At 53.3% G+C, this 67,775-nt stretch overlaps 4 protein-coding genes and 1 long non-coding RNA gene across 18 annotated transcripts; 1 reads left to right on the plus strand and 4 right to left on the minus strand.

The window, feature by feature from the left end:
• Positions 1 to 1,854: 1,854 nt before the first annotated feature.
• Positions 1,855 to 17,824, minus strand: TFE3 (transcription factor binding to IGHM enhancer 3). 4 transcript variants are annotated; one of them, XM_013986132.3, is made up of 10 exons: positions 17,439 to 17,824; positions 15,034 to 15,147; positions 13,455 to 13,693; positions 12,269 to 12,514; positions 12,079 to 12,183; positions 7,998 to 8,115; positions 7,304 to 7,360; positions 7,020 to 7,095; positions 4,720 to 4,867; positions 1,855 to 3,688 (listed from the first exon to the last, which is right to left on the minus strand). In XM_013986132.3, exons 3-10 carry the CDS (start codon positions 13,671 to 13,673, stop codon positions 3,245 to 3,247), a joined length of 1,413 nt encoding a protein of 470 aa, XP_013841586.1. In that variant the 5' UTR covers positions 13,674 to 13,693; positions 15,034 to 15,147; positions 17,439 to 17,824; the 3' UTR covers positions 1,855 to 3,244. The 4 variants fall into 4 exon arrangements, with proteins under 4 accessions (XP_013841586.1, XP_013841585.1, XP_003135122.1 ...); XM_013986131.3 differs by having other exon boundaries at positions 13,455 to 13,739; XM_003135074.7 differs by having other exon boundaries at positions 13,455 to 13,758.
• A 493-nt stretch (positions 17,825 to 18,317) lies between these two features.
• LOC146394581 (uncharacterized) lies at positions 18,318 to 21,758 on the minus strand. Its single transcript, XR_014835370.1, has 3 exons — positions 21,631 to 21,758; positions 18,540 to 18,591; positions 18,318 to 18,442 (listed from the first exon to the last, which is right to left on the minus strand). It is a non-coding gene; the product is annotated as an uncharacterized LOC146394581 (long non-coding RNA).
• An 8,635-nt stretch (positions 21,759 to 30,393) lies between these two features.
• CCDC120 (coiled-coil domain containing 120) lies at positions 30,394 to 48,262 on the plus strand. Of its 10 annotated transcripts, none has more exons than XM_085007879.1 (14): positions 30,394 to 30,771; positions 35,758 to 35,942; positions 39,222 to 39,286; positions 39,374 to 39,473; positions 39,647 to 39,737; positions 39,885 to 40,018; positions 41,476 to 41,619; positions 42,026 to 42,320; positions 42,681 to 42,743; positions 43,004 to 43,178; positions 43,283 to 43,381; positions 43,575 to 43,619; positions 45,678 to 46,595; positions 47,096 to 48,262. In XM_085007879.1, exons 5-14 carry the CDS (start codon positions 39,689 to 39,691, stop codon positions 47,208 to 47,210), a joined length of 2,037 nt encoding a protein of 678 aa, XP_084864005.1. In that variant the 5' UTR covers positions 30,394 to 30,771; positions 35,758 to 35,942; positions 39,222 to 39,286; positions 39,374 to 39,473; positions 39,647 to 39,688; the 3' UTR covers positions 47,211 to 48,262. The 10 variants fall into 10 exon arrangements, with proteins under 10 accessions (XP_084864005.1, XP_084864008.1, XP_084864011.1 ...); XM_085007882.1 differs by having other exon boundaries at positions 39,374 to 39,416; XM_085007885.1 differs by lacking the exon at positions 43,575 to 43,619.
• Positions 48,263 to 48,957: 695 nt separating this feature from the next.
• Positions 48,958 to 51,835, minus strand: PRAF2 (PRA1 domain family member 2). The gene is made up of 3 exons (NM_001243880.1): positions 51,571 to 51,835; positions 50,216 to 50,433; positions 48,958 to 49,760 (listed from the first exon to the last, which is right to left on the minus strand). Exons 1-3 carry the CDS (start codon positions 51,747 to 51,749, stop codon positions 49,621 to 49,623), a joined length of 537 nt encoding a protein of 178 aa, NP_001230809.1. The 5' UTR covers positions 51,750 to 51,835; the 3' UTR covers positions 48,958 to 49,620.
• Positions 51,836 to 52,175: 340 nt separating this feature from the next.
• Positions 52,176 to 57,464, minus strand: WDR45 (WD repeat domain 45). 2 transcript variants are annotated; one of them, XM_085006166.1, is made up of 11 exons: positions 57,354 to 57,464; positions 55,858 to 55,929; positions 55,655 to 55,729; positions 55,461 to 55,565; positions 54,482 to 54,587; positions 54,264 to 54,358; positions 53,617 to 53,696; positions 53,300 to 53,508; positions 53,119 to 53,220; positions 52,890 to 53,035; positions 52,176 to 52,638 (listed from the first exon to the last, which is right to left on the minus strand). In XM_085006166.1, exons 2-11 carry the CDS (start codon positions 55,910 to 55,912, stop codon positions 52,529 to 52,531), a joined length of 1,083 nt encoding a protein of 360 aa, XP_084862292.1. In that variant the 5' UTR covers positions 55,913 to 55,929; positions 57,354 to 57,464; the 3' UTR covers positions 52,176 to 52,528.
• Between the last annotated feature and the right edge of the window lie 10,311 nt (positions 57,465 to 67,775).

Raw genomic sequence — 67,775 nt, forward strand, 5'->3', positions numbered from 1 at the left:
CCCCTAGCCTGGAAACTTCCATGTGTCAGGGGTGCGGCCCTAAAAAATAAATGTGCTATGGTTATTCAAGATGTTAACATTAGGAGGAGCTATGACAAATCTACTGTCTTTGCAACACTTCTGTACATCTAAAATTATTTCAGGGAGTTTCAGCTGTGGTTCAGTGGGTTAAGACTCTGACTGCAGCAGCTCGGTTGCTGCAGAGGCACGGGTTTTTTCCCAGCCTGGAGCAGTGAGTTAAAGCATCTGGCACTGCTGCAAAAGAAAACTATTTCAGAATACAAACTTAAAACCACTCCTGGGCATTACATGTTATCTTTACAAAATAAAAGAGAAAAAATAAAATAAAGAGACTATAGCAAATTGGATGAGAAAAAAAAAAAAAGCTATCAGGGAGCCTCCTGTCTGGTGGTAAAGGCTCAGAAACCAGGCCCTAGAGCTCACAGTGTAATAGGCTAGAACAGGGCAGCAGGTGTCATGGTCACAGTGTGACAGGGCAGACACAGGTCCAGGGCTGAAGCATGTCCTGGGAGTCAGACTGGTTGAGAAATTCCAAGAATATTTTTTTTTTCCCAGCCTAAGATACTCATCTCTGTTCACTTCCATTTAAATTCCCCCCCAAATGTCAGCATCTGTTCCAAACTAAGTTGCTTGCTTGTTCTTCTACCTTCATGGGCTCTGTCTTTGCTTTTTCCACCGTCTGGAATACCGCTACTGTCTGCCAGGAGATATCCTCATATACTTCCCTAACAAGTTTCCAACGTCAGCTTATGGGAGTGCCCGTTGTAGCACAGCAGAAACAAATCTGACTAGGATCTATGAGGATGCAGGTTCAATCCCTGGCCTCGCTCAGTGGGTCAAGGATCTGGTGTTGCCGTGAGCTGTGGTGTAGGTGGCAGATGTGGCGCGGATCCCGAGTGGCTGTGGCTGTGGCTGTGGCCGGCAGCTGTAGCTTTGATTTAACCCCTGGCCTGGGAACTTACATATGCTGCGGGTTCAGGCTTTAAAAAAGCAAAAAAAAAAAAAGTCACCTTGCAAGAAAATCTTTGGCCCCTCTGTCCTAAGCGTCATTTTTCAAACCGGAGCCCTCACTTACCATTTAGTTCCTCATTCATTTACCAGCCGTACATCTTCCGATAATTTACTTAGATTCTATTCCTCGGTTTCTTCAAACATGAAATGGAAATAAGGATTAGCACCTTGGGAATACCTGTCATGGCGCAGTGGTTAACGAATCCGACTGGGAAACGAGGTTACGGGTTCGATCCCTGGCCTTGCTCAGTGGGTTGAGGATCTGGCATTGCCATGAGCTGTGGTGTAGGTTGCAGACACGGCTTGGATCCCGCATTGCTGTGGCTGTGGCGTAGGCCGGTGGCTATGGCTCTGATTGGACTCCTAGCCTGGGAATCTCCATATGCGGCGAGACCGGCCCTAGAAAAGGCAAAAGACAAAAAAAAAAAAAACAAAAAACAAACAAAAAAAACCGATCAGCACCTTTTTATTTTGGCCAAACCCATGGCATATGGAAGTTTTGGGGCCAGGGATTGAATCAGTGCCACTGCAGTAACAATGCCGGATCCTTAACCCACTAAGCCACATGGGAACTCCCAGAATCAGTAGTTTCTTGGTGAATATTCCTTAGAGTAATAAATTGGGTTAAACATTTGCAACAATGAAGAGGCTGCCTGGCAGATAATTAAGGACTTGATGGCTTTTGTTTACACATTTTTTTCCTCCATTCTCTCTAAAATTCTTTTATCCATCCCTCTCCAATCTTTCTTCCAAGAACCTTACTTCCTCCTGGCCTTCTTGAGCCATATTCACTGCACAGACAAAATCAAGGACAGGAGACTCTTTGCCAAAGTTAAAAGCGCATCAAACACGCCTAGCATTTATTATTTTAATCACAAACCTACAGACCCCTCAGTACACCCTCCTTGGGGCTTGGCCCCAATCCAAAGCTGACGACTTGGGTGTTTGTGGATGAGAACGGGCACGGAGTGTCTCTTGATAACTCTGAAATGGGGATGATTTCTCCAAATGGAGAACTGGGTGGAGGCCAGAGGTTGGGGGTGAGCTAGCTTCTGAGTAGGGGGTGTCAATAAAAAAAATCAGATTAACAAAAGAGGGGACACATACGCTTTTGCAATCCTCCCTCTAGGCCTCTGCCTTGGTGGGACAGGCTTCCACATTTTTCCTAGGCTGGGGAACTCCCTGGAAAGGCCCCTTTCCTGCATCCTGTTGGGCTACAAGTTGACAAACAGTACTGGGTTGTGGGTTCTGGGCATTCAGTACCCGGCTGAGCTCCATCGCTACCCAAGTCTCCTCCTTGCAAGGAAGGAGGCAAACCTCTGCCCCAGGGTGGAGGTCTCACTCTCACTCACTCCTGATTGGGATCTGGAATGTCAACCCACAAGATGTTAAGATCTGCCCCCACCTTCAAGGGCAAGGTCGTTTAAAGCTCTCCTAGGTTAGGTCACTTGGTCCAGGTTAAGGCGGGGGAGCTTAAGTACCACTCCTCCCTGCAGTGTGGAATGCTTGGAAGGGAAGTTGCTGTGATCTCAAAGTTGCCTGATCTTACGAACTCCTCCATGCCTGAAATACCTGCGCTGGGCTATTCCTATAGGGAAGGGGCGGGGCCTGACTCCTCCACGGCTAGAAGGCCAGGACTGAGTTCCCAGGTGAAGGGGCTGGCTCTCATCCTCACTTCTGTTCCTTGCCTGGGCAGGACAGGGTTCACAGGGAAAGGGCAGGGCTTAAACCCCCAGAGTGGAACCGCCCTCATTTTGACTCCTCTTCCTTGCCAGGAGGGACTATACTGATGGCGCCAGGAAATCGAGCCTTGTATCCTGCCACCGCTTCATCCCAGGAAACCTGGCTAGGACAGTCCCTAGGGGCCAGGGGCCCCTCGACCTCATCCTATCTCCTTCCCTCACCTGGGGCAAGGGCAGGTCCCACAGGGCAGAGGTGAGGCTGCTGATCTGCCGGGGCCAGGCCCTGCCGTCCCTGCCTTCTCCAGGTCTGAAATACTTGCGCTGGCCTCTCCGATGGGGAAGGGGCGGGGCCTCATCTGACTCCTCCTCCTTGCCTGGTTACAGGGGTGGGGCTTCATCTCATCTCCTCATCCCCTGTACACCTGGGCAGGGCAGTCTCATGGGAAGGTGGGGGGAAAAGGCGGGGCCTCATCCGAGACTTGGTCCTCCCGTCCTGGGTGGGGACGCCCCAGGGGAGGGGTGAGGCCTGATCAGGACTCCTCCTCCATGCTGAAGCTGCTGCGGCGACTGCTGGCCTTGGAGACAGCGGGGGATACTGAAGAAAGCAGGGGATCGGAGGCAGCCCGCAGTGGGGATAGGGCGCCCCCTGACAGTCCCCCCACCACCCCCTCCTCCTCCTCCATCAGAATGTCCTCCAGCCCCAGGTGGAAGGGGTCTCCCAGATCCCCTAGGTGGTCGCTGGGAAAGTGCAGGTCCAGAAGGGCATCGGAGGGTGGCGCTGGGGGCTGCTGATGGGGAGCGCTCTGGGCAGGTCCCCCGGCCGCATGAAACGTTGCTGTGCCTGGCCTGCCCTCCTCTTCAACATCCAGCTGCTCTGGCTTGAGGCTATCAGAGGCTGAAGTTGTGGCCAGCGAGAGCAGCCCTGGGGTGGGAGGTACTGGCAGACCATGGATCTGGGCCTGCAGTTCTAACTCCTGCAAAACATAGGGGGTGGGAGTGGGATAAGCTGGGGTTCAGCATCCCTCAGAGGTAGAGGATGTAACAGTTGAAAGGGCAGGTCAGGAGGTCCCTTGTGGCCTAGGGGGTTAAGGATCTGGCCTTGTCACTGCAGTAGCTCAGACCACTACTGTAGCATGGGTTCGATCCCTGGCCCTAGAACTTCCACGGCGAAAAAACGGGGGCGGGGGGGCAGCTCGAATTCAGTCTCTGCCAATCACTAGATGCTTAACTTTACGCATGTTGCTTAACGACTCTGAGCCTCGGGGTTCCAGTCTCTAGAGTGGGTATAATAATGGTTCTTGTCTCGTAGGATTGTTGTGGAGACAAGGCTCTTGCTGGTTCTTTTTTTTTTTTTTTTTTTTTTTTCTTTTTTGGGCCACATTCATGGCATGCAGAAGTTCCTGAGCCAGGGATGGAACTCGCACCATAGCAGCCACCAGAGCCACAGCAGTGACAATGCCAGAACCTTATCCTGCTGAGCCACAAGAGAACTCCGGAGACAAGGCTCTTGTCACAGTGTATGGGACAAGATAAACAGTACGAACATTAACTGATATTCATTATTATTCTTATTAATGTTATGATTACTGGAGCTCCCCTCATGCATGGCTCAATCGAAATGGATCTGACTAGGATCCATGAGGACGCAGGTTCGATCCCTGGCCTCGCTCAGTGGGTTAAGGTTCTGGTGTTGCCAAGAGCTGTGGTGCAGGCTGCAGATGTGGCTCAGATCTGGCGTTGCTATGGCTGTGGCTCTGACCGGCAGCTACAGCTCCGATTCAACCCCTAGCGTGGAAACTTCCATATGCCATGGGTGTGGTCCTAAAAAGACAAAAAAAAAAAAATGTTATGATTAGTACTTATCATCATCGCTGTGTGAGTCAGGAAGCCTGGGGATCCCCCAAATAGGCGAGGAGGGAAAATCCTGGCCTGTTCTTCCTCTGCCTCTGCCTCGAGGAAGCTCCCCCTCACCCCAGCCACTATCTCCTCCCTCCTCTTTGCAGACCTGAATTCGGAGCTGCAGGCTGCGGTTGGCTTGCTCCAGGGATCGCTGCCGGGTCTCCAGGTCTTTGGAGCGCTGCTGCTCCTTCTGCAATTTGCGGATATAATCCACCGAGGCTTTCAGGATGGTGCCCTTGTTCCAGCGCATCTCCCTGTGCGGCCCGAGGGGAAGGAGAGAAGGGAGAGCTGCATGTGGCAGCCCTTAGGAGCCGAAGTGGGGACTGGACTGGGTAGACGGAGTGCCCTGCCACACAACTAGAACTTGAGATGCGGGGACAGCAAGGATGTGATCCTCGGATGAAAATCACCGGCCTGGGGAGTTCCCGTTGTGGCTCAGTGGTTAAAGAATCTGACTAGGAACTTGGATCCCGCGTTGCTGCGGCTCTGGCGTCGGCCGGCGGCTACAGCTCCAATTCCACCCCTAGCCTGGGAACCTCTATATGCCACGGGAGCTGCCCCAGAAAAGGCACAAAGACCAAAAAAAGAAGAAAAAAAAAAGAAAGAAAGAAAATCACCTGCCTGGAACCTTCCAACGATACCCCATCAACCCGGAAGCCAGGAAGCCCTCTCTGACCTGATCCCCTAAGGCTCCTCTTACCTACACCCCTAATTCATCTCACGGTAGCCACACTGGCTTCTCAGAGCTCCCAGAACATGGAAAATCATTCCCCCCTCAGATCTGCCCTCTGCCTTGAACACTAGTCCTCGAGATTCTCAGATGGCTCCTGTCTCACCTTAGTCTCTTTTTTTTCCCTTTTTGGCCACACCCACAGTAGGGATCAAATCTGAGCCACAGCTGCGGCAAGGCTGGTTCCTTAACCTGGGCTGGGGATCGAACCAGCAATATCAGAGAGACAAGCCGGATCGTTAACCCACTGCGCCACAGCAGGAACTCCACACTTCCTTAGGCTCCTTCTTTAAATCTTTCCTCATCAGTCGAGGCCTGCCCTATCCCCACCCTCCTCACCTCAAACTGTGACCCTCCCCAACATCCTTCTACCTTCCTTTCATTCTTTTTTTTTTTTTTCTTTAGGGCTGCACCCGCAGCAAATGGAGGTTCCCAGGCTAGGGGGGGGGCTAATCAGAGCTATAGCTGACGGCCTACACCACAGCCACGGCAACGCAGGATCCAAGCCACATCTGTGACTTACACCACACCTCACGGCAACACCGGATCCTTAACCCACCTATCGAGGCCAGGGATCGAACCTGCAACCTCATGGTTCCTAGTCAGCTTCGTTAACCACTGAGCCACAATGGGAACTCCATTCCCTCCATTCTTTTTTTTTTTTTTTTTTTTGTCTTTTTGCCTTTTCTAGGGCCGCTCCCATGACATATGGAGGTTCCCAGGCTAGGGGTCGAATCGGAGCTGTAGCCACCGGCCTACGCCAGAGCCACAGCAACGTGGGATATGAGCCGCGTCTGCAACCTACACCACAGCTCACGGCAACGCCAGATCCTTAACCCACTGGGCAAGGCCAGGAATCGAACCCACAATCTCATGGTTCCTAGTCGGATTCATTAACTACTGCGCCACGATGGGAACTCCTATTCCTTTCATTCTTGATGCGACTCCACAAGACTCATCAGAAGTGCCGGATTCTACTCATAGATCTTGTTGGCTGTCTGTCTGCCCTCAGTAAAACATCAGTTCCAAAAGCTCAGGGATTTTTGTGTGTTTTGTTCCTTCTGGTATCCTCTTGGCCTAGCATGGTCCCTGGCCCAAAGCAGAAGCAGCTCAATATATCTTTTGAATAAATAAAGGAAGTACTAAACGAGCTGAAAATTAAGTGTCTATGTCATACAGGGACCAGACAAGGCACGTGTCATGCACTTAAGATTTTAGATGCGGGAGGTCCCATCATGGCTCAGCGGTTAATGAACCCGACTAGCATTCATGAGGATGCAGGTTCAATCCCTGGCCTCGCTCAGTGGGTGAGGGATCCGGCGTTGCCATGAGCTGTGGTGTATGTCGCAGACGCAGTTCGGATCCCACGTGTCTGTGACTGTGGCTGTGGTGTAGGCTGGCTGCTACAGCTCCGATTCAACCCCTAGCCTGGGAACCTCCATATGCCACAGGTATGGCCTTAAAAAAAAAAAAAAAAAAGAAAAGGTTTTAGATGGGGACACGGAGAGGGACTGCCACCCTGCTCAGGGTGAGAAAGCTAGCAGAGAAAGGGGCAAAGGAGCAGGACTTCCCCCAGTGGTTCCCACTAAGGGCGGGCCCACCCAGGAACCACTTTTTCAGGGACTGGGGCCCCCACCCCACCTTCCACCAGCCTGGGACTCCCCGCCTAGACTCACGGGTCACTGGACTTGGGGATGAGAGTGCCCAACTCCTTGATCCTGTCGTTAATGTTGAATCGCCTGCGACGTTCAACTTTGAAGGCGGGGGCAGGGGGGCGGGTGGAGAGAAAGAAAATGGGAAAGAGTCACCAACAGGTCAAGGAGGGAAGCGCAGAGACGAGGAACTGGGGAGCTGGGAGGCTGCTGGAGGGCAAGGCCCCCAAGGAAGGCCAGGCACAGAGCGAGGCCGGGCTGTGTGGTCCGACGGCTCATTGGCAGGGGCATGTGCTCTCGTTACTCACTTAGGTTGTGATTGTCTTTCTTCTGCCGTTCCTTCAAAAGGGCCTTGGCCTCCGTCTCTGGAAAAGAGTTAGGGGTGGTCAGGGCCTCTGGGCCCTGGAAAGAAAACAGACAATGGAGGGCAGCATGTGCAGCCACTGAGGTAGGTGTTGGCAGAAGGGAGTGTTGTGGGGGCGGGGGGGAGAAGTGCAGGCAGGGGAAGTGACTCTTTACAAAGTGCCACCCCCCCCCCATTTTAAGGGCCGCACCCGCAGCACATGGAGGTTCCCAGGCTGGGGTCCACTTGGAGCCATAGCCACTGGCCTACACCACAAGCTACAGCAATGCAGGATCCGAGCTGCGTCTGTGACCTACACCACAGCTCACGGCAACGCCGGATCCTTCACCCTTGGAGTGAGGCCAGGGATCGAACCTGTGTCCTCATGGACACAGTCCGATTCAGTTCTGCTACACCACGACAGCAACTCCTTTTTTATGATTTTTAAAGAAGCTATGGTGATGGCCATTTGTTAAACCCAAAAAGGAAAAGTGGGGTGAAAGCTGGACCGGGGGCCACATGGACAAAGACAGCAAAGAGCCCCCGTTTCTGTTTCAACCCTCTGCCCCTAGAATCAGGCCCAACTCCCAGACCTGGTAGATATGGGGCAGACCCAGGGGTACAGGATGAGCCCAAGGGGCCACGACCCTGGCCCTTACCAGAGATCTCCCGTTTGATATTGGGCAGCTCAGCTGGACAGGAGTTGCTGACGGTGATGGCTGGCGTGGCCACACCCTGACTACTGTACACGTCGAGCAGATTCCCTGACACAGGCAGCTGCGGGCAGGGAGAGCAGAAAAACAAAATGATGGCTGGGAACATACCCCAGGCTCCGTTCCTTCTCCAAACCAGGCTCCCGAACCTCTCCACATCCCAAAGATGGGCTGCCTCAGATCAGGATGGGCTGGTTCAGCCCGGGAATCCTTCCCACTCTTTCCCAGGAATTTCACACAGCAACTCAACAGGAAGGACAGGGTCAGGGGACCTACCCCTGCTTTGCTGGGGGACTGGAGCCTACCTGGTCTGTTTATCAGACCCCTCAAATCCCTTCAATAACTTTTTTTTTTTTTTGGCTTTTTAGGGCCACACCCGCGGCATGTGGAGGTTCCCAGGCTAAGGGTCCAACCAGAGTTATAGCCGGGGGCCTACACCAGAGCCACAAGCAACTCGGAATCTGAGCCCCATCTGGGACCTATACCACACTCATGGCAACACTGGCTCCTTAACCCACTGAGCAAGGCCAGGGATCGAATCCGCAATCACATGGTTACTAGTCGGATTCGTTTCCGCTGCGCCACACCGGGAACTCCCCTCCAGCGACTTCGGAAGCCCCTCTCCCAGACCTCAGGGCCGGCTCCAAGAACAAAAGCCAGAAAACCATCCTTCTCAGGTCCTCCGGAGTTCCAATGCCGTAATTCAGTACCCCCCCCCCCCCGCCCCCCGGTCCAGCACAACATTCCAATTCAGCATTCTTGGAACGTTTCAACCCAGTCTTCTCAGACCTTGGGAAATTGTCATGGCAACATTCCACCCCAACTCTGCCCTTCTGAAGAGTTCCAGCCCAACCTCCAGTCTTTTGCTGTGATTGCTGATTGCACTGCATCACTTTACATGCAAAGTCTCTGGCTGCCATGCAACAAGGTCCTGACTCTAGGCGTTCCCGTCGTGGCGCAGCAGAAACGAATCCGACGAGGAACCATGAGGTTTCAGGTTGGATCCCTGGCCTCGCTCAGTGGGTTAAGGATCCAGCGTTGCCATGAGCTGTGGTGGAGGTCGAAGACGTGGCTTGGATCTGGCATGGCTGTGGCCGGAAGCAACAGCTCCGATTCGACCCCTAGTCTGGGAATGTCCATGTGCCGTGAGTGTGGACCTAAAAAGCAAAGAAATAAAACAAAGCAAAAAGGTCCTGACCCTAGCATCTTCTTGAACATTCTGATCTCTCAGGATCTCGCATCCAACTACTCAACAAGCACTGTTTTTCTTTTTCAAATGAAAACAGAGTTGATTTACAATGTTGTGCCAATTTCTGCAATCCATCAAAGTGACCCAGTCATACACACAATACATTCATTTTCTTACATTATCTCCCATCATTGTCTACTGATTGGATGTAGTTCCCTGTGCTATACAGAGGGACCTCACTGCTTATCCATTTGAAATGTAATAGTTTGCATCTACTAACCCCAAACTCCCAGTCCATCCCACTGCCCCTCTCCCCCTTGGCAACCACAACTCTGTTCTCTGTGTCTGTGAGCCTGTTTCTGTTTTGTAGATAGGTTCATCTGAACAAGCACTGCTTTTTTTTTTTTTTCTTTTTATAGCCGCACCCACGGCTTATGGAAGTTCCCAGGCTAGGGGTCGAATCGGAGGTGCAGCTGTCGGCCTACACCGCAGCCACAGCAACGCGGGATCCGAGCCACATCTGTGACCTACATCACAGCTCATGGCAATCCCGGATCCTTAACCCTCTGAACGAGGCCAGGGATCCAATCCGCATCCTCAGAAACACTATGTTGGGTTCTTAACTCACAGGGCCACAATAGAAACTCAGAATAAATCCTGTTTCTATAAGCTTAGTTTTTTTTTTTTCCTTGACACTCTCGTGGACAGCTTAGGGCAACAAACTAATCCATGATTAATTAGTCCTACCTCTTGATGAAGTTTTCATCTCTTGAAACACCCACTAGTCTGCTGGACTCGTCTAATATAAGGTTCCAATCTCTAGCTGTGTCCAAATCAATGAAAAGTTTTGACAGGGATCTCCCGTCGTGGCTCAGCGGAAATGAATCTGACTAGCATCCATGAAGACGCAGGTTCGATCCCTGGCCTTGCTCAGTGGGTTAAGGCTCCAGTGTTGCTGTGAGCTGTGGTGTAGGTCGCAGACGGGGCTCGGATCTGTCGTTCTGTGGCTGTGGCTAGGCCGGGAGCAACAGCTTTGATTGGACCCCTAGCCTGGGAACTTCCATATGCCATGGGTGAGGGCTTAAAAACACAATTAAAAAAAAAGGTCTGATAAATTGGTACCATTTTTACACATAATTCTGTTCTTTTGATAAGTTGGAAAGAAGTAAAGGTATAGCCACTTGGTGTATCCCGAAGGGAGTTATCGGCCTCTTGGAATGTTCAGAACTAGAATGTTATAATTTATTGGTACATCTCTTGCTCTAGAAAGTTTTATCCACACTCTTGCAAGGACCCACCCTCTTGGCACAATTCTCTGTAAGAGATGTGGTATGTTCTAATCATTCTGAGGTCCAACCACATCAAATTTAAACACCTTTGGTATGTTCCCATCATTTCATGGTCTGGTATGTCCTCATGACCTGAATGTCTCGGCACTTTCAAAATGCTTCAAGAGTCCCACCTCTTGGTCCCGCCTACAGGGAAGCTCAAGTGCCTTGGTATGCCCTAATAGCTCTAGGAAGTCTCCACCCTATATATATATCAAAATCTACAAGCTCTAGGCGTTCCCGTCTCATGGCGCAGCGGAAATGAATCCAACTAGAAACCATGAGGTTGCGGGGTCGATCCCTGGTCTCACTCAATGGGTTAAGGATCTGGCATTGCCATGAGCTGTGGTGTAGGTCGCAGATGCGGCTCGGATCTGGCGTTGCTGTGGCTGTGACAAAGGCTGGCAGGTGTAGTTCCAATTAGACCCCTAGCCTGGGGACCTCCACATGCCACAGGTGCAGCCCTTAAAAAAAAAAAAAAAAAAAAAAAAGCAAAAAACCCCCCAAATCTACAAGGTCTACCTCTCCATGCAGTCCAACATGGTCCCAGGGGACTGGCGTACCCCCTTCTCATCATACAGCCTCCATCTAGCCTAAGACAATCCAAGGGGGAGAGTGTCATATCCATAGCCAGGCGGGGAGCTGAGTGATAAGGGTGCGCTTTTTTTTTTTTTTTTTTTTTGTCTTTCTTCTTGCTTTATAGGGTCACACCCAGGGCATATCGAAGTTCCCGGTGAGGGGTCGAATCAGAGCTACAGCTGTGGGCCTACACCACAGCCACAGCACTGTTGGATCCGAGCCACCTCTGCAACCTACACCACAGCCCACAGCAATGCAGGATCCCTGACAAACTGAGTGAGGCCAGGGATTGAACCCATATCCTCATGATAACAGTCAGATTCATTTCTGCTGTGCCACAACGGGAACTCATTATTATTATTATTATTTTTGTCTTTTTAGGGCCCCACCTGTGGCATATGGATGTTCCCAGGCTAGGGATTGAATGGGAGCTCTAACTGCCAGCCTATGCCACAGCCACAGCAATGTGGGATCTGAGCTGAGCCTGTGACCCACACCACAGCTCATGGTAACACTGACCTTTAATCTTTAACCCACTGGAGTGAGGCCAGGAATGGAACCCATGGATACTAGTTAGGTTCCTTACTGCTGAGCCTTGATGGGGAACTCCTGATGCGTTTTTTTTGTTTGTTTGTTTGTTTGGGGTTTTTTTTTTGCTTTTTAGGACCGCACCCTCGGTATATGGAGGTTCCAAGGCTACGGGTCGAACCGGAGCTATAGCTGCCAGCCTACGCCACAGTTCCTAGCAACAGGTGATCTGAGCTGGATCTGTGACCTACACCACAGCTCACAGCAACGTCGGACACTTAACCCACTGAGCGAGGCCAGGGATCAAACCTGCATCCTAGTCGGGATGGTTAACTGCTGAGCCACAAAGGGAACTCCGTCGATGTGCTTATTTTTTGACCAACCTCCCGTCTCGGGGCCTCACCGTGCTGGGAAGCTGCAGCCCTGTGGTGCCTCCAGGCAGATAGCTGAGCATCTCATCATTGTAACTGGACTCCAGGCTAATGATCTCATCGATGACTTCATCAATCTGGGGCAAGAAATAAGGAAGGAAGAGGGTTAGAAGTTGAGGCGTGAGGGAAGGGGCCGCGGGAGGGTGGTCTGCAGCCACTCACCTCCTTCTCTGAGTTAGACCCGATGGTGAGCAGCGCCATGGGGCTGTTGGGAGCACTGCCTGTGGGGCCAGTAGCGTGGGTGGCCTCAGGGGCGGGGAGCGGCTGGGCACTAGCAGCCCCCGGCGGTGGGGTGAGGGCCTGGGAAGCCAGCTTGGGCCCAAGGGTGGTGGACAGGTACTGTTTCACCTGCTGCCGGCGTGCCTGCTGCAGGTGGTAGCGTGTCGGGTTCTCCAGATGGGTCTGCACCTGTGGAGAGAGGGGGAGGCGGGATGGGAGGGAACAGGGTAGAACAGGGCTCAGAGGGGTGACTCTGAGCCTCAGTCCGGCCCTCAGAAGCCATCTGTTCCTAGGCTCAGGATGGATGGCCAGCCAGGAGTTCCCATCGTGGCTCAGCAGAAACGAATCGGACTAGGAACCATGAGGACACAGGTTCAATCCCTGGCCTCGCTCAGGGGGTGAAGGATCTGGTGTTGCCATGAGCTGTGGTGTAGGTCGCAGACACGGCTCAGATCCCGCGTTGCTGGGGGCTGTGGTGTAGGCCGGCAGCCGTAGCTCTGATTAGACCCCTAGCCTGGGAACCTCCATATGGCACGGGTACGGCCCTAAAAAGACAGAAAAAAAAAAAAAAAAGATGGCAAACCAGGCCCAGAATCTGAGAATGCTCCCCCCGATCCACAAATACTGGTTATGTCTCCCCCAGGACCCAAACTCCCTTTCTCAGAAATCCTTCACAGACCCCAAGATCTACCCCTGGCTGACACAATCCCTCACGGTTTCTGGAGCACCCTGTCACAGTCCCCAAAAATCTGCCCCAAAGTCTCTGACACCACCTAAGAGACATGGAAACTACACCTGGCTTCCTAAGACACTCTAATGGCCCAAGAATTCCTCATGCATCACCATACATGAAGCTCTTTCTACAAAGCCACTATGCAGACTCCAGGGCTCACCCAGGGCACTCATGAGCCTCCATGGTCCACCAAGACATCCAATGGCCCCCAAGAACCTCTAGCGACTCCACAAGAACATCTCGGAAACCCTAAACACATCGGGACACTAGCAGAGCCATTTTTTCTTAACGGTACCTGGGACCTTCCTTCGAACCCCTAGGATCTCGCCCCAAAGCCACCAGGACCAATCCTCAGTCACCGGGAGCCCCTCCCAGGGCCTCTGGATGTCACCTTACCTTGAGCACCTCCCTGGGCACCTGAGCAGGGGGAGGACGACCCAGTGTGTGGCCCCCAGCAGAGACACCGACCACAGAGATGGCAGGAGAGGCAGGTGCAGGACTCGGGAAGGAAGAGGCTGCAGCCTGTTCCCGACGCTCACGCCTCTCCTGCTCCTGGGCCTGGGCCCGCATTAGCTGCTGTCGCAGCAAGACCCGCGATGAAGAAGATGACGACATGGCAGGGGTCCTGGAGCCCCCTGCAGAAGATGATGCAGAGAGTGTAGCTGGGGTGGCTGGTGTGGCCTGGAGAGATATTGGGAGGCTGTGGAATGGGAAATACGGGGCCACGTAAGCTACAAGTCTCAGCCCAAGCCTAAGGAGTCACAGTGCGATGGAGGCGACATAGCAACTCGGCTTGTTCTTGGCCTTCAGAAGCCACAATGTGGAGGGGAGGCACAGGAACCAGACCTGGTCACAACATTAAGGAGTCACAGTGTGGTGGGGAACTTTGGCCCTCTATCCTTAGAGCGAAGCCTGGATTTGGGCTCATTTGTATATTAAGCCAAGAGGCCATCCTTCAGCTCTAGGGCGGGGGTCGGGGAGTTCTTCCTATTTAAAGGTGGGCAGATGAGTTCCCAGCGTGGCTCAGCGGTTCACAAACCCGACTAGTATCCATGAGGATGAAGGTTCGATCCCTGGCCTCACTCAGTGGGTTAAGGATCCGGCGTTGCCCTGAGCTGTGGTGCAGGTCGCAGACATGGCTCGGATCCCACGTTGCTGTGGCTGTGGTGTAGGCCAGCGGCTACAGCTCCAATTGGACCCCTGGCCTGGGAACCTCCATATGCCATGGATACGGCCCTAAAAAGACTAAAAAATACATAAAAAATAAGGGTGAACAGAATGAAGCAGAACTGCGGTTGTGGCAGTAGATATGGACACAGAAGGCTCTTCAGCTCAATTTGGGGCTGGAGATGCTCCTGGGGGGTGGACATCAGGCTGTATGGGCCACCGCAGGCCCTTCCTCCTCCCCTGCCTGGGCCTCTGGTCCCAGGAGCTAGTCAGTCTAGAAAATCTCAGAGATTTCACAATCTGCTCTTCCTGCCCCTTTTCCAGTTTCCCTCCCCTCTCTTAGAGCCCAGGCGGATGACTCAGCACATTTAGACTTCCAAGCTTGGGGGGGTAAAATAAAAAAAGAAGAGACCAGCAGGGGTTCTTCAAAGGGCTAGGGGTGGGTGAATTTGTGGCGTTGAGGGGTGGGGGAGGGTGACCAGGGGTTAGGAGAACAGCTCCGCCCACTTGGGGGCCGGGCTGGAGTAGGCCACGCCCTGCGTCTGGGCACTCCAGGAATGCCGCCATTTTTATCTATGAATGGATGTGCAGGTGGGGCGGGAGGAAGCAGGGGAGATCTGAGATACTGGACTCCCAGCGTGGCCTCTGGCTTTCCACATGCTCTTCCTGGCCCTTCATTTTACTATCTGACAAACTCGGGCTGGCGAGAGAAGGGGTTGGGCTTGGCACTGAGGGCCTGTGCCCATCGAGAGGGGATGGAGGGGCCTCGGGAATGGGGAGGGGAGTCCCACAGAGGAGACAAACATACCTTGACCGTAATGATAGGGGTTGGCTTTTGAGCTCGTAGAAGCTGTCAGGATCGAGGATGTTTTCTAATTCGATGTCAGCAACAATCCCGGATTCCGGAAGCAAAGAATTCAGGCTGAGGGTGGGGGGAAGGCAGGGGTGTTGGTCAGTGATTGTATGGAGATGTCATTGCCCCGAGAGACAGAGACAGGAGAGGAGAGAAGAGACGAGAGAAGAGACAGGATGAGACCAGGAGGGAGAACAGAGCGTATCCCTCACATTTGGCCACTCTGCTGAAACCACCACCATGAATCCCCATGTCGTCTCCCCTCCCCACTCTCTTTTGCTCTGTGTTACCCACAGGTCCTTAAGATTCAAAATAATAAGAGCGCCTGGGTCCCAGCGCCCCGCTCTAACAATCCCGTGTACAACCTGGGTTTCAGGAGAAGAGAAATGAAGAATTTAGGAGTGACGATTCACTTTGCGGGACTCCTGACTTTGCATTCAGAGTTCTCCCAGCCCCCACACTCCCCACTGCTTTCGTGGCTGCGGAATGCGAGCCCACGGGGGTCCACAGATGCAGTAGGAGAGCACCCCTTGGCAGAACAGTCCATTGTGACACAAAGTGAACTGGGGAGGCTGATTCACTTTACAGAGGATCCACTACTTTGCAAATAAGTCTCTCCCCCCACCAACCCCGCCCCAGTCGGAGTTCGAGGGATGCCAACATCCAACCAAAAAAAAAAAAAAAGAAAGAAATGGAAATAATAAAGACTCCCCTAGGCTCAACGATCTGGATTTACAAGAGGGAGAACTGGAGTGGAGGATCACTTTGTAGGAACATTCTTCTCTAGGTCAGAGGAGCCTGCCCAGCGCTCTCCTGGTTTTTTGGATAAATCGCAACACAAACACACCTTCCATACCAACACCCACAAGCACCCAAAATAATAAGCCAGGTACACCCCTCCCTTTCAACTATTCCCACCACTATCATGATCCAGGTCGTTATAAAAGCAGTAGGAGATGATGGTAAATTGTTATGATGGAAAGGCTCCTGGCTCAACCCTCCATGCCAGCTGCAAGACCCTAAAGTGTGAGGGCCACTAACATGGGGGCACATGGACATGCATCCCTGAATTTTGTCAGAAGATCTTGAATCCTCAGACTGTGGTTGACTTCACTTGACAAGAATTCTTGCCCCTCCCCAAGGATCTGTCTTCCTTTCTTTCTTCACCCACAGATGGGGCCCTAAAACCACCCAGGAAGTCGGGAAGAGGAAGCTCGGGGAGCTGCTGAGCTAGGCACAATCCCAGCCAGAAAGTAGGCAAAGCCCCCCTCCCATGCTCTCATCCTGGAAGCGGTGGGCACTAGACTGAGAGGGCTGGGGCTTACAGGCCTGTTGATAGAAGTGAGGCTGAGAGGTCAGAGAAGAACTACCCAGCCAGGGATGGTGCAATTGGTGCTCATTCCAGCTCTGGGGTCAGATTCAAGATTGTCTCCAGGGCCTGAGAGACAGACAAGGAGGGCGAGATAAAAAAAAAAAAAAGTACCTGTGTCTGAGTGTGTGTGTGTGTGTGTGTAGGGGGTGAAAAGGGCTGGCTGAGAGGCTAGGGCAGGTGGCCTCAGGAACAAGATCCTCCTCTGGGTTCCCCAATAAGGTCTGATGAGGCCTTCAATGAGTTAAGTGTTAGCACCACCTCCATTGCCTGTCTGTCTGACTGACTCCCATTCAAGCCCCTGTTGAGGGTGTGAGAAGAGGACTTTCCCACTATCCCTTGGATCTGACCCAGCTGGACGGGTGGGCAAGTGGAGGGATTATTCTGATCAAGTCTTGATGAATGTTGCTTTTCTTGTGCACTCGCACACACTCCCAAGGCTGGTCCCACGCAGCATATCTGAGATAGCCCCAAATCCCTTCAGAGTCAAGTTTCCCCAAACACAGCCTCCAGCAACCAGCCACTGGGAGTCACCAAGCTCCTGAGACAGCACCTCTGACTCCTAGGACCCTCTCTCTGAGGGGAAAAGAAGCCTTAAAATCAGTACCTCACTTACAGAGTGGCCCCTTAAATTCATTCTCCTCATACCTGACTCAAGAATCCCAAATTCAACCTCTAATCAGAGTCTCAGTCCCTGAAGTTCAGCGACGTTAGACCAGTTTGTGGACACAACAGAATCAGTCCCTCTAGACCCAGTCAAGGGCCCCCCAAATCTGAACAAGGCCTCTCTTAATGTACTTCCACGACTCCTTTAAGCCTCAGTCCAAGCAGGCCACCGCCAGATTCCTTAGGTGCCCCCCCCAAGTCGGGCGCCCCGACGTCCTCCAAGCCTAGGCCAAGGGCCTCCGATCACAGTCCTGGGCCCCCGCTGCCCCCAGATCAGGCCCCCGGGAACCCCAGTCAGCACTACCGGTCCCAGGCGGCCCCGCACCTGAGCAGCTGGGCCGAGTCGGCCGGCCTGCGCTCCTCCAACAGCACGAACACGGCTCGAGGGCCCTCCGCGCTGGCCTCTACGCCGTCCCGAGCTGGCTCGGCCGCATGAGACATGACGCCCGGCCCCGGGCGAGCCCTGCCAGGCCGGTCGGGCCTCGGCCCGGTCCCCCCAACAAAATAAGAGTCCCCCTCCCCCGCTCGCCACCGCCTCCTCCGCTAAGCCATGGAGCGAGCTCTGCGCCGGCGGGCGGCGTCGGGGAGATGGGATGGGCCGTGAGTCATCCCCCGCCCTAAACGGACCGACACCCCCCCCAACCTAACCCCGGACGACCGCCTTCCTCCCCCTCGTCCTCTTCCCCCTCCTCCCTGGGCTGGGGAAACTCCACAGGAAGTGACCGCATGATGGATAGACAGCTCGCCGGGCCACGCCCTCTGGGTGAGACGACCAATCGTCGAGGGATGTTTCAAGGGCCCGCCCTAAGCTACGCCTCCGAAGCCAAAAGAAGACTAGATTCGGCAGGCCCTTTTTCCGAGAAGGGGGCACCTAGGCCACGCCCTCAGAGAGAGGCAAATCAATGAGAGGTAATTTGATTGAGTCACGCCTCTTCTTCTCAAATTATCCCTCCGCAAGATAGTAAGCCGCTCCTTAGGGCCTCTGCGCCTGCGTACTGAAGCCCGGTCGGCGCGCGGAGGCTCTCCAGGCTACGCTTCTAGCTGCGGAATCGCGCCCTCTCTCGGCCAGCATTCGTAATATCCACTCTCCAGACCGCGCTCCAACCTTGATCTAGCGGTGCCTGCTAAGCCAAAGCCTAAGCCTTGAGGCCTAGGCAGCTACGTTCCCTTGAATTGCGCACCAGAAACCCTGCCCTCTCGGTACCTACAGTCCAGCGATCCAGCTGGTCTTCCAGGAAGCGCTCCGTCTGCTCTTTGTTGTTCAGAGCGGTTGTTGTACTAGGTCGTTGTGCTACACTGTAGGTGCTTAGTAAAATCCTTGACGGATGGCTGAATGAGTGGAAAGATGGACATTAGATCCGCTCCCTTCGGTGGATGACTTCTGTTGTTATACAGAACTGGGTTTGGATATGGACAAGGGACTTACCCTCTCGGAGCCTCAGCTTTCTTGGCCGTCAAATGGGGGTCTTAATACCTGTCTGGCGACATTTTTATAGGGAGTAGAAGTAATTTATGAATAGTGCTAGCAGATTTTTTGGTATACAATAACCTCTCCAAAAATTCATTGATTCAGGAGTTCCCATCGTGGCGCAGCGGAAACGAATCCAACTAGGAACCACGAGGTTTCGGGTTTGATCCCTGGCCTCGCTCAGTGGGTTAAGGATCCGGTGTTGCGGTGAGCGTGGTGTGGGTCGCTGACGCCCCCCGGATCTGGCGTTGCTGTGGTTGTGGCGGAGGCCGGCAGCTGTAGCTCCAATTAGACCCCTAGCCTGGGAACCTCCATATGCCTCGGGTGCGGCCCTAAAAAGACAAAAATAAAAAAATTGATTCACTCATTTGTGCACTGGTACAGCAAACATTGATTGAGCTCCTCTGTGTGCTAAATGTATGCAAGTTGGCTTGCACACAGCGGAGGGTCCCACTCACACCTTCAGGTGCACAGTCAACTCACAAAACACCAGGACCAACAACCTTCCCTAAATTCTTCCCAGCATCCCAAGACCATGCCCATCAGTTGCACCACTGGGAACTTCACTGAACTTCCATTTGCCTTGTACCTTTCTGTATTGGCACCCTTATTTCCCTTATTATCAAGTCGACTTGGTAAACACGAACGTCCCCATACACACACACACACACACACACACACACACACACATATCATCATCATCCACATAACAAAGGTGACAATTCTTCCCCAAACTAATCTTTCACAAAATCAATATGGTACCAATACAAATTCCAAAACGGGGAGTTCCCACTGTGACACAGTGGGTTAAAGATGCCACGCAGCGATTCAGGTTGCTGTGGAAGTGCTGGTTGGATCCGCAGCCCTGCACAGTGGATTAAGGTTCCAGTGTTGCCACCGCTGTGGTGTAGGTGGCAGCTGTGGTTCGTATTTGATCCCTAGCCTGGGAACTTCCATATGCTGTGGGTGCATTCATAAAAAAAATTTTTTTGGAGTTCCCCTTGTGGCTTAGCAGTAACCAACCTGACTAGTATTCATGAGGGCGTGGGTGTGATCCTTGGCCCTGCTCCCTCAGTGGGTTAAGGACCTGGCGTTGTGGTGAGCTGTGGTGTAGACCTCAGACTTGGCTGGGATCTGGCATTGCTGTGGCTGTGGCATGGGCTGGCAGCTGCAGCTCCAATTCAACCCCTGGCCTGGGAACCTCCATATGCCTCAGGCGTGGCCCTGAAAAATTTAAAAAATGGAACTTGAGGACCTGATGTTAAAATTCCTACGTTGCCTTAAATATGTAAGCGTATCTAATTTTATAAAAGAAGAAGAAAGATGAAGGCATCATTTTACCAGATTCAAAATATATGACAAAGCTCTAGTAATTAAAACATTGTAATATGCAAGTAGGAATAGAAAACTACATCGATGGTACGGAAAAAAAAAATCCAAAACTCGACCTAGGTGTTTGTGGGAATCAGTAAATGACAAAACTGTTATGTCAAGTCACTGGGAGAGAGATGGACTATTTCCTAAAATGGTTTGGGGAATCTTTTGGGGGGAAGGATTAGATTCCTAATTTAGTCAGTTCAGAAAAGTTAATTCCAGATTGGCTAAAAACCTTAACTTTAAAAAGAAAAACTGTAAAAAAAATATCAGAACAGGCATTCCCATGGTGGCACAGCGGTAATGAACCTGACTAGTATCCATGAGGATGCGACTCTGATGCCTGGCCTTGCTCAGTGGGTGAAGGATCCAGCATTGCGGTAAGCTGTAGTGTAGGTCGAAGATGCAGCTTGGATCCTGTGTGGCTATGGCTGTGGCATAAGCCAGCAACAGTAGCTCCGATTGGACCCCTAGCCTGGGAACTCCTGTATGCTATGGGTGTGGCCCTAAAAAGACAAGGGGGGGGCAGATTTAACAAACCGGAAAGGAGATGGCAATGTGACCACAGAGGCAGAGATTGAGGTGATGTGGCCACAAGCCAATGAATTCAGGCAGCCACCAGAAACTGGAAGAGATAACAGATTCCCCCCTAGAGTCTCTGAGGAGAGGGTGGCCCTGCTGACACCTTGATTTTGCCCAGTGAAACTGATATTGGACCTCTGGCCCCCACAACTGTGAAAGAATAGATTTCTTATACTTTTTTTTTTTCTCTTTTGGCCAGCCCTCAGTATATGCAGTTCCCGGGCCAGGGATCAGATCGGAGCCACAGTTGTAACCTATACCCCAGCTGCACCGATGCTGGATCCTTAACCCACTGTACAGGGCTGGGTATTGAACCTGTCCTCCAGAGCTCCAGAGACACCAGCAATCCCATTGGGCCACAATGGGAACTCAGATTTCTTATACTTTTAAGCTCCAAGTTTGTGGTAATTAGTAACAGCAACCACAGGAAATGAACATCAATTTTGGTACCTGGATATGGGATACTATGTTGTCTTAGTCGGCTAGGGCTGCCATAACAGAGTACCACTGCCTTGAACAACAAAAAATTCTTGTCTTTTTGTCTTTTTTAGGGCTGCACCAGCAGCATATGGAGGTTCCCAGGCTAGGGGTAGAATCGGAGCTGTAGCTGCCAGCCTACACCACAGCCACAGCAACGCCAGATCCGAGCCGCATCTGTGACTTACACCACAGCTTATGACAATGCCAGATCCTTAACCCATTGAGTGAGGCCAGGGATCGAACCAGAAACCTCATGGTTCCTAGTTGGATTCGTTTCTGCTGCGCCACGACGGGAACTCCAGAATTTATGTTCTCAAATAAAGTACTTCCCTTTATGGCTCAGCAGTTAACGAATCTGACTAGCATCCATGTGGACACAGTTTTGATTCCTGATCTCGATCAGCGGGTTAAAGATCCGGCATTGCTGTGAGCTGTGGTGTAGGTCACAGATGCGGCTCGGATGTGGCGTTGCTGTGGCTGTGGTGTAGGCTGGCAGCTACAGCTCCAATTCAACCCCTAGCCTGGGAACATCCATATGCCACGAGTGCGGGCCTACAAAGCAAAAAAAAAAAAAAAAAAAAAAAAAAAAAAAAAAAAAAAAATTTTTTCTCACAGTTCTGCAGGCTAGAAGTTCAAGATCAAGGTGCCATCTGGGTTGGTTTCTGATGAGAGCTGTCTTCTTGATGTGCAGATGACTGCTTTTTGCTCTGCCCTCACGTGGCCTTTTCTTTTTGCGTGTGCACTCCTGGTGTTTCTTCCTCTTCTTATAAGGACACCAGCCCTATTGGATGAGGGCCCCACCCTCATGATCTCATTTAACCTTCATTGTCTTGTTTTTTTTTTTCTTTTTGCCGTTTTCTTGGGCCGCTCCTGCGGCATATGGAGGTTCCCAGGCTAGGGGTCGAATCGGAGCTGTAGCCACCAGCCTGTGCCACAGCCATAGCAACTCGGGACCTGAGCCGTGTCTTCGACCCACACCACAGCTCACAGCAACGCCGGATCCTTCACCCACTGAGCAAGGCCAGGGATCGAACCCGAAGCCTCATGGTTCCTAGTCGGATTCGTTAACCGCTGAGCCATGACGGGAACTCCCTTCGTTGTCTTCTTAAAGGCCCCATTTCCAAATACAATCATATTGGGGGTTAGAGCTTCGACAAATGAATTTGGGGTGGGGGCATGGACACAATTAAGTCCATAACATGTTGTAACAAATACCAAAAAAAAAAAAAATTGGAGTGGCTTTGGGATTGGCTAGTGGGTAGAGGTTGGAAGAATTTTGAGGCACATGATAGAAAAAGTCTACACTGCCTTGAACAGACAGTTGGTAGAAAAATGAAAGTTGAAAGCACTGCTGGTGAAGGCTCAGAAGGAAGTGAGAAGCACAGTAAAGAAAGCATCTATTGGAGTTCCCATCGTGGCTCAGTGGTTAACGAATCTGACTAGGAGCCGTGAGGCTGCGGGTTCAGTCCCTGCCCTTGCTCAGTGGGTGAAGGATCTGGCATTGCTGTGAGCTGTGGTGTAGGTTGCAGACACGGCTCAGATCCCGCATGGCTGTGGCTGTGGTGTAGGTCGGCGGCTACAGCTCCGATTCGACCCCTAGCCTGGGAATCCCCATATGCCACGGGTGCAGCCCTAAAAAGAACAAAACAAAAAGAAGAGAGAATACAGATATCATCATAAACTGAGTGGTGGTAGAAATATTAATGGTAACAGTGCTGCTGGTGAGGGCTCAGAAGGAAATGAGGAACATATAATTGGAAACTGGACAAAAGAAGATCCTTATTACATAAAGACAGAAAACTTAGCTGAATTGTGTCCAACAATTGTGTGGAAAACAGAGCTTATAAATGAATGACTTTGATATTTAGCTGAGGAGATCTCCAGGAAAGCCTTTTTTTTTTTTTTTTTTTTTTTTTTTTTTTTTGCTTTTTAGGGCTGCACCCACAACATATGGAGGTTCCCAGGCCAGGAGTCAAAACAGAGCTGCAGCTGCCGGCATACACCACAGCCACAGCAATGCGAAATCCAAGCCGTGTCTGCAACCTACACCACAGTTCACGGCACCAACGGATACTTAACCCACTGAGTGAGGCCAGGGATCGAACCCGCATCCTCATGGACACTAGTTGGATGTTTCCCCTGTTCCACAACAGGAACTCCTTCCAAGGAAAGTCTTGAGGGTCCTGCCTGGCTTCTTCTTGGTGTTTACCATAAAATGTGAAAGAAATAAATTGAAAAAACAACTGTTAAGTAAAATGGATCCAGGACTTGATGATTTGGGAAGTTCTTGGGCTGTTCAGATTGCAAAAGGCACAAAATTTCGGAGATTCGTTTTCAGGAAAGTATGCTCTGGAGAGAAAGCCAAGGGTGTGGCTGGACAGCCTTTTGCTAGTACTGAAGAGATTATGTTTGTGACTCACGGATACTCTCAATCATCTCAGCAGAAGTCAGGAATGGAGATGGGATTATCCACAAAAGCTTTTTTTTTTTTTTTTTGGTCTTTTCTGGGGCCGCTCCCGCGGCATATGGAGGTTCCCAGGCCAGGGGTCAAATCGGAGCTGTAGCCACTGGCCTACACCAGAGCCATAGCAACATGGCATCCGAGCCTCATCTGCGACCTACACCACAGCTCACGGCAACGCCGGATCCTTAACCCACTGAGCAAGGCCAGGGATCAAACCTGCAACCTCAAGGTTCCTAGTCAGATTCGTTAACTACCGCGCCACGACAGGAACTCCTCCACAAAAGCTTTGAGGAGGACTCTCTTGTCTAAGGATGTGAATCCCTATGCCTTCCATGGGAGACGCAAAAGACTTTTCAGGATGTTATACTGACAGAAACATTGCCTGATTGGCTTGAAAAAAAAAGAAACAGAGACAGGATGAAATGAAGGAAGGATGTTGGACTCTGAACATTTTACTGGAAGGATATTGGCTAAAACTTCTCAGTTGCAGGGAGTTCTTTCTGTGGCTCAGCTGGTTAAAAACCTGACATTGTATCCGTGAGGATGCAGGTTCGATCCTCGGCCTCGCTCAGGGGAGGATCCAGCATTGCCACAGCAGCTTCAGCTCAAACACGGCATGGCTGTGGCTGTGTATAGGTTGGCAGCTGTGGCTCCGATTTGACCCCTAGCCTGGGACATTCCATATGCTGCAGGTGCAGCCTTAAAAAGAAGAAAAACAAAACAAATCTTCTCAGTTGCAAATATGTGCTACCCTTCAAGGGCTAGGGCCCAGCTATAAGCCCAGAGGTGGAGTCTCGAGCCACGGAGGATTATTTCCAGGGCTTGAAACTGGAGGAAACTTGCCCTGCTGAATTTCACAATTATTATTATTATTATTATTTTGTCTTTTTGCCATTTCTAGGGCCACTTCCGTGGCATATGGAGGATCCCAGGCTAGGGGTCGAATCGGAGCTGTAGCTGCCAGCCTACGCCAGAGCCACAGCAACGCGGGATCCGCATCTGCAACCTACACCACAGCTCACGGCAACACCAGATCCTTAACCCACTGAGCAAGGGCAGGGATCGAACCCGCAACCTCATGGTTCCTAGTCGGATTCGTTAACCACTGAGCCACGACGGGAGCTCCTGAATTTCACAATTACTTAGGACCAGGGACACCTTTTTTTCCTTCCGTTTTTCTCCCTTTTGGAATAGGAATATCTGTAATACTTATCCTATGCCAGTCCCACCGTCGTGTATTGGGAACAGGTAACTTGTTTTCCAGTTCCACAGTCCATAGAGGGAGAGGAATTTTGCCTCGAGGTACATCATACCCAGAGAGTAACTCCTACCTGATTTAGATGATTTAGGGGATGAAAATTTGAAATGTTTGAACCGATGATACAACAGACAGATTTTGAACTTGAATCGATGCGGTACTGGGTTGAAATTTTGGGAGTATTGGGATGGAGGACCTTGTTTTTACATAGAGTAGATGTGTATCTTTGGAGGCCAAAGGGTGTACTATTGTAGGTTGAGGGATGACCTTACCGAAGTTATGCACATTTTAAGTGTACCTTACATGGGAAAAAAGAAGAAGAAGAAAAAAAAAAAGACTTCTGTTTGCAGAGGTGATTAAGGTAAGAATTTCGGGAGTTCCCATCGTGGCTCAGTGGTTAACGAATCCGACTAGGAACCATGAGGTTGAGGGTTTGATCCCTGGTCTTGCTCAGTGGGTTAAGGATCTGGCATTGCCGTGAGCTGTGGTGTAGGTTGCAGATGCGGCTCGGATCCTGCGTTGCTGTGGCTGTGGCGTAGGCTGGCGGCTACAGCTCCAATTCGACCCCTAGCCTGGGATCCTCCATATGCCACAGGTGAGGCCCTAGGAAAGACAAAAAATAATAAGAAGAAATAAAAAAAAAAGAATTTCGAGATGGCAAGATTATCCTGGATCATCCAAGCGACTCTAATTACACCCATAGTGTCCTCGTAAGAGGGAGGCAGAGGCAGATTTGACAGAAGACAACGTGACCATCAAGCAGAGATGGTAGTGATGTGGCCGAAAGCCAAGGAATGCTGACAGCCACCAAAAGAGGAAGAGACAACAAACAGCGTCTCCCCTAGAGTCTCTGTAGGGTGCATGAATATTTTATTTTTTATTCTTTAAGGCTGTAATTGTGGCATATGCGTGTTCCCAGGCCAGGGGTCGAATCCGAGCTGCAGCTGCTGGCCTACACCACAGCCACAGCAACAATGGATCCAAGCTGTGTCTTTGACCTATGCTGGAGTTTGCAGCAATGCCAGATCCTTAACCCACTGAGCTAGGCCAGGGATTGACTTAATTCGCATCCTCGCAGAGACAACGTCGGGTCCTTAACTCCCTGAGCCACAACAGGAACTCCAATTTCTTTTTTTTTATTATTTTATTTATTTATTTTTATTAGTCACATGAATTATCACATCTATAGTTGTATAATGATCATCACAGTCCAATTTCACAGGATTTCCAACCCACAACCCAAGCACATCCCCCCAACCTCCAAACTGTCTCCTCCAGAGACCATAAGTTTTTCAATGTCTGTGAGTCAGCATCTCTTCTGCAAAGAAGTTCACTGTGTCCTTTTTTCAGATTCTGCATGTCAGTGAAAGCATTTGCTGTTGGTGTCTCATTATATGGCTGACTTCACTGATCATTTCTAGATCAATCCATGTTGCTAAAAATGCTGGTATTTCGCAGGAACTCCAATTTCTTATGTTTTTTTTTTTAATTCTTATGATTTAAGCCACCAAATTTGTGGTGATTCATCTCAGCAGCCACAGGAAGCTAATAAAGATGGCTCAGGGGGAGTTTTCCCATCGTGGCTCGGCAGTTAATGAACCTAACTAACATCCATAAGGATGCAGGTTCGATCCCTGGCCTCGTTCAGTGGGTTAAGGATCTGGCATTGCCTTGAGCTGTGGTGCAGGTCACAGACGCGGCTCGGATCTTATTTAGCTGTGTCTGTGGTGTAGGCCAGCAGCTACAGCTCTGATTTGACCCCTAGCCTGGGAACCTCCATATGCTGTGGGTGCAGCCCTAAAAAAGCAAAAAAAAGAAAAAAAAAAAAGAAAAGAACGTGGGTATAGTTGGAGCTATCAAACGGAACATTGAGGTGGGGTTGGGGCCGTTTACCTGGAGAGTGGTTTTGGATGGTAGGGTTGGAGAAAATTGGAAGATGTTTTGTGACTGTAGCTGCATGTACAGTCACTCCTTAGTATCCGTGGGAGATTTGTTCCAGGATGCTTCCATGCACAAATACCAAAATTAGAGGATGTTCACGTCCTTTCATAAAATGGCAGAGTACACTCAGGCCTCCCTGTACCTGGATATGGGACCAGTGGATATGGAGGTTGACTCTAATTTAAGACAAGGTTGGGTATAGCTGTCATTGAAGAATGTTTTGGACTTAAAGTTTAGGGGCTGCAGCTGTGGAATCAAGGGAAGGCAATTAAGGGGTATTTAGGGGCCAAGGTGGAGTCTCTTGGAAGGGAAATTTGGGGGTGCGGTTTGTAATTGTTGGAGAGTAGTCTGGGGTTAGAGATGGGTATCACTTTATTTATTTATTTATTTATTTATTTATTTATTTATTTAATTTTAGCGCTGAAGCATATGGACGTTCCCAGGCTAGGAGTTGAATTGGAGCTACAGCTGCAGGCCTATGCCACAGCTCACAGCCACAGCAACTCGGGATCTGAACCTCATCTGCCATCTACACCAGAGCTCACAGCAACACCAGATCCCTGACCCACTGAGCAAGACCAGGGATCGAATCCACAGCTTCATGGCTACTAGTCGGATTCGTTTCTGCTGTTCCATAATGGGAACTCCGAATTGGGTATCATTGTAAGGGCCCTTTGGGGATATTCTTGGGAGCTAGAGGGCAGTCTGAGGGTAAATTAGGGTCTGTTGGAAGGAGGTTTGGGGGTTAAGGCGACGACCTAGTTGGGTAGTTTAGTGGTGAAATGTGAGGAGTAGTTGCATGGTTTGGGGGAGTTCCCTTTGTGGCTCAGTGGTTAATGGACCTGACTGGAGTTTCCATGTGGCTGAGCAGGGTAAGGATCTGGTGTTATTACTGCAGTGACTTGGGTCACTGCTATGGCTCCGGTTTGATCCCGGGCTGGGAACTTCCATATGCCACGGGTGCAGCCAAAAAATATATAAATAAATAAAGTAAAAAGAACAAACTGCTGATAAGTGCTACAACTGACTGAACCTCAGAAACATTATTCTAAGGGGATCCTATCATGGCTCAGTGGAAATGAATCTGACTAGAATCCGTGAGGATGCAGGTTCGATCCCTGGCCGTGCTGAGTGGGTTGAGGGTTCCAGTATTGCCGTGAGCTGTGGTGTAGGTTGCAAACCAGGCTTGGATCTGGCGTTGCTGTGGCTGTGGTGAAGAGCAGCAGCTACAGCTCCGATTTGGCCCCTAGCCTGGGAATCTCCATGTGCCGCAAGTGCGGCCCTAAAAAGACAAAAGATAAAAAAATAAAATTATTCTAAGAGAAAGAAGCCAAATACCAACAATGCACATACTACATTTACATGAAATGTCCAGGAAAGGCAAATCTTTAGAGCCAGAAGTTTTGTTTTGCTTTGGGTTTTTTTTTTTTTTTTTTTGTCTTTTTGCCATTTCTTGGGCTGCTCTCGTGGAATATGGAGGTTCCCAGGCTATGGGTCGAATCGGAGCTGTAGCCGCCGACCTACACCACAGCCACAGCCATGTGGGATCTGAGCTGCATCTGCAACCTACACCACAGCTCACGGCAATGCCGGATCGTTAACCCACTGAGCAAGGCCAGGGATTGAACCCTCAACCTCGTGGTTCCTAGTCGGATTCGTTAACCACTGAGCCATGACGGGAACTCCATTAGAGACAGAAGTTAGATTAGTGGTTGTTTGGGACTAGGAATGGGAACAGGGATTAGATGTATTTGGGCATGAGGGATCTTATAGGGATGATGAAAATGCTCTCAAACTGCATGATGGTGATTATCATATACTTTGGATAATTGAATTGCATGATTAATATCAATGACTTTTACAGTATGTAAATTGTACCTCAATGAAGTTGTTTGAAGAAAAGATCACTGGAGGATGCTTTGTAATATATTAGTCACCGAAGGAGTTCCATTGTGGCTCAGCTGGTTTAGAACCTGACTAGTATCCATGAGGATGCAGGCTCAATCCCTGGCCTCACTCAGTGGGTTAATGATCTTGTGTTGCTGTGGCTGTAGTGCAGGCTGGCAGCTGCAGATCCAATTCGACCCTCAGCCTGGGAACCACCATATACCGCAGGTGTAGCCCTAAAAAGAAAAAAAAATTGGAGTAAAAAAAAAATAGAGTCACCGAAGAATGATTTGGAGTGTAGGTAAGAGTCATTGGAGGGGTTGAGGGACACATTTGGGGCCAGTGGAGTATGATCTGGCGGCTCAGTAGGGTAACTACAGAAAGAAAGTTAGTGGTTATTTGGAGGTGCTGTTGAGGACTGTTGGAGAGTGCTTTGGGGTTGGAGTTTGGATCAGTGGAAGGTAGTTTAGAGATGGAGAAGGTGTTGGAGGGTAGTTTGAAATGCTTTCGGGGGATCTCACCCTGAGTTTTGGGAGTATATGGGATTGTGATAGGGGCTGTTGGAAGGTACTTTTGCAGGCTGTGGGATTGGTCAGTGGAAAGTTTGGTGGGAGAAGATTCATGGAACATGGTTTGGAGATAGAGCAGATGACTGCTGGAATTGATTTGAGGTGCGGGAAGGGGCCATGCCAAAGGTAGTCGAGAAAATCTGGGTGCTGTTGGGTGATCTTTAGTGCCATTGGGGACCAATAGAGTATGGATTGGAAGGTGCATGGAAAGTGGTTTAGGGACAATGGAGGGCATTTGGGGTGCATATTGGGGGTAGATCCAGGGTGATTTGGAATTCTCTTTATTTTTTTATGATTTAAAAAAATATTTTTTGGAGTTCCCATCATGGCACAGTGGAAATGAATCCGACTAGGAACCGTGAGGTTGCGGGTTCAATCCCTGGCCTCTCTCAGTGGGTTAAGGATCCAGTGTTGCTGTGAGCTCTGGTGTAGGTCGCAGACGCAGCTCGGATCTGGTGTTGCTGTGGCTGTGGCAAAGGCCAGTGGCTACAGCTCCAATTAGACCCCTAGCCGCAGGTGCGGCCCTAAAAATATGTATATGTATATATATATATATATATATATACATATATATATATATGTATATATATAAAATATCTTGGCCATCCCCTGGGCATATGGAGTTCCCAGGCCAGAGATCAGAGCCCAGCCGAAGGTGCTGACCTAGGCCACAGCCAAATACATGTACACCACGCAGAGGCAATGCTGGATCCTTTAATTTACTGTGGGGGGCGGGTAGGGACTGAATCTGAGTCCAGGCGCTGCAGATATTGCTGATCTGTTGGGCCACAGCAGGAACTCCTGGAAGTATTCTTTAGAGGTTACTGGTTTCAGGGCTGATTGTAGATGGCTTGGGGGAACAACTTGGGGGTAGCGGAAGATGGCTTATTCGTGTCAGCTCGAGCGTCCAAGAAGGCCGATTGAGGGGCTCCTGCTTGGGATCAATGGACAATAGTTTGGGGATACAATTTGGGAGATGATGGAATGTGGTCTGGGGTGCATTTGGGACACGGAGAGTAGTCGGGGGAATTTAGAGGTGTGGCGGCGGCCGACAGAAGGCAGTTTGAGATCCTGCTTGGGTGTTCCCTGCAGGGTGTCTCGGGGTGAGGGGCGCTAATCTGATCACCGGGGGGGCGTGGCTTCGGGAGGGGGACTGCTCCACAGCCCTCGAGAAAGCCTGTGCGCACGCGCTCGGAGCTGGTTCGCTCCTGGCGCTCCCAGGGCAGGGAAAAATCGAAGACCCGAACTGGCGCCTGCGCACTTGGTCTCCGCCGCTGCTGTGGTCTCGCGCCCCGCCCCCGTCTCCCCCCCACCCCCCGCCCCTTCAGGCTCGCGCTGGGCGGCGGAGGTGGCGGTGCTGCCCGGAGCTGACTGACCCGAATTGAAGGCGGGGGGCCGGGGTCCACCGCCCGTAGCCGAGCGGGTGCTCCTCTCCCACCCTTCCCGCGCCCCCCGTCTGGCCCCCACGGCTAACAGGGCTAACAGTCGCGCGGCTGAACGCGGCCCACAGACAGGGCGCGGAAGGGGAGTAGGCACGAGCCTGGGGACGAGCTGGGGGTCAGCGAGGGACGGGCGCTCCCACCACCCCTCCCGGCCTTCACCGACCCCGCCTGCGCCGCGGGGCTAAGACCCTTGGTGAGTAACGCCCGCCTGGGGTTGGAAGGGAGGAGTCTGGGCGGGGTGAAGGCCCGGAAACACCGACTGGGGACGTACCTGCGCGCGCACTCCCGACCTCTGACCCCCGTGGTCCGCCTCTCGACCTGTGGCTTACCTGGCTACATCTTTTTTTTTTTAAACCTCGAACCCTGGCCAAGACTGGCCGCAGGACCTCTGTCTGCGGTCGAACCATATTCTGGCCTGGTGTGAGCCTCAATTCCTGTTTGTCCCCCTAAATCCAGCCTTGATCCCAAACCCCATCCAGTTCTATTCTCAGGATCCTTGACCTGACCCCACATCCTTGCCTGACCGTGTCACATCTCTAAAGCTTATTTTGCCTTGTCAGGATCACCCCAGTTTCTGTCCTGATGCTTGACCTACCTGTTCCCTAAACTCTTGTCCAGTCCCTGAACCCCTTCCAATCATTTCCTGTCCCCCTAACTTCAGTCTGTTCCAGGTCTGTCCTGATGCCTGCTGGTCTCTGACGTCTGTACTTTCTCCCCACCCTGTACCATCCTCCTGGTTTCCCTCCTGACTCCTGAACTTCAACCTGGCTCACCACCTTTAGACCGTCCCTCTTGTCTCCTGCTGTGCCCCTTCCCCCAAACCTATGCTGTTTTCCCTTGTCTTCTCTTGGCCCATCGCTGCCCTTATTCCTTTTTTTTTTTTTTTTTTTTTTGCTTTTTAGAGCCGCACCCACAGCATATGGAGGTTCCCAGGCCAGGGGTCGAATCAGAGCTACAGCTGCCAGCCTACACCACAGCCCCAGCAACACCAGATCCCAGACGCGTCTGCGACCTACACCACAGCTCACGGCTACACCGGATCCTTAACCCACTGAGAGAGGCCAGGGATCGAACCCGCAACCTCATGGTTCCTAGTCGGATTCGTTTCCCCTGTGCCACAACGGGAATGCCTATCCTTATTCTGACCCGATCTTTTCCTGTTCCTTATCTCTCTCCTGAACCTGCCCTTTTCTTTGTCCTCTTCTTTGACTGCTGTCTTGGCCTGTCCCCTGTCATGTGTTCTGACTTGTCTCCTACTGTCCCCTACTTGTTCCTTGGTTCTTATCCTGACTTCACTCCATCCCTTCCCCTGGCCAGTGTCCTGGCTCGTGCTCTGTCTTGCCTCTTGTCCTCCACCCTGCAATGACTCTGATTCTATTTTGTCACCTATCCTCCTTCCTGTCTTGTCCCTTCATCCTGTCCAAACCCCAGGCCCCTGTTCTACCTCTTATTCATGTCCCATCCACACTGTTTAGATCTCCCTCCCTCGTAATACCTACTTTCCATCTCCTCTAAGCCCAGAAGGATGGGGGTCCCATTATACCCTGCCCTTGAACTTGACGGTTCTACTGTTGCCATTATCTCTGAAATTCATCCCAAATGCTTCTCAGCATGAGCAAGAGCAGTCCGACTTGTGGGCCCTGTGCAGCTGAGGGAGTTTTCACATGTGATTCCCCCCACCCCCCACTCAGTGATCTCATGCAGAGCCTGCATTTCTCCCGCCTCAGGAGTGCCTGGAGCTGTTCCCAAGCCCCCCACCCTCCCCAAGTGTGAGAGAACGCCCTAAATTATTCACTGACTCTCTGGGAGTCTATGAGGTTCAGGTCGTATTTCCAGCCTTCCTTGCTAGGTCGGGGGCTGCCCCATGAAGGGGTGGAGGACTTGGGGGGGGGTTATGTGTGAGTCTTCCCGGGTCATATTTCCCCCATCTCCTGGTCTTGATCTTAGGGGCAATGAGCTCTGCTTTCCTGGCCTGAAAAAAGTCCATTCTGGGCCAGAGGCTTCAGCTGGGTAGGGGTAGGATGGGGGTAGGAGCTTATCATCCTTCTCTCAGAAGTAAGCAATACAAATCTTGATGCTCAGTCCCCTCCAAGCAGGTCTGGGGTGGCGGAGGGGAGGCGGTCACGGGTAGAATCAGGCCCATCCAATAGTGACAGTAATAACAAACAAGAGGAGTTCCCGTCATGGCTCAGCAGAAATGAATCTGACTAGGATCCATGAGGACACAAGTTCGATCCCTGATCTTGCTCAGTGAGTTAAGGATCCGGTGTTGCCATGAGCTGTGGTGGAGGTCGTAGACATGGCTTGGATCTGACGTTGCTGTGTCCGTGGCATAGTCCAGCGGCTACAGCTCCCATGTGACCCCTAGCCTGGGAACCTCCGTATGCCATGGGTGTGGCCCTAAAAAACAAAAAAGCAAAAAAAAAAGAGAGAGAGAGAAAGTAATAACAAACAAGAAAAATCCACAGTTCTTTCACTGTCTGAATCTCCTTGACTTTGAGGACAGACAGGGAGACGCTGAATAGTGAGGAGGTAATATATCTTTCAATTACATTTTGTTCCCGTATTTCTCATAGAGAAGAGTGAGAGTTTGAATAATGAGAGATCAGAGCTGTCTCATTTATCCGAAACATTAATCCCAACCTATTAATAACCATGCAAACCTCCCTCACTGTCCCAGTCTATTTGCTACCCAAGTTCTGAGAGGGAGAGCCTTCCACTGGTTCAGGCAGTGGGAGATACTAAGTTATCTAAGGTATTTTGGTTTTGCATCTTACGGAGTTCAGATAATGAGGGATAATGGCTCTAACTTAAAAATGTATTCAAATCTATTCATTTGCCTGTGCTCCAGTGGCAATAGTTGAAATAGCAAGGGTACTTCCTTAGGTATATTTGGCTCGTGTGTTTTGCCTGACGAGAAGCTCAGAGAGTGAGGGATGCCAGTCCTATCTCAAAAATGTATCTAGGAGTTCCCGCTGTGGCTCAGTGGGTTAAGAACCCAATTGCAGTGGCTCCGGTCGCAGTGGAGGCTGCTGGTTTGATCCCCAGCCTGGAGCAGTAGGTTAAAGGATCTGGCATTACCACAGCTGCAGCTCGGATTCAGTCCCTTGCTGGGGAACTTCCATGTGCCACGGATGCGGCCATAAAAAAAAAAAAAGTATCCAAATCCATTCAGTTCCTGTTTTTGGGTAGTGAGAGTTTGGACAATTTTTCTGAATATGTGTGGCTCCTGCATTTTTGATGCTGAGTGGGGAGAGGTTAGATAGTGAAGGAAAATAGCTCTGTTTCAAATATGTCTGGTTTAGGGAGAGTTCTTTATCTGGACAGCAAATAGGAAGGATTTTTTGATTGTTTGTTTTTGTCTTTTTAGGGCCAACCCGTGGCAAGTGGAGGTTCCCAGGCTAGGGGTCAAATCGGAGTTGTGGCTGCCTGCCTGAGGCACAGCCACAGCCACGCGGGATGTGAGCTGCATCTGCGACCTGCACCACAGCTCCCGGCAGCGCCAGATCCTTAACCTACTGAACGAGGCCAGGGATCAAACCCTTGTCCTCATGGATACTAGTTAGATTCATTTCCACTGAGCCACGATGGACATGCCCAAGTAGGAAGGGTTTTGAGGCTGTGGTATACCAACTCTGTCTTGAAAACGTGTTTGTGTGTGTATTTGATTCCTGAGTTTGGACTGGGAGGAATACTTGTGATAATGTATGACAGCCAATACATATTGAGCACTTAACCATGGGCCAGGCACTGTCCTAAGCAAGCTTTAAATGTCTTAGGTCATGTCATGCTCACAGTCCCCCTGTGAGGTATGTGCTGCTGTCATCACCCCCATTTTGTATGTATGCGTATGTGTGTATACACACACACACACACCCACACCCACACCCACCCACACATTTGGCCACACCCACAGCCTTCAGAAGTTCCCTGGGCCAGGGCTCAAACCTGCACCACAGCAGTAACCAGAGCCACAGCAGTGACACTGCGAGGTCCTTAATCCACTGAACCCCCAGGGAACTCCACCTCCATTTTATAGCCGAGGACATTGAAGCACAGAGAGGCTGAGTGACCTGTCCAAGCAGTCACACAGCCCGTGAGTCGCAGAGCTGGCTTCCATCCCAGACCCCCCCAGTTGCTAGCCCTGCATGATGCCACAGGAGGCTCAGGTCCCTGCTGGGCTGAGGCTTAGAGGTGGTTGTCTTCCGGGCTGTGCAAAGTTGCGGGCCAGGGCAGTGGCATGTGTGGGTGACTCTGGCCCTGCCTGTCTGCCTAGCCTGAGAGGCCCAATTACCTGCTCTTCCCTTCTTACCTGGTCACCAGCCCAGCTCAGCCGGAGTTTATTATTGTCATTGTTAACAGTCGTTAATGACGTGGCATGAGTTCCCTTGCCGTTTGAAATGTCTTCCAAAGTCACTTCGGCATCCGTTGCTTTCATTAGCACCATTTACCCAGTTTACAGATGAGGAAACCGAAGCCTTGCAACTTGGTGTGCGTTGCCAGGGCCGGATACCCTTGTCCCTCTGGGCTCTGATTTTAGAAGTATCCCGCTTGCTTCCCAGCCTCCTTGCTGTCTCTGAAGAGGTGGCAGCAGGCTGGGGCTGAGAGGACACGCCCCCAGCTGCCCACCTTGGGGCTGCCGCCTCCACCAGCCCCAGGCAGTGAAGGGAGGGAGAAGCCGGGAGATGAAAAGGGCCTTTGTGTCCCAGGCCGGAAATCTCACACCTAGGAAGAAAGGTGGGCCAGTGGCGGGAGGCCTTCTAGAGCACAGTACACTGGGGCGTTGCTGATTCAGAGCTAGTTCCCGGGCTTGGCCCACCTGCCAAGAGGGGAGGGAGCTTTCCTCACTCTGCTCTTTCACATCTCGGCGGGGAGGGCGGCGTGGGCTGCTTTCAGGCCCTGGGTTGGGCTTGGGCTCTGAGGTCACAGAGCAGATGGTCCCAGATGGAGCTCAGGATGTGTGTGGTGTGCACTGGGGGCAGGCCCAAAGCCCATGTGCTGTGGGGGGAGCGGTACATTGGAGAGACTCAGCGGCCGCTGTTGCCTTGACCCCTGGGCAGAAATACCTGCCCCCCCCCCGTGCGCCGGGAGGTGGGGGGAAGGCTGGGAGAGGCCCCCCCCCCCTCCGCCGCCTGGATGTGAAGCATGAACCCCGTGTCCCACTCCTCCTCCCTTGCAGGAGTTGCCTCTGTCAGCCTGCAGCCCAGGACCCAGCCTCCCGCCTAACCCCCACCCCCCGAGTTCTGATTCTGCCTGCTCTCATGCCTCTGTGATCAGAATTGGGCCTCCTCGGCACCTCTGCGAGCCCCAGCTTTCACCTCTACAAGCTGGCTATGAGGAGCCGGGTCTGTGCCGTCCTGCCAGGTTGGTAGGGGTCAGGAGGGGTTAAACCACCAGGGTGTTTCTTCTGTTTGCTGGGATGCTTTCTTCTGGAGCTGCCGAAGGTGGTAGGGTCTTGAGTCACAGTCTCTCCTTGGCAAAGTTGACCTCATCTGTCCCAACTTGGGCAGCGGTTAGCCTCCTTCCTGCCTTGCCCTGGGAGGAAAGGGTAGGGGCTCAGGGCTGCGATGAATGCTGCCCAGAGACACACACCCATGCATGCCCAAGGCCTCCCCTGTGCCGAGTGACTCCCCCGACCCCCATCCCTCAGCTCCCAGGTGGTACCCTTGGGTGGGGAGGGTTTGATCTGGGTGCTTGGGCAGCGCCAGAGGCAGCCGCCGTTTCCACGACCGTTTTAGCCCTCCTTCCTCAGCCTTCTGCTAGGTGGGGCGGGGGGGAAGGTCCAGGCTCTCTTCTTGGCCATGCTGGACACGCTGAGGGAACCTGCCCCAAGACAGCCCCTCAGGGTGGCCCGAGCCCTGGTATCAGGCAGGCAAGGGTTAAAAGGTATGGGCTGGTCCGTCCCTGGCCAGGTAGGCTGGGCCATTGCCTAGTGGGAGGCGGCCTAGGCATCCGCCACTGGGCCACTGGCGCTCCCTAGCTTACTGCCACTACCAGCTGGAGCAGGGCCTGGTCGAGACAACTGGGGTGTTTGAAGGTACCTGAGGCCACTCCACAGCACCAGTCTGGTTTGGTGAGCACCTGGGAACGGTGGGCCCAGGGGCGAGGAGTTGGGGGAGAAGGACAGGGGGAGGGGTACTGCGGGAGGGAGCCAGGTCTGGGCCAGAGGCACAGCGAGGAAGGAGGGAGGAAGGAGGGCCGAGTAGAGGGGCGAAGCCCAGGATGCCCAATCTCCTTTCCCGGCACGAAGCCAATTCCTTGCGGCCAGAAGTGGACGAGGAAAAGGGATGGGGGAGGATGGGAGCCAGTGTCCCCCTTCTTCTACCCCCCCCCACTTCCTCTCCCCCTTCCTCCCCTGCAGGGGTAACCTCTGCCCTCCTTCAACCCACGGCCCAGCCCCCTAGGAAAGGCCAGACTGGGCTCTTGGGAAACTACTTCCCACTTCCTGGCACCTGCCGCCCCCCTGCCCCGCCCTGCCCCCGTCTGTTCCACTAGAACAGGGGCAAGGAAGGGGCCTCTAGGGCAATGTGGGGAACAGTCCCAGACATTGGGAGTTTGTATTTGCTCCGAAGGTGGCCGGATGTGGAAATGGGGGTCCCACTGAGGTGTCGGGGTGCCACCCAAGTGAGGTGTCTTGGTTGTAAACAGTCATTACAGCCAGGAATTTCTTTTCGGCAGTGGTGTCAGAAGGGCAGACCTGAAAAACCTGCTGGGCCCGCCTCTGGGTGTGTGGGGGGGTGCCCTCTGCAGCTGTCCTGCCACAGCCCATCCTAGGTCGGGGACACGGGGTCACCAGTGGGGAGACCCAGGGGCCGGTGTGGGGGTGTATTGGGGAGGGGACTGCTGGGATCCCCCTTCACACCATCTTTGGGTGGGGCCCGGGCAGCCCCAGGCCTCTAGGCAAATGTGCAGAGGGCAGGTGAGTGGAGGGAGAGGCTTGGGAGCGGGTGTGGGGGTGTGGGGCGTTGACCCTGTGTCTAGCTTGCCCCATGACCCCATGACTCAGGCTCTAGCTATGTCCCCAAGGTCAGGCTGACAGGGTGGAGTCGGGGTTCCTGTCTGGACCCCGTGTGGACTTCCAGGATTCCGCCAGCTCCCAGGGAATGAAGGCTCGAGGCAGCCCAGTGTGGCGGGGGACCAGTGGGGTCCTGGTGAATGGGCCCATTGGGGAGGAGTCGAGGTTCCTGATGGGGTGAAGGAAGGTATAGGAGAGCCTTGGGAGAGTTCCTCAAACTCAAATAGGGGCTGGGGAAGAAAGAACCCCAGGAATCCGGGGGCCGAGGAGGCTAAGCTGGGACCTGATGGAAACCCTGCCACGGCAGGTGATGTCAGACCTTGGAGCGGGGGGCATGTGAGCGCTTCTGCAGAGCACACGCTACTGCGTGGACGTTGACGCGCAAAAAGGCTTGAGGGAGAGACTCTGCCCCTGATGTTGAGAAGAGGGAACCCCTCCTTTGTAGGAGGGGCACAGACCCCCATGGGGTGGGTGGGAGGACTGCTGGCACCCTATTAGCAGCTGGGCCCCGTCCCCCAGTGTTTATGTGGGGGAGGGGCTTGAACTCATGCCTTCGTGGCTGCCTAGGTCTTCTCCCCACCTGGCCACCATGTCCTGACAAGCTGGGGATTTCGAGGTAGGTGGGGATGGGACCTCTGTGGCCTCACAAGGTCCTCCCAATCTCCTCCCAATCTCCTGCCACCGAGGTCAGGCCAGGTGGTGGGAGGTGATGTCACCTGGCTCCCCAGCTGGGGACTGAGCAGGCTCTGGGAGGAGGGAGGGAGCAAACTCCAGAGGAAGGGATGAGGGCAGGGCTGGCGGCCAGCCAAGGCAGGCTCCATGGTCAGTCCTGGCGTCTTGGGGCAGAAAAGGAGGCAGGAGGCTTGTTATCTGCCACTGTGGACTTTGCCGCTCCCAGCCCCGGCAGGGTGACTTCCTTATGCTGGGAACAGGACTGGCTGGGGTGCGGGGTGGGGCTGGAGGTGTCCTACGGCCAAGTGAACGCTCTCCCTGCCACACCAGGGCCACAGGATGGAGTTAGGACAAGTGGAGACCCACAGACCACAGCCAGTCTTTTATTCACTCAGCAGACATTCACTGAGCACTTGCTGTATGCACAGAAGTGTTCTGAGTGCCAGAGGTACTGATGAAAAAAGGGCAGGCAGAGTTCCCTTGCGGCGCAGCAGGTTAAGGATCCGGCGTTATCACTGCAGAGGCTCAGGTCGCTGCTGTGGCACAGGTTCCATCCCTGGCCTGGGAACTGCTGCATGCCAGGGGCGTGGCCAAAGGGGGGAAAAGAAAAGGACAGAGGGGTTTTCTGTCCTCATAAAAGTACGAGGGAGGCACAGTCTTGTTGGACAGCAGCTGTGAGGGGACATAATGTGGGAGCCCACCTCTGGAAGTGACATCGAAGCCCCAGAATGTAAGAGAGCGCCAGGGGCTGGTGTGGCGAGAGACGCAAAGAGCCCTCTGGACGGCAGCGCAGCCCGCACAGAGGCCTGGAGGGCCTGATGGGCTGGGAGCTGATGAGAAACTGGCGGGGTTCGGCCCCTCTCATGAGGAACGGTGCTGAACTGGCGGGGTCCATCCTCAGGCGTGCACAGGTCATTTCATCTCTCTGTGTCTTACTCTCTTCATCTCTAAAATAGGGGTGACAGTCGTCCCGGAGCTGCCATCCCGGGGAGGTCATAGAAGAGTCAGTGTGGCGTAGAAGGTAACTGTTCCAGGCACCCAGGTGCTCAGTAAAGGCCCCCTGTTGTTACAGTTGTTTGACTCTGTACCATTAATTCTCCCTTCCCAGGCAGGACTCCTGACTGCAGCCCATGGGCCTCTGAAGAGGCGTTGTAAGTCCGCCCAGCTCCCCACTTGCTGTTCTCCCACTCAATGGGAAGGGAACCAAGGTACCAGGGCCTTGACATTGACCCAGATTCTGCGAGGGCAGGCTGGGCCAGGCAGGCGGGTGGGTTCGGGGTACCCCTTCTTCCCAGCTGGGGTGCCAGGCCCTGGGTCAGGGTGGAGGCTGGGGACACACGCAATATGTGCTTCCTTCATGGCTCCTGTGCATCACTGCCAGGCCTTGTCCAGCCATCAGCCACGGCCTCTTGACGGCACCAGGATGGAAGTCAAAGGTCAGCTGATCAGCTCTCCCACCTTCAATGCCTCAGGTCGGTGTCCGTGCCCCCTCCTGCTGCCTCCTCCCCTGCTCTGAGTCCCCACTTGCCCGCTGGGGGAGGGTTGGTCCCTGGCCCCACAGCTGCTCCAGGATGCTCTGGTTGCCCCCCCACCCCGACCTTTGCGCCCTCTGTATCCAGCTGCCCTGTTTGGAGAGGCCGCGCCCCAAGTGAAGTCAGAGCGTCTGCGGGGGCTGCTTGACCGGCAGCGGGCCCTGCAGGAGGCCCTGAGCCTGAAACTTCAGGAGCTACGGAAAGTGTGTCTCCAGGAGGCGGTGAGAGCCTGACCCTATGGGTGTGGGGAGAGGGGGTAAGGAGTCGGGGCCAGGTAGGCAGACAGAGGTGGCAAGCCGCTTGGCTGAGCTGCAGGTTCCCCAAAACTCAGCCTAGGTGTCTTAGAATCAATAAACTGTGGTGGAGTTCCCGTCGTGGTGCAGTGGTTAACGAATCCGACTAGGAACCATGAGGTTGCGGGTTCGGTCCCTGCCCTTGCTCAGTGGGTTAACGATCCGGCATTGCCGTGAGCTGTGGTGTAGGTTGCAGACGCGGCTCGGATCCCGCGTTGCTGTGGCTCTGGTGTAGGCCGGTGGCTACAGCTCCGATTCAACCCCTAGCCTGGGAATCTCCATATGCCGCGGGAGCGGCCCAAGAAATAGCAACAACAACAACAACAACAACAAGAGACAAAAGACAAAAGACAAAAAAAAAAAATAATAAACTGTGGTAATAGTTTACCACCAATCCCCTGTCAACAACTTGAAATCAAAAACACCTAAAAACAAAAACAAAAAAAACCCCTAAGTTATTTCCAAAACATGGCACTAAAACCTGACCTGAACTGACAGGGGGTGATTTTTTTTTTTCTTTTTTAGGGCCACACCTGCGGCATATGGAGGTTCCCAGGCTAGGGGTTGAATTGGAGCTGTAGCTGCCAGCCTACACCACAGCCACAGCAACGCCAGATCCGAGCTGTGCCAGCGACCTACACCACAGCTCATGGCAATGCGGGATCCTTAACCCACTGAGCGAGGCCAGGGATCAAACCTGCAACCTCATGGTTCCCAGTCGGATTCGTTTCTGCTGCGCCACGACGGGAACTCCTGACATGGGGTGATTTATAGTTTCAGTTTACCCTTCTTTTTTTTTTTTTTTTTCCTCCCTTTTTTGGCCACCCCCGACGGCATATGGAATTCCTGGGCCAGGGATCAAATCCGAGCTGCCGTGGCCTAAGCCGCAGCCACGGCAACAGCAGGATCCTTAATCCACTGTGCTGGGCTATGGATCGAACCTGCGTCCTGGTGCTCCCAAGATGCCGCCAATCCCGTTGCTCCACAGCGGGAACTCCTAATTTACCCCTCTGGCTGTGAATGTCCCTACAGTTTACCAGAAATAATAAAGCAATTCAGAGCATGCAGCCCAGGCCCTGAAGGGAGTGTCATATAATATGCAGTATACAGATGGTGTCACCTTTATACAGAGACATTCTGGATTCCAAAGCAGGTCTCCCTGCCTCCCGTGCCCACCACCCCAGGGGTTTGGGCCACTGAGTTGCTGAGTGTCTCTGCCACACACCCATCTGCTGGAGAACTGGGAGGAAAAAGAGAAATAACCAGCATGGGTGTTGAGCCGGGCTGGGCGCCTGGTAGGACTTCTGGAGCTTTAGGGGTCATCACTGCTTTGCCACATCCCCCCAACTAACCCTTGGTAGTCTCTGGCTCCTGCCCCCACCCAGGAGCTGACTGGCCAGCTACCCCCTGAGTGCCCATTGGAGCCTGGTGAACGGCCCCAGCTGGTCCGCCGGCGGCCTCCTGCAGCCCGAGCCTACCCCCCGCCGCCGCACCCCAACCCAGCACAGCACTCCTTGTGCCCTGCCGAGGTGAGCAGATGGGCCTGCAGAGCAAAACGTGTTGGGGGGGTGAGGGGAGTGGGGGGGGAGGTGGGACAGGAGCCCAGAGGAAGCAGAGACAGGGTTGCTTGTGTCCAGGAGAGGCTAAGTAAGGTGAGAAGGGAAGGAGCCTGAGGGAGGTGGGTTCCAGGTCTGAGAGAGGATGCTGGCCCCTACTCACCTCCAGGAAGATGAAGGAGAGGCCCAGCCCTACTCAACACTGGCCCTGCCCACCCCCTCCAGGGGGAATGGGCCGCCCCCAGCAAGGGCAGGCCCCGCCCCCAGCGTTTCAGGGGGCTGGCGCTGTGGGGGGGGGCTGCTCTGTCACTGCCTGGTCCCTGTGCTTGGCCATTTGCAACATTTGGTCCCATCCCATCCTCTTGGGTGGGCCCCGCAGGAGCTGGCGCTTGAGGCCCTGGAGCGCGAGGTGTCAGTGCAGCAGCAGATTGCCGCCGCTGCCCGCCGCCTGGCCTTGGCCCCCGAGCTGAGCACTGAGCAGCGCCGGCGCCGGCGCCAGGTGCAGGCAGATGCTCTGCGGAGGCTGCATGAGCTAGAGGAGCAGCTTGGGGACGTCCGGGCCCGCCTGGGCCTCCCAGGGCTCCAGCCACCCCAGCCCCTGCCACTCTCCAGTGGGGCAGTTATCACCGCCCAGGGAGTCTGCCTGGGCACGCGCCTTGCCCAGCTCAGCCAAGGTGAGCATGGCCCTGTCATCCCACTGGTGAAAGTGGGAGGGTGGGCCTTAGCTCAGGGACGTGGTAGGGGTGGAGTGGGTGAGCGGCCAGGGCAAAGTGGGAGGAAGGCCGAACTTCAGGGACCCTCCCAGTGAGACGAATTGTGGTAAACTGACTCCCTGGCAAGGCTCCGGCAATCGGGCAATCGGCAATCGGGAACAGGCATCAGGATGGCGAGGGACCAAGCCTCTGGGGTCTTGGATTTAGTGGAAAGTGGATTTCTGGGAAGTGTGCAGGGCGGGGAGGAGACTGTCCCGCAGGGTAGGGCAGGGCGCCCAGGTCTTGCATTGACAGGCCCGGGCCTCCCCTTCTCACCTGCAGAGGACGTAGTTCTGCACTCGGAGAGCAGCTCCCTCTCAGAGTCTGGGGCCAGCCACGATAATGGTAAGGACCCCTCTCCCCCAAATCCACCCCTCCATTGATGCTTAGCCCCTGCCCTCCCTCTGGCTCCGCCTTAGCCATGCCCCATCCTCCCCTTCCCGGAGCGCCCCCATCTTCTTCGCTTTACCTCGCTTTCCCCACCAGCTCCAGTTTCCGCCTCATCCCTTAGCTCCTCCTCAGCCCGTCCTCCCCTCCCCAGCCCCTGCCCTTCGCTTTGCCCAAACCCCCGGGCACCCTCCGATTGAGTTCTCCCTTCCACTCAGAGGAGCCCCGCGGCTGCTTCCCTCTGGCTGAGCGCCCGTCGCCACCCAAGGCCTGGGACCAGCTGCGGGCAGTATCTGGGGGCAGCCCTGAGCGGCGAACCCCGTGGAAACCACCGCCGTCGGATCTTTATGGGGATCTGAAGAGCCGGCGCAACTCGGTGGCCAGCCCCACCAGGTGAGCCAGGAGTGGGGTCTGAGCCTGGGCTGGCAGGACGGCCTGCTGGTGAGGGCACGGCCTCTAACCTGGACCCCGACCTGGGGCCGCTCGTCTCTGTCTAGCCCTACACGCTCGCTGCCCAGGAGTGCCTCCAGTTTTGAGGGGCGAAGTGTGCCTGCCACCCCTGTCCTCACCCGGGGCGCAGGCCCCCAGCTTTGCAAGTAAGTGGGCTCTGCCGGCGAGTTTGAGGATCAGAGGAGGGAACTAACTGGTAGTTCTAACTGGGGGTGCTGGGGGGAGCTTTATGCAAGGGCATGGGACATGAAACCCTGGGCTTTGAATCTGTCAGTTTTCTTTCTGATGTATGAAAAAGGTGGGGTGTATGAAAAAGCAAGAATTTTATTTTCGTTTCAGAACTTTTGTACATAATACACCCTATTGCATGATAAAGAAGTACAGGTAAAATTTCTTAGACCATAATATCACATTATAAATTATTTATTTATTTATTTATTTTTGTCTTTTTGCCTTTTCTAGGGCCGCACCTGCGGCATATGGAGGTTCCCAGGCTAGGGGTCAAATCAGAGCTGTAGCCGCTGGCCTACACCAGAGCCACGGCCACGCCGGATCCGAGCCGCATCTGCAACCTACACCACAGCTCACGGCAACACCAGATCCTTAACCCACTGAGCAAGGCTGGGGATCAAACCTGCAACCTCATGCATGGTTCCTAGTTGGATACGTTAACCACTGAGCCTCGACAGGAACTCCACAAATAATTTTTTTAATTGACAAAAAAAGAAAAAGAAAGGCTGGGCTTTGACAGGTGACTAGGAGCTGTCTTGGTGGAGAAGCAGGTGGGGATTGGGGGCACAAGCACCAGCATTTGCGCATGGGCTTTTCTGTGCATTTGGGGCACGTCATTCCCTTCTCTGAATCTTTTGTCTCCGCATTTGCACAGTGGGCATAATAATATCTGCCCGTGGAAGATGCCGTAGGGTAAATAAGTCCTGGTTAACACATACTGTGTACCTACCATCTGCTAGGAATCAGTGTTTTATTTATTTATTTATTTTTGTATTTTTCTGCCTTTTCTAGGGCCGCTCCCATGGCATATGGAGGTTCCCAGGCTAGGGGTCGAATCGGAGCTGTAGCCACCGGCCTATGCCAGAGCCACAGCCACGCGGGATCTGAGCCGCATCTGTGACCCACAGCATAGCTCACGGCAATACCAGATCCTTAACCCACCGAGCAAGGCCAGGGGTCGAACCCGAAACCTTATGGTTCCTAGTCGGATTCGTTAACCACTGAGCCATGATGGGAACTCCAGGAATCAGTGCTTTACTTGTTAGCAAACCCATTTAATTATTGCAACATCCCTGTGAGGTAGGTGCTATTATTGCCATTTTCTTTCTTTTTTTTTTTTTTTTTTTGGGTCTTTTTAGCAATTTCTTGGGCCACTCCCGCGGCATATGGAGGTTCCCAGGCTAGGGGTCGAATCGGAGCTGCAGCCACCGGCCTACGCCACAGCCACAGCAACGCGGGATCCGAGCCGCGTCTGCAACCTACACCACAGCTCACGGCAATGCCAGATCGTTAACCCACTGAGCAAGGCCAGGGATTGAACCCGCAACCCCATGGTTCCTACTTGGGTTTGTTTCCACTGCGCCATGACGGGAACTCCGAACAAATGCATACTTAAAGTGCCTGCTTTATCCAGGCTGTGAACAAAACCAAGTTCTCATCCTTGTGGCGCTTGCATGCTATGAATGGTGGCTGTTGGGACGATAGTTTGGGGGTGCTTCATGCACATGTTGGGACAGATAATTCAGGAAGGGTCTTGAATTTCTGGCCTAAGGTTTAGGACCTCATCCTAGAGGAGGCGGGGAGCCCTGAGAAGCCCCTTAGCAGGGAATGAGGGGTCAGATGTGTAGAAAAAGTCCTCAACCCTGCACCCCCTGCCCCAGCCCTGCACACACTTTCATCTCCAAGCTAACAGTCCCAAGCACCCCCATACATTTTCAGCCCCTCTGCCCCCCAGTCCCGGGCAGATCCTCTGCCGCCCTTTAAATGCCCCCACCTGACACCTTTATACACACGCTTTTGAATCCATCTGGGGCCCTTTTTGAGGGTGTGGAAGTGAAGGCTCGGGGGTGGGGGGCCAGTAGGAGTTCCTGTCGTGGCACAGCGGAAATGAATCCAACTAGGAACTATGAGGTCACGGGTTCTATCCTTGGCTTCGCTCAGTGGGTTAAGGATCTGCCCTTGCTGTGAGCTGTGGTGTAGGTCACAGATGTGGCTCGGCTCCTGCATTGCTGTGGCTGTGGCGTAGGCTGGCAGCTTAGCTCCAACTGGACCCCTCGCCTGGGAACCTCCATATGCCATAGGTGCGGCCCTAAAAAGCAAAAAAAAAATTTTTTTAATTAAAAAAAAGAGAGAGGCGGGGTAGGGAGGGCACTCATCCCATCTGCCTGTCATTTCTGACCCTTCTCCCATCACCACCCCTTGTGCCCCCAGACCTGAAGGCCTGCATTCTCGCCAGTGGTCCGGCAGCCAGGACTCCCAGATGGGCTTCCCCCGGGCAGACCCTGTCTCCGACCGCGCCTCCCTCTTCGCAGCTCGAACCCGCCGCAGCAATAGCTCTGAGGCCCTGCTGGTGGACCGGGCAGCTGGTGCGGGAGCTGGCTCCCCTCCTGCGCCTCTGGTTCCCCCTGCCGCCGGTCCCCCGGTCTGCAAGAGCAGTGAGGTGCTGTATGAGCGCCCCCAACCAACCCCGGCCTTCTCCTCTCGCACCGCTGGTCCCCCAGACCCTCCTCGGGCTGCCCGGCCCAGCTCGGCCGCCCCCGCCTCCCGTGGGGCTCCCCGGCTCCCACCCGTGTGTGGGGACTTCCTGTTGGACTATTCCCTGGACCGGGGTCTGCCCCGTGGTGGCGGCGGCGGGACAGGCTGGGGGGAGCTGCTGCCTGCAGCCGATGTCCCAGGACCCCTCTCCCGCCGGGATGGGCTCCTCGCCATGCTCCCCGGCCCACCGCCTGTGTACGCAGCTGACGGCAGCAGCCCCCTCCTCCGCAGCAAGGACCCCCACGGCCGTGCCCCCCGCGCCAAGCCCTGTGGCCTGCCCCTGGAGGCCACCGAGGGGCCAGAGGTGCATCCCAACCCTCTGATGTGGATGCCCCCACCTGCCCGCATCCCCCCAGCTGGCGAGCGCAGCGGCCACAAGAACCTTGCCCTGGAGGGGCTGCGGGACTGGTACATCCGGAACTCGGGACTGGCCTCGGGGCCCCAGCGCCGGCCTGGGCTCCCCCACATGGTCCCGCAGCACCCGTCCTTCCTCCATGCCCGCTGCTATGAGGTGGGCCAGGCGCTGTATGGGGCCCCCAGCCAGGCGCCGCTCCCGCACTCGAGGAGTTTCACGGCGCCCCCTGTCTCCGGCAGGTACGGGGGGTGCTTTTACTGATGGGTAGGGGGTCTCTTGAGGCAGGTGGCCAGAGGGTCCAGGCTAGGGAGCAGCTTGTCCCGGCTAGCGAGTGACACAGCCCTGGGGAGAACTGGCCGCGGCCCTCGCCCCGGGCTCACTGGGCCTTGCCCGACCTGCATTAGTCTGCGGGGTCTCGGCCGAGGGGTGTGTTGGGCCTTGGTAGCAGCAGTTCTTCACCAGGCAATATGGGAATGTGAAGGTCTGAACTACCAGTGCATGTCAGCTGCAAGTGAGCCTTGGCATCAGGGTGCTGGGAGGAAGGGACGTCCCGTGCCCTCGCCTTTCTCTTCTCTTTTCACCGTGCCCCATGCTTGCGAGCCTTAAAGATGCTGTCCTGTGCCTGCCTCCACCTCTTTAACGAGCCTCTTTTCCTCTCTCTTTCTGTGTCTTGTCCGTCTTTTCCTCTGTCCTCTGTCTTCCCACCCTGTCCTCCGGATTCCTGCTACCCCTCCTAAAGATACTACGCGGACTTCCTGTACCCCCCGGAGCTGAGCGCTCGTTTAAGTGACCTGACGCTAGAGGGGGAGCCGTCCTCCGGTTCCGACCCCCAGACCCCGGGGACACTGGTCTGACCCCTTCCCATATGCCCCTTATCGGCCCGGTCATGACTCCAGTCTGGGGAGCACCCAGCGGATCTCGCTGAGCCCTGGGGTGTGGCTGCGCTTGGTCCTGGGGCGGGGGGCACCAACCTGATCTCCCAAGGCCCCCGGCTCCCCGTGGGCCCCCAAAGGTGTCTGACACCCTGCTTCTGCTCTCACGCTGTGCTGGGGACTGGGGGCCCTGAGCCGGCTGGAAAGAGAGGGCGGCTGATGTAATGGGGCCTCCACGCCCCTTCCTCCATTCCTGTTTACAGTCGTGATTTAGGTATTCACCGTCTTCCCCCCAACACTAGCCGTTTTATAAAAAGGGAAACTGTGATCTCGTCCTGGTTGGGTCCCTTCCTGTCCCTGTGCCCAACCTGTGTCCCGTTCAGGAACCCCCCTTCCCCAAAACAGACCATAGAGGGTCTCAGGGCCCAGCTTGGGGCAGCCAGGAGACTCCAGTGTGAACAGAACTCCCTGCCCGCTCCCCCCCCACCCCCACCAGGGCCGTTTTCCTTGGGGACGTGGGCTCTCTGCCCACGTCTGGAAGGACTAAAGTCTGGGTGGAGGACTTGGGTTCATTTCCCCTCCCCACCCCCAGGGTTCCTGTCTGCCTGTCTGTGCCCGCTGCCTCTGCCCACAGGGTGAAATGGCCCAGCCTTTGGTGGCAGCCTCTGCCCCAACTCTTCCCCAGTCAGGAGGCTCTGCGGGAGGGTCCAAAGGGCAGAGCCACTGGGCGTGTTGTGTCCTGGGATGCTGCGGTGGTGGAACCTGGCATCTGGTAGATGCCAGTGAAGTCCTCAGGTGACGTCTGGCCACAGCTACGTCACGTCTTCCTTGGCTTTCCTTCCATCCACCACTTTTTAAACAAATCCACACAAGCTGTGTTTTCTATGATACCTGTCTGTGACTTTCCGGAGCTGGGGGCTCCCCTACCCCCTTTACCTGGTGTTAAACTTTTCTTTTTGTACCAATGGATCTGGGCCCAAGACACTACCCACACTGGAAGGGGATTTCTATAATAAATGTGTAAACTGAACCCATGCATTGCTTCCCTATCTGCCTTGCCTTGGGGACCCACATCTTTAGCTGAGACCAGATAATGCATTTTTACAAGAAAAAAGAGATAGGCATGTGGCATCATGGAAACAGCCTATGATAATGTCATCCACTTTGGTTTTACTTGCTTTAAGATGTGGGGCAACTTCTTGGCCCGTCTGGGCTCAGATGCCTAGCCAGCTCTGAACAGGAGCCCTCAGTAAGGGAGTTCCCTTCGTGGCTCAGTGATTAATGAACCCCACTAGGATCTGTGAGGATCGCGGGTTCGATCCCTGGTCCTGCTCAGTGGGTTAAGGATCTGGTGTTGCCATGAGCTGTGGTGTAGGTCGCAGATGCAGCTCAGATCCCTCGTTGCTGTGGCTGTGGTGTAGGCCAGCAGCTGTAGCTCTGAGTGGACCCCTGGCCTGGAAACTCCCATATGCCACGGGTGCGACCCTAAAATAGAAAAAAAAAAAAAAAAACCCTTAGTAATACAAATGAAGACAACGAACACTCTGTACCCTTAACTCCCATGTGTGTTCATGCCATTCTAGAGGCAACAGGTTCAGGAAAGCAACTGAGAGCTCACCCCTTCAGTCCACATATTTGACAGAGACCCAGTCAGAAAGTCTGTAGCTGAATTGAAAAGCAGGTCACTGCTGGCCACTGAAATGCACAGACTTTACCCGGGAGGCCCAAATTGGCTTGAGCAATGCAACAGCCTTTATTGTTGCAGCAACACTGATATAGATGCCCCATTCCTGGTCAGGGCTACTCCCACCCCACCCCTTGGTCCTCACCAAGGGGAGTTGGAGGGGGGGCAGTGGTGAATGGCAGGATCCCTAAGCAGAGCTGGAGGGAGGCAAGTGGGACTGGTGAATGTTGGGGTCACCTGGGATCAAGGGTTCATGGGGTCAGGATACCTGAATCCTCCACCCAGATGGAGGCTGGGAACAGTTGGATCCTGGGTTCAAGATTTGAGAAGGCCTTGGTCCCAGTCCCCAGCTTTGGGGCTGGGCATGGGAGACAGGTGAGGTCTCAGACTGGGGTTAGGGCAGTGTCTCTGGGCCCAGGGTTTGAGGTTGGCCACGGATGCCCTGGTCTCCAAGCCCCAGTTTGGGGCTAGGTATGGGTGTCTCTGGGTCCCAAGTTCGAGGCTAGGAAGACTCTGGTTTCCTAAAATGGGGGGGGTTGGGTACGAGGGAATATCCCAGTTTGGGATGCAGGCGGAAGGGTTGCAGTTGTCCTGGTTTTTTAGCTGGAGAGGGACTCCTATCTTATGGGCTGGGAAAGGGCTCTGGGTCTTGGGTACAGGCCGGGGTGCGGTGGCATTATCCACATTTTGGGTGCAGATCCCAGGCCCCTAGGATCCAGCCTCCTGTTCTTGTCCCAGCGCCTCCAGTAGCAGCCCCATTGGCGTCCGCTTGAGACCAATGCTCTCAATCTTGTTCTCAATCTTGTTCTTGAGGTTGCGTAGACGCAGTGACGCGTGCACCAGGATCACTGTGGGCAACGTCGAGGAGTGGAGTCAGTGGGCGGGGACATCAGCCTTTAGCGAACGGGGGCGGGCAGAGGATAGGAAGTGGAGCACGGGCACACCAGTGCAGCGGTCAGGGGCAAGGACACCTCTGAACCCTGAGAGTGTGGCGGAGGAAGGCTCTTCGCAACCGGGGCGCGGCCAGCCGGGGAGGGTGCACGACACTGGGGACGTGGCCGGTAGGAGGCACTTCCTACCGACGGGGACGCCCAGAGAGGCGGTAATAAGAGGGGCGTTCCCAGGGAGGGGAGCAAAGCCGGGGAAGGCGCTGGGTTGAGGAGGTGTGGCCTTGCCCGACGGACGGCCCGACCCCCTCTCCGCCCAGGAACCGGGGTAGGGCGGGCCTGGCGCCCGTTCGCGAGCGCTGGCCGCCTTCCCGGCTGGCTATCTCAGGGGCTATCTCAGGGTAGTGGAGACTCACGAAGCACGGGCCCGGCGATGCTGAGCAGGAAGGTGCAAGCGCCGCCCGCGGCCCAGAGAACCAGGAGGCTGACGGCAAGCACTGCGATCAGGCAGGCGGCTGGGTGGCTGCGACGGCAGCGGCGCACGGCTGCGCGAGTCTCAGCCGCCCACACCAGCATGCCGAGGGCCACGGCCACCACGAGCGCGCTCAAGAGGGTGTGCAGAGGCCGCACGTACCTGCGGGGACAATGGAACTAAGCTAGCCGGGCAGGCAGCGAGAGGGCCGCCCGGTCTCTGAGTCTCCCAGACCACCGTCCACCCGATCCCAGGCCCCGAGCGCTTTGGTCCACCCGCGACCCCACCACCTTCCAGCCGGGCAAATACCCCTGCCAGCCCCATCTTCGACAGGTCCACCGCCCTGGGCTCCCCCGTGGGCTCTCATTTCTTTCTTGTCAATCCTACAGTCCCATCTTCCTGAAATCTCCTGCTTCCAGCCTTCCCATCGGGCTCTCAGCCTTTTTCTGCTCTTTCCTGCCGACCCTACCCCACCCACAGGACCCACTCCAACCCCCCCATCCCAACCTGCTCCCAAACCCACCCTTTGCAAAGGCCCAGCCCTTGCAGTCCTCTTCCAGGCCTTCCCCTTTTCCCTTTCCCCAGGCCCAGAGTCCTTTATGAGATCCCTTTCCAGACTTCCTCCCCTCGAAATCCCCCCTCCAGATTCCGATTTCCCTATAGATTCCTCCTTCCATCATTGCTAGAACCCTTTCAAGGCTTTCGGTCCCACTCTTAAATTCCAGTCGTACCCAAGTCTCACCTCCGGGTTCTCCACCCCCCACCCTGGTCTCAGGCCTGCCATCCCTGGATCGTCCTTGGCTCAAGTCCCCCAATAGGTACCTGCTTCTGGAGAGTCCCAGGAGCCAGGCTCCTCTCCACGCCCATATCCTCCACAAGTCCCCCCTTTCGGCTTGACCACATCCCTGTCCCTGTCTCTGCCCTACGTCCTCCAGGGCCACCTTAATCGGGGCCCCATCACCCCTCAGGCAGTCATATCTCATTTTCAGGCCCTCCTTATCTTCAGGTCCATCCCCTAGCCCAGTTTCCCTTTCAGTTCCACACTTTCTCTATCCTCCCCAGGTCTTTCCCCCAGACCCTCCATCCCCGTCGGGCCTCCCTCAGCCGGGCTCTATCCCTCCCCAGTCCCTTCTTATAACCAGCTTCTATTTCTTTCAAGTCCCCCCCTCCCATGACCCTTAGGCTTTCCATCTCTACTGAATTCGCCCCTTCAAGGTCTTGCAGCCCCCTCAAAATCCCGCGGGTCCACCCTCCATGCCCAGCGGGCGTCCTCGGCCAACCGGAGTCTCCCTCCCTCACCCAGCCAGAGCGAGACCGAGGCCGAAGCAGACAAGGTAGTTGGTTTGGTAGTAGAGGAGGTTGTTGATGACGCGGTGGCACCATCGCTGCGGGTCGCAAGGATCCGGGGCCGCCAGACGTGCCGACCCCAGAACGAAGTCGTCCAGGGCGCGTAGCGGTGGCAGCCGAACCTCCGACATCCTGCCAGTCGATGCAGCTGGACCAGCGGAGCGGTCGGACTACAACACCCGTTCCACCCCGCGCCACCGCGAGGCACACCGGGAAATGGAGTCTGGACCCGGCAGCCGCTACCCTGGCGACCTAGTTGACAGCGCAGGTGCGGCAATGCACGTGACCGGAAATGCAAACACGCCGGAACTGCAGGGAAGCAGGGGCCGCCGGGAAACCAAGTCTCCGCCGAGGGCGAGGCGTTCCCATCCACCCCCAGGCGGGGGCGCCACGGGGACGGTTCTGGCGGCTCAGGCATTGAGGACAGGCAGAGACTGGCGGAAGGACCTGAGTAGGATCCCACTTCCATCCCGTCAGGGTCCGGTCCTTTCCAAGAAACTGCAGGGCCTTTTCAGCCTCATCTGCTCCAGGCCCCACTCCCGAGGTCCAGCCATAAATACCGTTAAGGGTCTTTTATTCATTTTCATCACATCAGAGATGTCTCTTTCTGGCAAGTTTTTAAAAATCCCCACAGGTTGGATTAGGGCACCCGCTCTGGGTCCCTAGCAGTCTTCTCCAGGCGGGAGCCCCAGGGGGTCCGCTGCCTCCCTGAGTCCCTGGCCTGGCCCTGCAGGCACACAGTCATCGGGAAGTGCTTGAGGGACCTGAGCTGTTTAGGCATTGCTCTCAAGAGTGGAAAGTGCGCACCTGCTCCATTAATGCTTGATGGCTGGCGGCTTCCACAGCACTCCCACCCCCACAAAGGCTTTGCAATCTGTCACCGCAGTCCCTAGCACAACCCAGAGGGTCCTTAAAAGTCATCATCATCACAGATGTCAAGGTATACATCGAAAGCCTCTCTGTTGCAGTTTCCATCAGGAGTGAAGACATATTTGTGGAAGGTCCCATCTACACAGATGGCTGGAGGAGGGGGGACGATTGGTAAGAGGTTAGAAGCTGTCAAAGCCACACACTCCAATCCTCTCAGGTGTCCCACGGCCTAAGGCCTATGGCCAGGCCTTTGCCCACGTTCCATCCCCCTTACTGATGATGATGGAGGTGAACCAACGTTTCAGCTCTTTCAGGCCTCCCATGCCCTAAAAATTCTTTCAGGTCCAATTTGCAGGCCCTCGCCCATGCAGTGCCCCCAAGCAAGGGCTATTCCCACTCACCAATGACAGAGTTGACGTTCTTGGAAGTATTGCGACCGAAAGCACAGATGCAGGCTGACTCAGCAGGCACGGTGAAGCTCGCCAGGCTCCACTGAGAATCCACGTACTGCCCAATCATAGGCCCCACTTTGCCCACGCGAGCCAGCCTGCAGGCAACACAGGCTTAGCCCAGGTGTGGTACATGGGCAGGGGGATGGGGGCGAGGCGGGGTGGGGCGGGGGGCACTCACGCGGAGCGGCGGTTGAGGCGCGTATCCTTGAGAGCAAAGATATGGACTGTGCCCTTATCGCTGGACGCGCACAGGAAGGAGGAATCATGGCTAAAGTTGATGCTGAAAGGCAGACCAGCAGTGACGCCCGCATGTCATGTGGGGTGGGGTCACCGGCCCACTATGTATACCCTGTGCTCACCAGTAGAGGGTGGCTGGGTCAGTGCCTCGGCGCAGCTCCACCAGTTTCTCCTTGGACTGCGTGTCAAAAAGGCGAATAAGGGTGCCCTTCTGAGAGGCTGAGGCCACTACCGTGCCTGGCTGGTTCAGGGACACACAGGCCACGTCACTCTGATGTGCATTGATGGTAAACGGAGCAGATGAAGTGCCAGGCTTTGTGCTCGCCAGGTCCTATGGTAGAAGGAGCAGTTCGGGCTCGGGGTGGTAAGGACGTCAGGGGCCAAGAGTCCACAGGGGAAGCCAGCCCGCCTACCCACCCTTGCCCACTGCACAGCTCACCACAAGTTGCAGACTCCCGCACTTGTGTCCTGGGAACACTAGCAGTTGTTTCTCCAGGCTGGGGCAGAGGTCACAAAGCCCTAGAGTGTGAGGGAGGGGGTGGGCTGATCAAGCGGAAGTCGGGACCAGGCAGCGGACCAGGCAGGGTCTCAGATTTGGCCAGAGCTTGGCCAGGGCCAGACTTTGGCCTTCCGTGACACAGGCTACCCACGGAACCCACAGCGGGCTTGCCCTCAGCTGTGCTCCCCATCAGTCAAGGCAGAGTCCCCACCTCCCGATGCAGCGGGTGGCAGAACCAGGAGGCCCAGGAATCCCGGGCGTACCCACCACTCACTTCCTCACTGAGCCTCTCCGCTCTGCTTGCTGAGCTGCGGGGGCGGGGCCAAGATCAGGGGCGGGGCCGGGGCCAAGATCAGGGGCGGGGCCGGGACTGGGGGCGGGACCAGAGAGAGAGCAAGCTGTAAGGGAGGTGGGGGGGGTGGACTGGGGATGTAGGCGTCTCAGTCTGTCGCAGGCTCTCTGGGCAAAGACTCTCTCTCCCTGCCTTCCTTTCCCAGTTCCTCGCTGTGCGCCCCTTCCGTTCTCTCTTCGTTGCTGCCCCGTCCACTGCCTCCTGCCCTTACGCCTCCACCTCTGGGTCCTCTCACCCTTGGGGTTGTCCCGGGTGTCAAACTCAAACAGCTTTCGGGGATTGTCGGGGAAGGAGTACACATAGATGCGGTTCTTCAGCACGATCACGATTCTGTGGGCATCACACAACACAGGATGGCCGTGAGCAGAGGGCAGAGTGCCCCCACAGGACTAACTCTTTCGCCTGCTGTGGGGACCTCCTACCTCCCCCACCCCCAGCCCACCTCAGGCTCACTTGTCATGGCGCATGCGCACAGCCAGCACTGGCTTGGTGAAGGTGAACTCCAGCACCAGCTTGTCCTTGGAGTCCTTGCCCTCCCGGGCATCGTCCCAGATCAGCACTGCTGGGCAGGTGGGTGTGTTGTCGGGGCCAAGGTTTGGGGTGAGGGGCAGCCCTGGTGACACAAGACCTACCCCCTGGTCCCCCATGGGACTTCAGCCCACGTGTTTATTAACCTTTTGCTGACACCCAGTGTGACCTGATGCAGCCGGAGCACTTGGAGATGTGACTCTTAAGAGGACAGGTTCTGGAACCGTCACACTCATTTACAGATGAGGAAGCTGAGGCTCCAAGGGGTTGGCTATCTGGCCAAGGACCTCAGAGTCCATCAGCGACCAAGCAGGGACTCACACCCAGGCCTGTCACATCCCATCAGTAATACTCCTGCCTCCGGGGTCCCAGTCCATACCCCCGGGGGATTTCTGTGAAGAATCCTAAGGCATCTCTGGCCACATCCCAGTGGGATCAACAAAAACCCTTAAAATAAGATGATGCTTGAGACTCAAAGCCAGAGGGCATTGGGAAGATGGCGCCAAGATTTTAAAGCCTATTGGTTGTGTGACCTTGGATAAGTCACTTGACCCCTCTGGGCCTCAGTTTCTTCATCTGTAAAAATGGGGATGATGATACGTCCTACCACACAGAGTTATTGTGAGGATTAAATGAGTTAATGCAAGTACAGTGGTTAGAACAGCACCGGGCTCACAGCAAGCGCTCCATAGGTAAGGACATGGCATACGGGAGGCATTGGACAAGTGTTTGTTACATGAAGACAAAACACCAAGCTTCTCAGACAATAAGATTCAGGACTTGTAAGCCGGTGGCCTCACTGTGTGACTCTGAGTTACTCTGACATCTTCATCTGCCAGTGCCTCCGGGAGGCCAGGATTCCGAGGAATCTGGGCCAAGGGGGGGACGGGATGAGGACACTTACCTGAGATCTCTGAGAACTTGGGGCTGCTACCACCGCCCACCAGGGCCAGCAGGTTGGAGCGGTGCAGCATTTCCACCAGGCCCATGCTGCCCACCTGCTCATGGTCTGGACAAGGACCAGGGTGTCAGTAGGGGTGGGGGCCAATGCCCAGCCCCTCCCTTCTGCCCGCTGCCCCTCTCCCACCAACAGCTCACCCAGATGCCCCTTCTCCATCAATGGCTCCACGTTGTAGATGCGCACACCTGTCTCCATGGCACAGCAAAAGCAGCCTGGGGATGGGAGGAACCCCGGCTGCCTCAAAGGATGCCCAGGTGGGAAGCTAAGGGCTTAACAACCCACCTGTGGCCACCTCTCCCTCCCTCCCTCCCAAAAGGGCACAGGCACAAGCCTCTCTCACTTTGGTCTTGGTTGAAACGCAGACTGGTCACTCCTCGAAGTGGCTGCTGAGTCATGGTCCAGGATTGCTTCCCTGGACACAAATGGGAGTAGGGTTGGGAAGAGTCCTGGGGTCTGTTTCCTGAGTCCTAGAACTCCTGTCCCCAACTAATTTCTTCTTCCTCCTCCTGCCCAGCAACCTAACCCCAGCAGGACTGCAAAGAAGACAAAAGCAGGGGGAGAATCCTAGCGTCTCTACACTAAGCTCCCAAGACCCCAAAGAGCATGGCCAGTAACCTCTCCATTGTCTCACACTTGGTTGACACCAGCTCTCCGAACCTACCCTGACCTGGACCCCCCACTCCCCGCCACCTCCTCCTTACTCCCTGGTACTGACTGACTGCTTACCAGGAAATAACAGGGTAGGAGCTATCCCAGTGATACCTCCTCTCTACCTCCAGCCAATCCTGGCCCCAGTACCCCATGTGTCCTGGAACCACCCTCTATCCACTTCTCATCTTCACGTCTGGACCCAGAAGCTAACTCTGCCCGTCAATAAATGGGGAGAAGGGGCTCAGACATTCATCACTTTCCACACCTTCCTGACCTGGCCCTGAGACCTGCTACAGTTGGCCCACCACTCATGAGAACCCCAACCTATTGTACCACTCCAGAGCTCTCACACCTCCCCTCCGCACAGGCTTCCCCAAATCCCTTCAGGATCCCATTCCTACCTGGGGACAATCCTTTCACATGACATGCTAATTTCACAAGCGGGACCTTGCCCTAGATCCCTTTATGCCATAAAGACCCTACCTGAGGATTTGCTTATCACTCCAAATGCCCCACCGCTGGGATATCCCTTTCCACGTGCTCTGCTCTCCCTGACTCTGACATCGGTTAGCTTGGACCTACCCCCAGGAATTGCATCCTCCTAAGAGTCCTCCTCCAGACCCCCTATCCTTTCAATAAGACCCTGCCCTAGGGCACCCCTACCCCCCTCAAGACACTTGCCCAGGCCACACTCTTCCCAAAACCCCTACCCGGAAGAACAAATCCTTCCCTAAAGGCTCCTGCCATGGATCCCCTAATATTCCTGTTCTAGAGCCTCCAAGCTCCTTTCAAACCCGCATCTCCCCCAAACTATTGCCCAGGCACACCCCCTTCCCATCCTCCAAACCTCCTGCCTCCTCCCCTTGTACCACCTCCACTGGACTCCCTCACCCCCCAAAGACCCATTCTTTGGACAACCCCACCTTCCAAGATCCCCTTTAAGGGATCCCCATTCCAAAGGCCCGTGCCACCCAAGAACCCTGCCCCAGGATGCCTCACATACCGCACCCCCTCTTATGTCCCAGACCACTCTCATACTCCTTCCAACACCAGCACCTACTCAAGATCCCTGTCCTAGATACACTCCATCAACTCAGACCCCTGCTCAAAAGACCTCTCCTGCCCGCAGACCGCAACCAATTCTGGGCCCATGCCCCAGCTCCCTGCCGCGGGCACTGACCTGACCTTCGCGCGTCCCCGATCCCGGCCCCAGCTCTCGGTGCCGCCCGCGGCCCGGCTTTCTGACCTCTAGGGCCTTGACGCCCTGCTCCGGTGTTTACATCAGGTCTCACTTCCGGGGGCGGGAGTCTGTAAGCGGAAGTGACTCACCCTCGCCGGAAAACGCGGCCGTAGTCATCCCAGCTCAGCTTGTGGGTCTTTGGAGCAGCGAGAGCGATCGCGGCGTCCTTCCAGGAGGGCGCGGGGAGCAGGGGACGCGCCGCGAGGGCATGACTGTCTGAGGGAAGCGAAGACAGGTGGGCGAGACAGGGCCTTCCCCTCGCGGAACGGAAAATGGTTCTCCTGTACTCGGAGAACTAGCGGCGTTACCTTCTGGGCTAACAAGACTTGGACCTCCGAGGTGGGCTAGAGGGGCCGCCCCCGTTAGCTATTTATAGTCCTCCCTACACACTGCGGTATCCACCTGGGAACCTCCAGGTGGAGCCGGACCTGGAGCCCTTCAGAGCTGAGTCTGTGCCCTCAGCCAGGGGGTGCTCGCTGAGTGTGTCCCCTTAGCCAGGGGAAGCCAAGATGGGATTCCTGACCCTACTCCCGCTTTGTCTTATTTACAAAATGAAAAAAAAATTTTTTTTTTGATGGCAAGAGGTGTTTCTTCACTGAGGGGAAAAAGACCCCAGTTATCTACATACGGGAAATTTTTTTTTTTTTGTCTTTGTCTTTTGTTGTTGTTGTTGCTATTTCTTGGGCCGCTCCCGCGGCATATGGAGGTTCCCAGGCTAGGGGTCGAATCGGCGCTGTAGCCACCGGCCTACGCCAGAGCCACAGCAACGTGGGATCCGAGCCGCGTCTGCAACCTACACCACAGCTCACGGCAACGCCGGATCCTTAACCCACTGAGCAAGGGCAGGGACCGAACCCGCAACTTCATGGTTCCTAGTCGGATTCGTTAACCACTGCGCCACGACGGGAACTCCCCCGGGAAATATTTTTAATTTAACCTTTAAAGTTTGAGATGTAGACTTACATGTAGTTAGAAATAATACAGAGGAAAAAAAAAAAAGAAATAATACAGAGAAACCCCATGTACTTTAACGCTTCCCCCAAAGGTAATATTGTAAAACTACAGTGAAACATTACACTCAATATTGACATTGATACAATCCACCATCCTTTACCTTTTTTCAAGATTGTTTTGATGCTTTAAAAATGTGTTAATAGGAGTTCCCGTCATGGCGGGAACCAATCCGACTAGGAACCATGAGGTTGCGGGTTCGATCCCTGGCCTTGCTCAGTGGGTTAACGATCCGGGGTGTAGGTTGCAGATGCGGCTTGGATCCAGCGTGGCTCTGGCTCTGGCATAGGCTGGCAGCAACAGCTCCGATTAGACCCCTAGCCTGGGAACCTCCATAAGCCGTGGGAGCGGCCCAAGAAATGGCAAAAAAAAAAAAAAAAAGAAAGAAAAATGTATTAATATAGGAGTGCCCGTTGTGGCTCAGCAGAAACGAACCCAAGTAGTATCCATGAAGATGAGGGTTCAATCCCTGGGCCCACTCACTGGGTTAAGGATCTGGGGTTGCTGCGGCTGTGGCGTAGGCCGGCAGCTGTAGCTCGAATTCAACCCCTAGCCTGGGAACTTCCATATGCCGCACCTGCGGCTGTTAAAAAAAAATTAACTATATAATGGACATCTGGAGTTCCTTTCTGGGCGCAGTGGAATCGGGTCCCACTAGGAACCATGAGGTTGCGGGTTCGATCCCTGTCCTCTCTCAGTGGGTTGGAGATCTGGCATTGCTGTGGCTGCCGTATAGACCAGCAGCTATAGCTCCTAGACCAGCAGCTATAGCTCCGTTCATATATATATATATATATATATATGAAATAGACATCTGTTTAATTCATCCTTTTAAATTGATTTATGGCATTGTGTGAAATGTATAATCATTCACCTATTCCCCTACTGATGGCTATCTGGGTTGTTTCCTGTACTGGGTTTTCACATCCATGGGTATATTTACTTGTGAATTTTGGCCCTATATACTATCCTAAGTGTGACTCCATTGATGTGCTCCTCAACAAAGCCAATCTTCTGGCTTTCTTCTGTCTCTACTTCCTCACATCCCAGAGCATATTTAACTTAATTCAGTTTGGCTTCTGTGACTCCCACCTCTCTGAGACCGCTCTTAACCAGATCACTGATGAATAAAGAATCTTCCCAAACCAGCAGTCATTTCTCTACTCCTTCCTGTAACCAACTAACATATTCCAGGTTTTTTGCTCTCACTCTCTTGGTTTTCTCCTCTATCCCTGGCTACCCCTCCACCTTTCTCCAGTTTCCAAATACTGGAATATTCTTGGGTGTGTTCCTGGCCCTCTTACTTTTCTAGCCAGTATTTTCTCCCTAGGTGACTTCATCTTGTCTTGTAACCTTAATTATTGCAAATACTTCTTTGTTTGTCTTTTTAGGGCCACACCCATGGGATATGGAAGTTCCCAGGCTAGGGGTTGAATCAGCTGCAGCTGCCAGCCTATGCCACAGTCACAGCCATGCGGGATCTGAGCCATGTCTGCAACCTACACCACAGCTCATGGCAATGCCAGATCCTTAACCCACTGAGTAAGGCCAGGGATTGAACCTGTGTCCTCATGGATACTAGTCAAGTTTGTTACTGCTGAGCCACAACAGGAACTCCAATTATTGCAAATATTTGGAAGATCCACTAATTTAGATCTCTAGCCAAGACCTCTTTCCTAAACACCAGACTCATATATACCACAGCCTGTTTGACACATTCATGTGAGTATCTCATAAGGCTCTCAAATTTAACCCATCCAAACAGATTTCTCAAGTTTCCCTGGCTCAGACACCCTCCTCCTCCCTCATCACCACCAATGGCACCACAACATTCAGTTTGTCACTCAAGCCAAAGACCATATATGTCATGCTTGATTCTCCTTTGTCATTGGTATATTCTGTTGGTCCAACTGTCAAACGTTATCCCAAATACAGCCCCTGAGTCAGGCACTTTTAGTCAAGATGGAGTAGCAGGGATGAAATTTGTCCTCTTACATGCTCACCCCACCCCCCGAAAAAAGGGAAGAATACATGAAACAATGTTTTTTTGTTTGTCTTTTTTTTTTTTTTTTTGTCTTTTTTGTTGCTGTTGTTGTTGCTATTTCTTGGACCGCTCCCGCGGCATATGGAGGTTCCCAGGCTAGGGGTTGAATCGGAGCTGTAGCCACCAGCCTACGCCAGAGCCACAGCCACGCGGGATCCGAGCCGCGTCTGCAACCCACACCACAGCTCACGGCAACGCCGGATCGTTAACCCACTGAGCAAGGGCAGGGACCGAACCCGCAACCTCATGGTTCCTAGTCGGATTCGTTAACCACTGCGCCACGACGGGAACTCCTGTTTGTCTTTTAAGGGCCACACCTGTTGCATGTGGAGGTTCCCAGGCCAGGGGTCTAATTGGAGCTGTAGGCACTGGCCCACACCATAGCCACAGCAACACGGGATCCAAGCCGCATCTGCGACCTACACCACAGCTCACGGCAATGCTGGATCCTTAACCCACTGAGCGAGGGCAGGGATCGAACTCGTGTCCTCATGGATGCTAGTCAGGCTCGTTAACCACTGAGCCACAACGGGAACTCCGAAACAACGGTTTTTAAGACATACATCTCAGGTAATGGACAGTGGGGTCCCTGAGAAATGAGAAAGAAGATGAGCCCCAAATTGCCCAAGCCTATCACTTGGAGAGTTTGTTTGCTTTCCTCTTGGCTGGGCAAGTGGCATGTGGAAATTCCCAGGCCAGGGATCGAACCTGTGCCATGGCAGTGACAATGCCAGGTCCTTAACACAACTGAGCCAAAAGAGAACACCACCACTTGGAGAGTTTTTATGCTAAGGTACTGAAAGGGGAGACACCCGGAGACTAGTGGCCTCCACAGGTTAAGATAGCCCAGGAGTTTTTTCATGGCTCATCAGGTTACGGATCTGGCATTGTCAAGGCTGTATCTCTGGTTACAGCCGTGGCGTGGGTTCCATCCCTGGCCGGGGAACTTCCACATGCCTCAGGCAGGGAAAAAAAAAAAAAAGACAAGGGCAGCTAGAGTTCCAAGGACAGACTATCAGGACAGAGCTTCACAGAGATCTGCAGAGAACTGTTAAGTGCCTGCAGATGAAGAAGCTACCCAAGACCAGGGAAAGAACCATTCAAATGGATTAGAACAGAGCCTGACATGTATATGGATTGGAAAAACTAATTCACAGGGTATAGGATACACAGGAAGGTCATGGGAGAATAGTTAGCCCTGGACTTACTGCCGTTCCAGACCCAATTAATGAGTGATAAAAGGAAGACTCAGAGTTCCCATCATGGCACAGTGGTTAACGAATCCGACTAGGAACCATGAGGTTGCATGTTCCATCCCTGGCCTTGCTCAGTAGGTTGGGGATCCGGCATTGCCGTGAGCTGGGGTGTAGGTCGCAGACGCGGCTCGGATCCCATGTTGCTGTGGCTCTGGTGTAGGCTGGTGGCTACAGCTCCGATTGGACCCCTGGCCTGGGGAACCTCCACATGCCGCATGAGCTGCCCTAGAAAAGGCAAAAAGACCCTCCCAAAAAAAAAAAAAAACTGAGGGAGCAAATTGTTTCTGTTGCTTAAACTTGGGCACTGTCCACCAGTGCCAAATAGAAACATGGAGACAAGGTTTGGGGTGAAGGAGAAGAAAATAGCTTTAATTGCTCTGCCAGGCAAAGGAGACCACAGCAGCTAATGCCCTCAAGTCTGTCCCCTCCCTTGGGAGAGAATAGAAAGTGGTTTTATAATTTGCAAGGGGAAAATATGCCCACAGAGAAGGATCAGGGATAGACGCAAGCTTTCATTCTTCAAAGTTGGTGTTTAGTGGCCTCAGGACTGGTTCTGGTGGTCCTCCTCTAAGGTTTTCATTTGTTGGGGGATTTAGTTCTGCAGAGGAACTCAAAAATCCTGTGTATATTCCTTGAAGAGGAACCAGGACCCCGCCCCAAGGTTTTCTTTCTTTTTTTTTTGCTTTTTAGGGCCGAACCCGCGGCATATGGAGGTTCCCAGGCTAGGGGTCAAACCAGAGCTACAGCTGCCAGCCTACAACACAGCTATAGCAACGCAGGATCTGAGCCGCATCTGCGACCTACACCGCAGTTCATGGCAATGCCGGATCCTTAACCCACTAAGCGAGGCCAGGGATCGAACCCGGAATCTCATGGTTCCTAGTCAGATTCGTTTCCGCTGCACCACGATGGGAACTCCCTGCACTATTGTTTCTTGACTGTTCCTCCCTGGTCTCTGCATTCCCTCCCTTCCCTGACCAGCAACTCTTTGAGCCTGCCCTTTGGAACTCAGGGAAGGTTATGGAGGCTGATGCTTATTCCCTAAAAACAAGAAATGGGGGACACAGAAAAGCTTGTGCCCAGGAGCCCTGCAGGGCCCTGCTCAGTTTCACTTCCAAGTAACTTAGCTAATTGAGTACAAAGATCAGGACGTTTTCTAGGAATGATAACAACAACAACAACAAAACCATAGCACTGGAGTTCCCATTGTGGTTCAGCAGTAATGAACCCGACTAGTATCCGTGAGGACGCAGGTTCGATCCCTGGCCTCGCTCAGTGGGTGAAGGCTCCAGCAATTCTCTGAGCTGTGATGTAGGGTGGCACCTGCAGCTCTGATTCAACCCCTAGCCTGGGAACTTCCATATGTCACATGTGCAGCCCTGAAAAGAAAAAAAAAAAGAAAAACAGAAAACCCTAGCACTTAAAAAAGTAAAATTTAGGAATTCCTGTTGTGGCTTAGCAGGTTAAGAACCCAACTAGTGTGTGTGTGTGTGTGTGTGTGTGTGTGTGTGTGTGTGTGTGTGTGAGTGTGTGAGTGACTGGGTCACTTTGCTGTACAGTAGAAATTGACAGAACACTGTAAGTCACCTTAATGGGAAGAATAAAAGTTTTTTTTTTTAAAAAAAAAAACAAAACAAAACCTACTATCCATGAGAATGTGGGTCCAATCCCTGGCCTTGTTCATTGGGTTAAGGATCCCTCGTTGCTGTGGCTGTGGTGTAGGCCGGCAGCTACAGCTCCCATTCAACCCCTAGCTGGGGAACTTCCCTATGACCTGGGTGCAGCCCTAAAAGGTTCACCTAGGAAATGAAAGTAGGTATGGAGGTTAGAGGCCTAAGCCCTGGGGCATCCCCAAGGAACAAAGGGCAGGGGAAAGAGGAGGAACTGGCAAAAGACTGAGTAGGAGCAGCCAGTGAGGCAGGAACAGAACCAAAAAAAGGATTTCTGGAAGGCACCTGAAAAAACATTTCAAGAAAGAAGTCAAATGCTGCCGAGAGGTTAAGACAAGGAGCACCGACTTAATACGCAGGCACTGTGTATACAAAGCTGAACCAGAAAGCCAGACCCATAGTAGGTTTTCATGTACTTTTTTTTTTGTATTTTCTTGGGCTGCACCCACGGCATATGGAGGTTCCCAGGCTAGGGGTCGAATCGGAGCTATAGCCACCAGCCTACACCACAGCCACAGCAACACGGGATCTGAGCCATGTCTGTGACCTACACCACAGTTCACGGCAACACCGGATCCTTAACCCACTGAGCGAGGCCAGGGATTGAACCCGCAACCTCATGGTTCTTGGTCGGATTCGTTAACCACTGAGCCATGAAGGGAACTCCGGCTTTCATGTGCTTTTATTGGTAATGAAATACACAGAACAAAAAAATTACCATCTTAGGAGTTCCTGTTGTGACACAGCAGGTTAAGGATCTGGCATTGTCAGTGCTTTGGCTATAGTTACAGTTGGGGTGCAGGTTCAGTCCCTGGCCTGGGGACTTCCATGTGCTGCATGCAAATGGAGCCAAAAAAAAAAAAATCTGGACATTTAAAATAATGCAGCTGGAGTTTCCAACTGTGGCGTGGCGGAAACGAATCCATCTAGTATCCATGAAGATGCGGGTTCAATCCCTGGCCTCGCTCAGTGGGCCCGGGATCTGGTGTTGCCATGAGCTGTGGCGTAGGGTGCAGACACAGATGGGATCCTGCATTGCTGTGGCTATGGCTGTAGCCAGTAGCTGCAGGTCCAATTCGACCCCTAGCCTGGGAACCCCCATATGCCACAGGAGTGGCACTAAAAAGAAAAAAGAGGAGTTTCCGTCGTGGCACAGTGGTTAACAAATCCGACTAGGAACCATGAGGTTGCGGGTTTGATCCCTGGCCTCGATCAGTGGGTTAAGGATCCGGCGTTGCCGTGAGCTGTGGTGTGGGTTGAAGATGCGGCTCGGATCCTGCGTTGCTGTGGCTCTGACGTAGGCCAGTGGCTACAGCTCCGATTCAACCCCTAGCCTGGGAATCTCCATATTCTGCAGGAGCAGCCCTAGAAAAGACAAAAAGACAAAAAAAGAAAGAAAAGAGAAACAATTCTCTGGTCCTCGCACCCATTAGGATGGTTATTACAAAAACAAAAAACAAAAAAGAAGTGTTGGTTGGGATGTGGAGAAAATTGAAACCCTTATGCACTATTGGTAGAAATAAAAGATGGTGCAGCTGCCATGGGAAATACAACAGTTCCCCCCAAATTAAAGAAAAGGTAATGTATGGGAGTTCCCGTGGTGGCGTAGTGGTCAACGTATCCGACTAGGAACCATGAGGTTGCGGCTTGGAGCCCTGGCCTTGGTCGGTGGTTAAGGATCTGGCATTGCCGTGAGCTGTGGTGTAGGTTGCACACGCGGCTCGGATCCCGTGTTGCTGGTTGCTGTGGCTCTGGCATAGGCTGGCAGCTACAGCTCTGATTAGACCCCTAGCCTGGGAATCTCCATGTGCCGTATGGATCCAGCAATTCCACTTCTGGAAAAATATACCAAAAACTCAAAGCATGGTATCAAAGAGATTTTGCACACTCATGTTCATACAGCATTATCCACAACAGGGAAAACTGGAAGCAATCCAAGTGTCCATTGCTGAAGGAATTGAAAAGCAAAATGTGGTACATACCTACAATGGCTTACTTTTCAGCCTTTGAAAGTAAGGAGATTCTGACAGGTGCTGCAATACAGATGAACCTTGAGGATGTTATGCAAAGTGAAATAAAGCATTCATAAGAAAACAAATATTGGAGTTACCCTTGTGGCACAGCAGAAACGAATCCCACTAGTATCCATGAGGATGCAGGTTTGATCCCTGGCCTTGCTTAGTGGGTTGGGGATCCAGCATTGCCATGAGTTGGTCACAGATGAGGCTCAGATCCCATGTTGCTGTGGCTGTGGTATAGGCTGGCAGCCGTAGTTCGGATTCAACCCCTGGCCTGGGAACTTCCATGTGCCATGAGTATGGCTCTAAAAAGCGAAAGAAAGAAAGAAGAAAGAAAAGAAAGAAAGAAAGAAAGGAGGGAGGGAGGAAGGAAAGAAAGAAAGAAAAAACAAATACTATATGATTCTACTTACAGCAACGCCAGAACCGAGCCGTGTCTGAGACCTACACCACAGCCCACAGCAATGCCAGATCATTAACCCCCAGAGGAAGGCCAGGGATTGAACCCATGTCCTCATGGATACTAGTTGGTTTCACTACTGCTGAGCCATAAGGGGAACTCCAGCTAAGCATTTTTATGGCCTGCAGCTGTGTCCTAAGGGGGAGCCAGAAAGCCTCATGTCTTATCTGTATTTGGGAGGTGATAAGAATCTCTCATGACAGCCTCCCATGAAGATAAAAAAAGTGAGTGGGAAATAACCTTGCAGCAGCTCCTCACAAGCTTCCCATGCTCTCATGTTCTAGAACACAAAGCCCCTGCCAAGACCTAGGCAGATCGGCTGTGGTTAAGTGTTACCTACGTGGATGATGAGGATCTATGTAAGGTCAAGGCTCCAGCCTGAAGCAGTTTCCCTATATTATCAAGATAGACCAATGAATGCGAAGGGGAGTTGCCATCATGGCTCAGTGGTAATGAGCCCAACTAGTATCCATGAGGCTTTGGGGTTCGATCCCTGGCCTTGCTCAATGGGTTAAGGATCCGGAATGGCTTTTTTTTTTTTTTTTTTTTTTTTTTGTCTTTTTGCCATTTCTTGGGCCGCTCCCGCGGCACATGGAGATCCCCAGGCTAGGGGACGAATCGGAGCTGTAGCCACCAGCCTACGCCAGAGCCACAGCAACGCGGGATCTGAGCCGCGTCTGCGACCTACACCACAGCTCACGGCAACGCCAGATCGTTAACCCACTGAGCAAGGGCAGGGATCGAACCCGCAACCTCACGGTTCCTAGTCGGATTCGTTAACCACTGCGCCACGACAGGAACTCCCAGAATGGCTTTGAACTGCAGGATCTGGCATTGCTGTGGCTGTGGTGTAGGCCGGCAGCTGTAGCTCCTATTCAGCTGCTAGGCTGGGAACTTCCATATGCTGCACGTGCGACCCTAAAGGAGGGAAAAAAAAAAAAAAGGCAAAAGGATTCAATTTTTTTTTTCAGTCTTTTTAGAGCTGCATCCATAGCATATGGAAGTTCCCAGGCTGTGGGTCAAATCGGAGCTGCAGCTGCTGGCCTGCGCCCCAGCCACAGCAACAGAGAATGCAACCTACACCTAAGTTCACAGCAACACTGGATCCTTAACCCACTGAGCGAGGCCAGAGATCGAATGCCGCATCCTCATGGATACTAGTCAGGTTCATTACCACTGAGCCATGATGGGAACTCCCAAGGATTAAAGTTGTGTTGATACAAACTATTTTCTCTGACCACAATGGAACCGAATTAGAAATCAATAACAGGAAGATCTCTGGAAAATTGCTGAATATGTGGAAACTAAATAACACATTTCAAAATAATTCATGGATCGAAGAAGTCAGGATGGGATGGTTGTACAACTATAAATATAATAAAATTCATTGAATTAAAAAAAGTCAGCATGGAAATTAGAAAACGTTTTGAATTGAATAAAAATGAAAATTCAACATATTTAGTACTTACGGAATGCCACAAAACAGTATTTAAGAGTGAATTTATCCATTAACTCTCTCTATATATGTGTGTATATATTTTATATTTTATATACACACATATATAAAATATTAGTCTTTCCAGAGCTGCAGCCACAGCATATGAAAGATCCTAGGCTAGGTGTTGGATCAGAGCTGCAGCTCCTGACTTACAACACAGACACAGCAATGCCAGATCCAAGCCACCTCTGAGAACTACACCGCAGCTTGAGGCAATGCCGGATCCTTAACGCACTAAGTGTGGCCAAGGATCAAACCCACCTCCTCATAGATACTAGTCTGGTTCGTTTTCACTGAGCCACAATGGGAACTCCTAAATGTCTATATAAGAAAAGAAGAAAGGACTAAATAAGAATGGCCTAAATCTATTACTGTAACTTCCAATACAAAAAAACTAGAAAAAGAAGTGC

This window comes from Sus scrofa, chromosome X (assembly GCF_054392235.1).
Source record: "Sus scrofa isolate SSC_HxYL_T2T_F1_AM1 chromosome X, Sscrofa_HxYL_maternal_Yorkshire_Landrace_v2.0, whole genome shotgun sequence".
Classification (NCBI taxonomy): domain Eukaryota; kingdom Metazoa; phylum Chordata; class Mammalia; order Artiodactyla; family Suidae; genus Sus; species Sus scrofa.

Excerpts from the sequence above, each read along its gene's own strand:
- TFE3 (XM_003135074.7), bottom strand. The coding sequence starts at position 17,554 with ATGTCTCATGCGGCCGAGCCAGCTCGGGACGGCGTAGAGGCCAGCGCG. Across the intron at positions 15,148-17,438 it reads GACTCGGCCCAGCTGCTCAG|CCTGAATTCTTTGCTTCCGG; the intron begins GTGCGGGGCCGC and ends CCCCACCCTCAG. Across the intron at positions 12,515-13,454 it reads TGCCCAGGGAGGTGCTCAAG|GTGCAGACCCATCTGGAGAA; the intron begins GTAAGGTGACAT and ends CTCTCTCCACAG.
- CCDC120 (XM_085007879.1), top strand. The coding sequence starts at position 39,689 with ATGGAAGTCAAAGGTCAGCTGATCAGCTCTCCCACCTTCAATGCCTCA. Across the intron at positions 39,738-39,884 it reads TCCCACCTTCAATGCCTCAG|CTGCCCTGTTTGGAGAGGCC; the intron begins GTCGGTGTCCGT and ends CTCTGTATCCAG. Across the intron at positions 40,019-41,475 it reads AAGTGTGTCTCCAGGAGGCG|GAGCTGACTGGCCAGCTACC; the intron begins GTGAGAGCCTGA and ends GCCCCCACCCAG.
- PRAF2 (NM_001243880.1), bottom strand. The coding sequence starts at position 51,749 with ATGTCGGAGGTTCGGCTGCCACCGCTACGCGCCCTGGACGACTTCGTT. Across the intron at positions 50,434-51,570 it reads CTCGGTCTCGCTCTGGCTGG|GTACGTGCGGCCTCTGCACA; the intron begins GTGAGGGAGGGA and ends TTGTCCCCGCAG. Across the intron at positions 49,761-50,215 it reads CATCGCCGGGCCCGTGCTTC|TGATCCTGGTGCACGCGTCA; the intron begins GTGAGTCTCCAC and ends CGTTGCCCACAG.
- WDR45 (XM_085006166.1), bottom strand. The coding sequence starts at position 55,912 with ATGACTCAGCAGCCACTTCGAGGAGTGACCAGTCTGCGTTTCAACCAA. Across the intron at positions 55,730-55,857 it reads GCGTTTCAACCAAGACCAAA|GCTGCTTTTGCTGTGCCATG; the intron begins GTGAGAGAGGCT and ends TCCCATCCCCAG. Across the intron at positions 53,221-53,299 it reads GACCCAGCCACCCTCTACTG|CATCAACTTTAGCCATGATT; the intron begins GTGAGCACAGGG and ends TCTGCCTTTCAG.